This window comes from Aptenodytes forsteri, unplaced genomic scaffold (genome assembly GCF_000699145.1).
Source record: "Aptenodytes forsteri isolate BGI_AS27 unplaced genomic scaffold, ASM69914v1 Scaffold391, whole genome shotgun sequence".
NCBI lineage: Eukaryota > Metazoa > Chordata > Aves > Sphenisciformes > Spheniscidae > Aptenodytes > Aptenodytes forsteri.
Genome location: NW_008795920.1, coordinates 26,645 through 89,016, shown reverse-complemented (window position 1 = coordinate 89,016; position 62,372 = coordinate 26,645). Strand labels below are relative to the sequence as shown.

The 62,372-nt window shown below is 42.5% G+C and overlaps 1 protein-coding gene across 1 annotated transcript; it reads left to right on the top strand.

Moving 5' to 3' along the window:
• Nucleotides 1-3,274: 3,274 nt before the first annotated feature.
• On the top strand, nt 3,275-55,372 carry DOT1L (DOT1 like histone lysine methyltransferase). The gene is made up of 27 exons (XM_019473557.1): nt 3,275-3,313; nt 5,851-5,925; nt 8,166-8,229; nt 9,828-10,056; nt 13,575-13,669; nt 16,375-16,437; nt 24,613-24,668; nt 27,410-27,489; nt 28,847-28,915; nt 31,859-31,965; nt 32,966-33,007; nt 34,448-34,531; nt 35,265-35,499; nt 35,936-36,049; nt 37,491-37,582; nt 40,474-40,575; nt 41,170-41,307; nt 41,962-42,087; nt 42,870-43,351; nt 43,614-43,737; nt 44,548-44,694; nt 46,077-46,203; nt 47,638-48,251; nt 48,978-49,183; nt 49,951-50,015; nt 50,507-51,478; nt 52,587-55,372. The coding sequence occupies exons 2-27, from the start codon at nt 5,888-5,890 to the stop codon at nt 53,177-53,179; spliced, it is 5,064 nt and encodes a 1,687-aa protein (XP_019329102.1). The 5' UTR covers nt 3,275-3,313; nt 5,851-5,887; the 3' UTR covers nt 53,180-55,372.
• The last annotated feature ends 7,000 nt before the right edge of the window (nt 55,373-62,372 follow it).

Genomic DNA, 62,372 nt, shown 5'->3' with positions numbered 1-62,372 from the left:
GCCCCATCCCTGGAAACATTCCAGGTCAGGTTGGACGGGGCTCTGAGCAACCTGCTCTAGTTGAAGGTGTCCCTGCCCACGGCAGGGGGGTTGGACTAGATGGCCTTTAGAGGTCCCTTCCAACCCAAACTATTCTATGATTCTGTGATCTTTAAATGTGCTGGGTTGACTGTTGGCTGAGCCGGGTGTAAGGTTTGTCAGACTGCTGTGGTTGCAGCAGAGCCATCGGGAATTGCCGTCAGTCCCTGCCAAACTGCTGGTTTCAGTGTTCATCCACTGGGTCCGTAAAAGGATCCGTGTTAAAGCTGCTGCACTGAGCTCAGTTGCATGTCTGGCCAAAACCAGTGCATCTGCTTGAAAGGATGATGGGCAGAGGCTGATGCTGGTTGGAGTGGAGTCTGTGGTTTGGGTGAGGTTTTTATTCAACTTGCCTTTTGAGTTGCTGAAGACTCTCTATCAGTGTCATAAACAATTGCATGAATACAGATGTGATGACTGGTGCTGTTTAATGTCTATTCTTATTAAATCTTACAACCGTAATGTTGAAGTGGGACTAAAACTTTCTCTAAAGAAAGGGAAACAGCTCTGTATTTCTTTTAGATCTGTTTTCCCGCCTTCCCTCCTCCATTTTCCATGGCCTTCTCCGCTTTGAAGAAATGTTAGGAGATCATCTCTGATTTCATTTGCAAGACTTGCATGACATCTTGGGAGCTTGTCTACTCGGACAAAGTGTGTTAGTTATAGAGTATAGTAAACTTGGTAAGTGTTTCAAGATGAGAAGTTTAGCAGCAGTAAATGTGGAACTGTTTTCAACTTCGTTATTCCTAGATAATGACACAAACTAAACTCAGAAAGGTCCCTTCTGGCTGGAGTTTCCACTTGAGGTTGTGTTAGTAAAACCACTTGCTTAAATTGGACGATCTGTAGTTGTAGATGTGCATTGTGATTTTTTTTTTTTTAATTTTTTTTTTACTTTTTAACCCAAGACAAAGGAATCTGTTAATTGAGCCATTTTGGTCATTTATAGAGGCATTTTCATGAAGACCTATAGGACAAGGGGTTTCTCTGTGTAATCTGCTAGCACTGAAACTGTCCAAAACCATCAATAAAGAATGTAACTTCTTCAGAGAAAATCGTTATGCCAGAATAAACATGAATTCACTTTTCCGGTATAATGTGCTTATGTTGATAAAGCATATTCTTACTATACAGGAACACAGTTTACTGGAAGAGCTAGATCAGCCCAAGGGCTTTCTACTGTGATAATTCTGCGTGTAGCAAAAGGTGAAAATTTATAGGGGATGTTTATGGATGAGCCGACTGTCTTGGGTTATTTTTATACTTTGCAGATAAGAAATGAAAAGAAAGAGAAGTCTTCCTCCTGTATGCTTTTTCTTCTTTTATATGTGCACTGAGAGTCAGGAGCAGATTTTAGTTCAGTTGCTTCCCTGTTTTCTAGGCCAAGATTTATCAATAGAATTACTTACCTGACATTTCTGAATTTAAGCTGGGTGACTGTTTATTGGTGCTGTTGGTTTCTGTTGGATTTGGGCTGTCCCAGTCCAGGCCCTGAGCGAATGCCGTAGACTGGAGGAAGCACGACCCCAGATCTGTTCTGCATGGCTTGCGATGTTCAGGGCGTTTGCGTAGCATCGGCATGTTGTTATGAAACATGACCAAGGTAACGTTCAGCTTCTAGGCCACTGTCTGTTCGATCCCAAATGTTGTGATTACTTTTATGTTGGCTGTTTCTCCTTTTTGATATTGTAACTGGAATGTTTTGTTTTTCTTTGATTAGCCTCTCGTGTGACACCTAGATATGGGGTAAACTTTTTGCATTCTGAAAATAAAAGCTTTTCCTAGTAAAATAGGAAGTGTTCCTTCATACCTTTAATATAACAGGCTTCAGGAATGTTTGCCTTTCTTTCTGTCCCTCTTAGTCATGAGACGTTTATCCGGGTATCTAAAGGGCTGTTTCTTGCAATGAGAACTTCTACAAGACTGGCTGATCCTAAGTATATAAACTGGTTATACAGGGGAAATCTGTTTCCTCATGCAAATATGAAAGCTGTGATACTGATGGAAAAAGCTTCCGTTTGACTTATATCACGTCCTTCCATGTCCTGAAGAAATAGAAATAATCCCAGACGTTTTCTGTCATCTGTCCATTAGTGTTTCTCTTCTTCCATTCCCTCCCTTCCCCTGCCCCCAGTCCTCTGCTTTCTGTTGCCTGTCCCTACCCTTTGCTATAGAATTTCCCCCTGGTAACTCTATAGAAGTGACATTTCTGCAGCAGAAGACAAGGGAAATTATTTGAGAGTGAGTGAGCCTTTACACTTCTAACTCTGGAAGGTCCCTAGATACTAGACACCTAATTAAAAGGTCAAAGCCACTTAAAAAAACAAATGTCTAAATATAACCTCAACTTTGTGCAGATGGACTCTGGTAACTAAGGCTTCACAAGATGGATACAACAATATATATAGGACCTCCTGTAACTTCCCTAAAATAGAATTTTTTGTAGCATGGTGCGTATCCATGCAGCTCCAAGGGCTTTATTAGCAGAAATTTGGAATGGCTTGCTAAACTCACTTGTGCTTTTGTTGCTCCTGACTAAACTCCCAAATTAAAGTCAACAAACATCTGTGCCTTAGTCTAGTGTATACTTATAATGCACAAGTTTTAATGTGTTTTGTGCATATGTGTTTTGTTTTTCAGTTCATGAAAAGGTCTGCATATTCAGGCCTCTTTTGTTTTTTTTAATGTGCTGTGAGGTGTGTTTTTTTTTTTTCTACGCTGATATCCACTCCTACTGTTTATTTGATGCTTTATTTTAGAAAGCCATTCACTGTGCTAGAATCTTACTGCCCATATGGAGATGTGAGCATGTACCAGCTGCTAGGTCGATGTAATCAGCTGTTCATTGTGGAACTTGCAGTCAAGTACTTACTGCATACCAATAATCCTCAAGGGTATCAGCTACACAATTCCTGATTTCAGGAAATGACAAAGAAATGAGTAGAATGACAGTTCCTTCATGTAAATCTTCTGCTAGTCCATAGAAACTTGAAAAATGTATTTCCTTAAGCCTTATTTTTTCTTAGAGGGCTCATTTTGATGGGTTTAACGGCCTGGGTGGCAATCAAAGACTCCTTTCCTAGCATGCTTGCCACCTATACTCTTAAAAAGATTGTGATTCCTGTAATCTTCTGACAAACAGCACATCTGATGTCTCTTTGAAAACATCTCTTCTTTTCTTTTTATTTCAGGACAAACACCATGATGCTGCTCACGAAATTATTGAGACAATTCGGTAAGTGTTCAATGCAGACGTGGCTAGAACCCTTTCCAGTGTCTTACTGCATCTCAGTGAACGGGTGTCTTGAGACAAGATATAAAGGAGGGCAGCAGTTATAATTTAGCAGCTCTAAATTATTTTCTAAGCTGAACTGATATTGTTGCAATACAAATCTCCCTGTCAAAGAGACTTTGTTTTAACTTGCCATATTCTATTCTCTTTTGAACAGAATTAAAAATGAGTAGTGATACTCAACTTTGGTGCTTATGGCAGTCTGTACTTGATATTTAGAAAAGCAAGGTTAAGGAAACATCATTGGCATGATGTGTTAAGTTCTGGTCTTGCATATCCTCTTCCCCACCCTCTCCCTTTCCCCTTGTTGCTGTGATGTTGCAGCATTGTTAGCATTTGCATTATTTGGGAATGATGTCCCTATTAGCATTCCTCTTAATTCTGCTGATAAAGTTGGATCAATGTGGGGAAAATGGGAGGATAAAGGTGAAAGACAAATATGAAGAGTAGGAAGTCTGAGCATTTCCCAACACGGGCAGTGGTTATGACATGGCTTGCTGTTATTTCAGCAGGATTAGGAGGTGACTTGCTGTAGAACAACTTTTATTAAATGCTAACACCAATTCCCCAAACACCTGAGGGATGTTGATGTGTTATCCACATTCGATTGTTTAAAAGCTGCTCTTGTTAACTGTTTTAGATCCTTACCATACAGGCTTCCCTCGTCTGAGGGCTGTATCTGCAGCAGGTTTTAATGGTTGGATGGTGCAGATACAAGTGAAGTACAAAGAACGGTGTTTTATTTGCATAGCCACCTGAGCTTGAAATTTGGTCAGTTGCATATGGCCTAGGAAAAGGTAGTGAGCCTTGTTTGCTCCCAGCGTGAGAGTGAGAGCTAAGTGCTTGCATGGTAGAGTTGATCATGTCACTTATATACATGAAATCATAGCATTTTCCCATGGTCTGTGGTGGGAGAGAATGTGTAATGGGGCTAGGGGCTACAGCTGAGAGTTTTTCTTCTAAAGAAATTTCTTTTTCTAACTACAAAACCTTGACACGAGATGCACTGCCACTGCTACTTCCAGTTTACTTGTACTGATGTTGATAAGGTTCTGTGCCTTGGGAACTTGTGGCATCATTTGTCAGTATGATTACTGAGAAGAACCTTTCTGAAGGGATTTAAACAGACGTGGTGCTGAAAGTGATTGCCAGAGTCATCGGTGGTAGTGCTTTGTGTGCTACACTAGCTGAAGGCAAGGGGAAAACTGTGTTAGAAAGCAGTTGGGCCAAAGTAATGTTTCACAACTGTGTTTTAAGCACGATTGCAGTGAATACAGTGTGTTAGAAGGCTTTCGTGCTGCCTTTGCCTGCCTTCTGCAAAGTAACCGCAATGCAGTTATGAAAGTGGTGGATAAAAGAATGCAAAGAAGTATTTATCTCTTCAAGCCAGTGGTCAACAACTGTTGACTGTCCATTTCCCTGTTCTAAGAGAAAAAAAAAACTTGCAGAGATCAGAGTCCTGACGTTTTTAGGGAGGTGGGAGATATTAGTCAGAAGAGAGTCAGCCATAGATACAGAAGTTCTGTTTTTTACTTGCCTATATATTTATTTGATAAGGGTGAATCAGCCAGAAGGAACCAGAACTGTTGGAGCTCTAGTCGTGGGTTTTTTTTTTTTCTTCACCATTTTAATAGTGAAGCATGCATCAAGGTGCATGAAGAAGAAACTCTGCTGTTCCTATTGGAATTCATCCTATGACATGCTCTGAGTTTTTTTGATGATAGCGCTTTCCCATTTTGATGCTTTTGGAGGAAAGTGTGTGCAAAGCTTACGTGGCGTTTAAGTTGTCTTTGAAAGGAATTAATCTTCCTACGTTCCAAGAGTGGAGATCTCTTCTGTGAGATGCCATTGTCAGATGCATTGCAAGTGGGTGTGCGCTTTCCATTTCTAATGGCAACAACATATGGGGCTTTGTTAACTCAGCATGTAAAAGGGATCTTTTATCAAAATAACTTTTGAAAATCTGTTTTGGGTTGGGTCATGTAAGGTGTAAGAGCAGTTTAGAGCACTACACAGAGGAGAATATCCTTGCAATGAATGGTTGGTGGCATTGTTTTGGGCTGCTGTAGGAAATGTCTTCTTCACATTCAGCTTTGTCAAAGCTTGTTACAGTATCAGCGTTCTTTCGAAATATTGCACTTCTGCATTACATTTTATGTTAGATTAGCATCAGCCCTGGCTTTGAGTATTTTTAGATGCGTTGAATACATTTATCACCTCATTTTGAAGTTGTGCCATTTCAAGAGACTTTACTGCCAATGTCTATGGGCACCTTACTGTTTATTCAATACAAACGCGAACTATTGCAGCTTTCCAATTAGCATTTTGCGATGTCTGCCTTACTCCTAACAATATTGTGGTCTTTCAGGTCTGCTGCAGTATTCTGTCTTAACATACCGCAATGCCAGTCTAGAATTGAGACAGACTGCCTTATACTTAATTGGAATGGTTTTTATTCGTTACTTCTTCTCTCTTTCCAGGTGGGTCTGTGAAGAAATCCCAGATCTCAAGCTTGCTATGGAAAACTATGTTTTAATTGACTATGATACAAAAAGGTGAGAGGAATATTTTTTTTTTCCCACCAGGAGGACAGGCCAGTATGGTTTATAGTGAATCAGTTTGTAACTGGTTATTCTTAGACACTATGAACTGAAGTTTTCTTTTAGAACTGGCTTCAGACTCTGCAGTGTTATTTTGGTAGGAAATGTGTAACAGAAATATTGGCAAAGGCTGTTGGATTAAGGACATAATTGGAAACTCCACACAGCAGAAAGTTGAGCTCTGGTGTACATTGGAATTACTCACTCCGAAACAATGATCGGTATTTGCGCTGTTGGACTGCGTCCAGTGTTAGGAATCTGAATGGCACTGAGGTTTCTACTTTTGTAGTAACTAAGAATTCCTGTTTAGAAAGTGGCATGCCAGAGCTGTCTGTCAGCGCCATGTCCTCTGCCTGCTGTGACTGTGGGAGGTTAACCTTCCCCATCCCTTCTCTGGGTAGGATTCAGTGCAAGCGGGATGCTGTTTGGGTGGGGGGCTAAATTAAAAGGTAAAATACTCATACCGCTCTTCTGGGCAGTTAGAAGTAATTTTAAGATGCTTGTAGTTACATGTGAATACCTATTCCACAAACAGCTTAAAATGAATGTATAGTATGTGGCATTCATCTTGAGGCTGGGAGAGGCAGATTCTGACCTGTGGTATATCTGTGGAGAGGTCTGAGGTTCTGTGTGTTGACTTGGCTGTACTGAGACTGGAAAAAGAGATGACCCTCAAGTGCAGTTTACAGAAACCTCCTTAGCTGCTTTCATGGCAAAGACTGAATTTGTTCAAGTCCACAGCATGACTAAACTTTTAGAATGAGGTTTACAGATGGAACTGCATTGCTCTAATCACTGGCTATTGTCCTGAGCACCAGATACTTGCATCGTGATCTGCTTTAAGGTATTGCTTCCTCCTCTCTTAATTTCATTGTAATTGTTTCATTGCAAGACTTGTTGGTCCCTCTCTTCCTCCTGAAAAATTCAAAAGGAGAAATCGGGGTCGAGCATTCCTTGTCATCAAATTCATTAATTTGGATTTGTGAATTACTCGCAGTGACTGCAATGCTGTAACTTTTGTAGTTCTGGCATCCTCACTGGGCACGTTTAACTGGGTGGCATCAGTGTGGTCGGCAGCAATACCGAATAAAAGAGAAACCCATCTGTTCCCAAAAGTCACACCCCACTTACCTTTCTGCAGCTTTTCAAGGAAGTCATAAACCTGTAATTTTGGTAATGATTTTAGTCTTTTTAATTCCTTTGAAAAAATCTGTCAGAAAAATTACTTGTAGCAGATAATGACACATGGATGTGAATGAAAAGCAGTGGATTATAGAAATGCACGTGTTGTGCAGACAAAAACCCATTTCAGCCTCTTGCTTTGTCTTAATGTGGAAATAAACATGGGCAGTTGAAAGCTCGAAGTGGAAGTCAGCAGTACTCCTCGGAGAGGTGTCCTAGCCAGCGTAGTGGTAATGAGGATCACAAGAGACTGAAGAGCCACTTCCTCTGATGTCCCCTGGTCCCCCCGCCCCCTTCCTGATTTGGGGGTGGCCATGATTTAATTATCTTACTCCTGTAACCCCTTGGATTGTTTTTTTTTTGCTGCTGCTTTGTGGGTCTGATTACATAGCGGATGATGTTCCTAGTAATATCTTTTCTTCCCTGGCCTGAGATGAATTTATTTAATCCTCTCAGCTTCTGTCATTAAGGCATCTGCCTGAATTGACTGTAATCCCAACCAACCCATGAAGCAATCAGTATGCTTTTCTGATGGGTGAAATTTTAGATTGTGTCCTGGGTCTGTCTGCATTTTCAGTCCCAGAGTTAATTTCTAGAAAAGTATCTACTTGTCTCAGGACTGATTATCATGGAGAGATGATGGAACAAAGGAGAAAAATTTACAGATTTCTGTAAATTTCTGTGCAGCTGAGAATATGGAAAAGAAGTAATGGGCTATGAGAATACAAAACTTTCTAGTAAGTCATACTTTGAGTTCAGTCCTTTTTCCATTAATTAAAGAAGCTACTATTATTTGTGATGTACTCCTGGTCTACTGGGGAATTTTTTTAAAGGAAACTGTATACAAAGTCCTAAAGCTGTGTGTGTAATTACGTGTTCTGCAAGAAACAAACCCTAAATAGCCACCTACTTACAGTATGTATGATGACAAAAAAGCGCAAGGTTGTACCTGCAAACCTGCTTTTTAGAGCTCTCTGTTTTTAACTGACCCTGCGTTCTTTCTCCCCACGTAGCTTTGAAAGCATGCAGAGGCTTTGTGACAAGTACAACCGAGCCATTGATAGCATTCATCAGTTGGTATGTATTTACCTTTGTTACGCGCCATGATGTTTATCTAGCTGGTTTGAATTCACATACAGTGAATAATACCCAGGAAAGCGGTGACTGACTTAGCGCTGGATTATATGTGTTAGTCCAGGTGCATCACCAGTATTCAGCACTTCCATTCTTTTGGGGAGTGACTTAGTCCGATATTAAACCTTATTTCCTTGATCACACCTGGGCAGTCAAGGAGTTAGTATTGGAGGGACATTCTTATAGGAAGAAAAGAAAAAAAACCCACTTTTTTCCGCCCAAACTGCAGATTTGTAAGCTATTACTCTTTAGTGTGCACTTCTGGCGCCCTTGTTTTGGCACTTTGAAATAGCTGAGTTACCTTTAGGGGGAAGAAAAAGTTTCTCTGCATTTAGTGTGTAGATGTTTCACGGGGATTTATCATATAGATTTACTTTTGCATGGGGAAATCTGTGGCTTATGGGTACTTAAATAATCCATATGAACTCTCCTGTGTATTGTGCAAATGATCCATGGCTTAGGAATTTCCTTGCTTGCCACTTAGTTCAGCTGCTCTGTTCTGCTGGATCACTCTGGCAAAACTAGAATGTAATCTCTCTTCAGACCAATTTAACAAGCTTTTTGGTTTTCTTACCCCTATAAAAGGTTGAATTGGAGGAAGTAAAACATGAACAATGAATTAATGTTACTATTCTGTTTAATTTTGAAAGTATAGGTGGATTTTTTTTCTCTGCTGTGCTTGTGGGAATTATTTGAAGTGTGCAGTATTACGGCAACAAGACTTTTCTGCCAGGCTTTCCTTCACTTTGTGGGCCTACAACACCCTAAAACTTGTGCTTGTTTGAATTCAGGTGTCTTCATATGTATGTCAGTTAATAGCTAAAAATTTGAAGCTATTCAGTATTTGCAGTTGCTGTCTGAAATGGCAAACCTGATTGGTTTCATTTTCTTCTTGCCATCTGAATCTGAAACAGAGGAATGTTTAGGAGGGATCCTGGAGTTGTCCTTTTTTTGTTTGTCTTTCCTTATCAAAGGGAGAGGTAAACATTTTTAAAACGTAACAACTTTTATGTTTAGGACAGGTTTTTTTTCTGAAGAAGAAAGGCAGCTTGATTTCCATCTCTCTCCTGCCGCTCCCTGTTTGAGTACATATGATCCCTCCCATCCTACAGTTCCTGAAAGAAAATGAGACTGCTCTTATGTTGACAGTACAGTCAACATCAGTTCAGTGGTGATCAGTAAATAAAAAATGAGTGAACAAACTTTTACACCTACTCCAACTATATTCAGTATTAAGCTTTACATTGCCTATTGATTTTTACATCTCTTTAATTTCCCCTTTACCACCTATTTCCAGCAGGCATATTTGAAATTACCTATTAGTTGAGGTGAGATGAAGTATAGAGCAATCGGTGTTGCGTGATTTCTTTAGTATCGTTCACTGTTTTTATCTTTGCAGAGCACCTGCAGACCAGCTTGTGAGAGAGGGGATGGGAGGGGAATTTCTCTCATTTCTATGTTATGCCAATGCAGCCTTGTTTTGGTGACGTTTACTTGTCCTCACGTTGGGTTCATATCTTCTTCCTGCTCTTTACCTTTAGTGGAAGGGAACCACCCAACCGATGAAACTGAACACTCGTCCCTCCAACGGGCTCCTCCGGCACATCCTGCAGCAAGTGTATAACCACTCGGTGACTGATCCAGAGAAACTTAACAACTATGAGCCCTTTTCCCCAGAGGTTTATGGAGAAACTTCCTTTGACTTAGTGGCCCAAATGATAGATGAAATTAAAATGACAGAGGATGATTTGTTTGTTGACTTGGGCAGTGGTAAGTGACCAGTAACTTAAGTGGGTTTTCTTTTTCTCTTTTTGCTCGTTGTGATGATTTGTGACTTGACTTGGGCAGTGGTAAGTGACCAGTAACTTAAGTGGGTTTTTCTCTTTTTGCTCGTTGTTTTTTCCTTTCTTTAAAGAAAAAAAAAAAGTGACGTTTATATTTGGGAAGTACCAGGACTATCTTTAAAGAAAAAAAAAAAGTGACGTTTATATTTGGGAAGTAAACCAGGACTAAGGATTGTGTTACAGGATAAGCACCTTTTCTAGATAATCCCCAATGATGCTTCTGCTTTTTATGGCAAGATTAAATAGACCAAACAGACATCCCAGACATTCTTCCCTGTGGTGTTAGTGAAATGTCGGCCTACAAATGCAATAAACCCTTGTTACAGGAAACTCTTGGTTTCTGTTGCTATTGGCGGATACACTTACAAAGAAGAAACAATATTAAAAATTATGCTTGAAAGATAACAATAGCAGTTCCATTTCTAAGGATTCATCTGTTTTCAGTGGATTCAGTTTATGCCCTTCATATCTGAAAATGTGATTGCTTGACCCTTCCCATGCCAGCGTGAAACACTTGGTGTGGAATCTGAAAATTAAGCAGTTCTTTTCCTCTGACACACTTTTCAGTGTGTCAAAAAAGACTTTATAGTTAGTTTTAACAGCTGCCTTGTAAGACCCCACAAAATCTAGCTTACAGCCTACAACTGCATCTCATGAACAGGTTAGAGTTTTAAAAGGAAATAGATGTTTCTAGTTGCTAAAGAAACCAGATATGACTCAAACACATGTGGAAGAGATATACTGAGTAAGAAGATGATGTTCTTTTTGTGGCTAAAATCTGGTTCAGAGCAGGAAAAGAGTAATAAGAATTTCCCCTTTTACTGGATGGGTTGTAAAATTTTAAAGGAAATATGTTTTGGTTTTGTTGCTGGTATGATACAGAACTTCTGGGGAAAAATATTTTAAAATACATTCAGTTGTTAAAAACTGAATATATTTTAAATTTAAGTACAGCAGGACTGCCATTTCCCCCCCAAAACTCAATACATCTCCAGTCAGGGATCTTCAGTGATTTTTTCCTATTTTTTTTCTTTTTTTTTTTTTTTTTTTACCTTGCGCTTCCTGCCTCGGTGGGACTTATGTCTGAAATTTCCTGTTTGAATGACTTATGTTCAGATGTGACATTTAGAAGGGTATCAGATCTGACAAACTGTTTTCCATCTGGAAGAAAAAAATTGCCATAGATGCTCACGATTGTTTGTTTGGGAAGGTTAAAGAAGATCATATCTGAAGTCCTGTAGTGCTGCTGATTATGTAACAAGCTCAAATGTTAGATACTTTTACTTGCTATCATCAGAAATAAAATCAGGCATTTATTGCTAACCTTCCTGCTTTAATCTTGGAGATTGACCAAGAGTATAAAAATTTACAGTCTAAAAAGCCTGTATGAAAGGAATGGTTTAAATTCAGAAGCCTTTGACTTTTAACGTTTGGAGCACTGAAACAATTAAAACCAGAACATAGTTGTTGAGTTTGTAGTGAAGGAGTGAACTTTTTGTAAATTGTAACCAACGCAGGATTGAGCGCAGTGTAACGAAAACACTGTCATAGCATATTATTTCTGTCAGGAAATTTAATGCCATTCCAATAACTACATGCATACAGCAGTGGCTGAACAGCAGGGATAAACCCCCGCCAGGATGCTGTTTCTGTTCTTGTTAGTTTTGTGTGTGATGCCAGGAATATGTGGCTCATTGCAGGAGGAATTTGTGGAGGTATGCATCATCATTAGGCAAACTGAGATTACAATACAGTTAAGTTCTTGCAAAAAGAAAAGCCAAAGAAAGACAAGATTAATAACTTCTTACGCCGCATCATGTGGTATCTGACAATGCAGCGTGTTCTTGATCGTCCCTTTAGTCTTTGTCCTCCTTGCTTTTCATAAATAAGAAACAGTGAAACGGTTCTGCCTCAGATCTTTGGTCCGTGTCCTCCCCCCGCAGAAATTTGTACATCCATATTTGCCTGTGTATAAAATATGCATGTGTATGCAAAACGGGAATTGGCAAAAACCCCAAAAACCAGCCAAAAAACCCCAACAACAAAACCCCCTGTCAGCACTACAGTTCTCATTGTGCCAGACAACATTATAGTGGTAATGGTTTAAATGCAGGAGTTCCACCCCTTCAATTACCAGTGCCGCTTCCTGCCGGCAGCCAATGAAATGGAAAACAGCAATATGTTTTCTGTGCAAATGGGCTATCCTCTTAGATTCACTCTTGTTTCCCATGTGGTCATCTGCAGAATGATTAAGTGCACTGGTGAGACCAGAATGCTTTTTGTGTTAGTCATAGACAAAAAGTGATGCATCGACGTACTATTGACGAATATTGGATGTTGTAAGAAAATCTTAAGTGACTGCTTTAACAAACGTGGAATGACGTTGCTCTAGTGTGTGCAAAATGTGGGTCGCTCATACAGAGAGAAATCTAATGAATATTTTTTTCTTTTTTCTGTCTAACATGAACTGGGGTGGGGGAGAGGGAATGCATTCAGGCAAGGTGTAGAAATGGCAGCTAATTACTGCTGGTAGCATCTGGCGCAAGTAGAATTTGGAGTGATGGGAAGTTCATGCATTTTTAAGTAATACTTAGTCTTGCCAGCGTAGTGGTTGCTTCTGAAATTTTAAGTGTTGAACCCTATAATATTTTCTAAAGTAGCTCATGTATAAATAAGCTTTACACGTTCTCAGACTTTGTGCTGCATTTCATGGTGAAACCCAGTATAAATATTGCTAGACTATGACAAACGTTTTAGCCAATCTTTTAAATTAATGGCGTAGGTATGTGACCAACAAGCGTTTGTTTTGGGATGTGGCAGGGTTTGTCTAACTGTATGTTCAATTACTTACATTGTAATGCACTATTTAATTAAAACCTGTAGATTTGATGGAATGCATATAAAATGTGTGGACAAAAAGATTAAAATGCAGCTATTCTGAAGCATCTGTGAATTTGTAAAAATGAGCCTGTAATATTTAATAAAAGTAGTTATTAATAATTATCAATACAAACGTTGCTGTAAATGTTGTAGTCTTATGCTATTATCCGAAAAAGTGCTCAATATATTGAAAAATGTAAACCTCAGAACTACAATGCGAGAAATTCTTTTCTGCAAGAAAAGTGAAATTGCACTGCTTACTTTCTAGTTAGGATGGTAAAGCCTTTTTACTGAAAAACAGGTTCTTAGTATTTCATATCTTGTAGAGAAATGGGACTTGCTTTCGTAATGCACGTTGCCTTGAATCTGCTTTTCAACTGAGAGATAGGCAGAGTTCATATGGGAACTGTCAGACACAACTGGGAGTTGAAGTTGTACCCTGAAGCCTAGTCCCACAGATTACCTGCATTTTTCCTGTTGGCCTTTGCTCTAAAAGCTCTTATCTCCCCCTGCAGTGGTTTTCTACTGAAACTTATTCTCGGGTTTGCTTTTTCTTTCCTGCAGGTGTGGGTCAGGTGGTGCTTCAAGTGGCTGCAGCCACAAACTGCAAACATCACTATGGTGTGGAGAAAGCTGATATTCCAGCCAAATATGCTGAGGTGAGTTTTTTTTGGAAGCGAGTTGTGTGTATATGCCTTATTTGAAGGCTACCTCAGTGGTTCAGGATTACTGTTAAGTGCTGTGCAGGAAGAAAAGCAGGGTTTCAGTCCTAGTTGCTTTTGCTTCTCGGCTCAGTAAGACCTGGAGCACGGCATACTTGGGGAAAGAAGTGTATGTCTAGTGTTCGCTAGCAGTGCTTGCAGAGTGCACAGAAGGAGCATTAGCATGTTTCTGAAAGTGATTTCAGGACCCGGAGATGGAAAGCTGTTTTAACAGTAATGGCGTAGGACCTATTCAAAAGGAAGTGCAGTGTAAGCTTCACCTAAACACCTGCAGTCATTCTTTGTCTGAAATGGCTCTAATACAGGGCTTCCAGAGACCACAGCATTAAGCAGATATAGGAATGAATTCACCAAACAAACAGTTCTTAAACGTTTTAAAGGCTATGTTTCTGCTTACGGTAGTGTTGCCCCTTTTTGGTGTCCTAAAGATGAAGTTCAGCTTAGTTATTAAACTGTTGTAGGCTAATTGATGAGGCCTGTGTCGGGTATCTGGTTAATAACTGCTTAGTAGGCACCTAAATGAAGTCTTATTATAAGAAAACCATAATGTTTAGTCAGGCAGGCCATTTTCTTTACACTTCTTCTAATTCTGTGCCACACACAAAGATAATCAGTTCCAAGGCAAACCTGGAAGGCAAATGAGCTACAGGCAAACAATAAAGGTTAGTCAAGCCTTACCATAAGAAGTTTACTTTCTTCAGTAGACTGAACAGAAACTTATCCCTCCGTATTGTTAAAACAAGCTGACTCAGTCTGTACAGGCTAGAAAATTACACCTTATGAAGGGAGGGGAAAAAAAAATAGCCTTGATCCTCCTTTTCAGTGGTGTGGGCAAAAATGCATAAACACAGTGGTGAAGAGGATCAGACAAGGATCTAAAAATCCATTTTGTTTCCCCTGCCATGACCCAGTGGAAATTTCCAACTGGAGTGCTCTTTGCAGTCCTTCTGCGTGAGTGTTCTGGTTTCATCAGGGAGTCACTTGCAAGGCCTGGACTCCCGTCTGTTTACTATTAAACTTAAAGATCAGTGTTACAGGGGGAAAGTTAAATTCTCACTTTCACTAATACCCCTTCCTGTCATTGTGCAAGCACAAGGCTTTAGTGAAAATGGTTAGCAAACAAAAAAATTACCCACAAATTGAATATTAGGAGTATTCACTCATGGGGTACCTTCAGTTTCAGGAGTACACCAGTATTTCATAAGATTACTTGATGAACGAAATATACTGCATTATTCTTCTGGTTACAGACGATGTCCTGTCAGATTTAACAATTAAATGGCTGCTGCAGTGTCAGAATGTGTGAAGCTGCCTGTGTACAGCTAATCTGCCTTGTGCTGTGTGTAATGGACCGGTTTTCTGCCCCATCTCTGACAAACATTTGTGGAAGGGATTGGATTAAGTTTCTAGTTAAGATTGGCTGTGGCAACACATCTCTGGTTACTATGATAATTAATGCAGATGACTTTGAAAAGCTTGAGCTAAAGAGGAAGAATGTTATGGAAATGTTTTAGTGAAGTTGTCTTCAAAAAAAAAAAATTAAAATGTAAGTTCATACAGCCTATGAAAACACTGAAGATTTTTGTGAGTTATCCTACTAAGCTTTGGAGTGCTTTTGAAACGTAAAGAATTTTAAAACACATCTGTCAACACACACTGTTTTATTGACCTGCTGATGGAGGTCTCCACCATCTCTAAGTTGTCAGTGAAGCCAGAATTCCTGCTATCTTCTCTCCCTTATCTCCTTTCCCTGCTACCTCCAAATTTGGGCCCTCCCATATGTGGAGTCAAATCCTAAAGATCAGGAGATTTTTTTCAGTCTTCCAAGACACTTGAATTTCATTTTCAAATGTGTTGTATAGGTCTAGCTGGACCCTCGCTGTCACTCTAAAGTAATGACCTGTGCTGCATATTGTCAATTTATATAGATGGGGACAAGATTTTGTAAATGTGGAGATGCATATTTGTAAGGCACCAAGCTGTCTTGATGTCTGGGGTTTTCGGTTCCTTTCTCCTATATTTGGGCAATGGAAAACCGGTGCCAGCTGCCTGATTAGGTAGTAGCAGCCTTCCATCCGTCTGCAGCCCTGGTCTGTTTGGATGTAGTTTGAAGCATTCCTCCTGGTTGCTCCGGCAAGTGCGATGCTCCTTCCGTTTGCTGTTGCAATGCTTTGCATGCTGCTTTCTGCTTTCTCATTCACCCTAGCGGACCTGTCTTTATCCTGTTTATTCCTTTGCTATCTGGGCTTAGACTGGGCCACAGTCAGTGCCTCCTGCTCGCTGTGGGATTATGTACCACAACGCAGTAGCTACTTAAGGTTGCGCCATTTTTAGTGCTGAGCAGTGTCAACTCAGATTGCCTTGCTTATAACGTAACTTTGATGAAAAGGGGGGAGGGGAGAAGATGCCAGCTTTGACCTGGCCCTGGTGAAGCAAAGGGGTTTTTTTTAAGGAAATTAAACTACAGTAGTTGTCTGTCTGCCTATCCTTTGAGTGTTAATGGCAAAAAAACCCCCAAACCAACCAAAGAAGAAGTTTTGGGGGTCAATGAACACTGTCAGAGCTGCATCTCCTTTTACTGTGATGTAGCTGGTAACACAAGATGTCCTAATAGGTGGTTTTGTTTTTCTTCCCTCTTCTAGACGATGGACAGAGAGTTCAGAAAGTGGATGAAATGGTATGGGAAAAAACATGCAGAATACACAGTGAGTGAAATTCAGCTGAAAAACTTTGTGATCCATGCTGATGTACAGAATTTGCAAAGTCCTCTTCAGCCTTTCACCAGCCAAGCAGCAGTATGAGTCATATCTGCTTCCTGGCTTTTATCTTGATTCTGAGGATGGTGCTCTCCAAGACATCCTCCCAGGCCCCTCTCTTTGTCTTGCTTGACATGTGGTATGGTGTTATTGGGAGCACTTTCAGGTCTTTTCAGAAGCTCTTGGAAGATTTGTTCTTCTAAAAAGTTGTTATTTTAACTGGGGCTGTCATGTGTCTTCTGTTTGTATTAAATCTCCTTTTAATCCCTTCCCCCCCGCCCCTGGTGTGGGGGTTCTGCTGGGTAGACTACTGAAAATGGCAGCTCCTCCTTGGGTTTCTGAAACCTCCTGCTAGAAACAGAAGCTAAAGCTTTGGTTCTGCGGGCAGGTGAAGGTGTGGTCACCTGGGACGGGTGGTGGAGGGGATGGGATGGCAGGGGTTTCAACATTGGGAGCATGGGGTTGATGTTCTGGATGAATGCCAGCACTGTGAGATTAGAGCAGAAAACTCCAGGACCAATTAACAGGATAGACGGTTTGTAGTTGGAGGTAAGGCATGGGTTGTGGGCTCAGGAAGGATGGTGGGTGGTTAGATCTGATTTGGAAAGGATTGGAATTAGATGCTCTGAGGGTGGAGCTAGAGCAGGAGGAGTAAATGGGTCATCACAGGGTATCTCTGCTTGGGGGTAGGGACACATGTTGAAATAGCTTTCTCCTTCCTCCGAATGTTACTTAATGATTGTGGGTGTGTTTTCCACTCTGTAATGATAATGTGAAGCACGTGCAGAATCATACACTTGTCATTTGTCATTCCTTCCCCTTTTCCTTTTCCCCCCCTTCTTAAATGTCATTAAGAAAATCTGCTCCCTAGTTAATCACTTTCCAGTGAGGAAATGTATGTAATCATAGTACAGTAGGAACCCACTGGGAGTTTTGAAAATACATGTATTCATGCTTCTCCTACCACTTTCCTATGGTCGAGGAAGAAGCTGGATATATCAGGGTTGTTCCCTACTTGCCCAGAGAAGCTGGGTCACTCTTTCCTGCTCAGAAGTTGCAGCTAGCAATGTTGTACTGCAGTTGAAGTGCGAGCAAGGGTTTGGGGAGCTACTTCATTTTCCTTTTGTACAGAGCCATTATTGCTATGTTACTGGAATGGTTTGAACCACGTGGCTTTCGGCGTTCCAGCAGTGTGGGATCAAATGGCAGGTCGTAGATGGCCAGCCTTTATTTCCCAATTTTCTGTGTCTGCTGGGATTCCTGGTGCTCTTTAGAGGGCTTATCTTGTAACGAAGGATGCTACAACTCTCCCTTCGGGAAGCAGGCTGGAGAAGGTGATAGTGCCACCTGCCTCTGTGCACTTTCTTCCTGAAATGCCTTTACTGCATAGCATGATTTTCTTCAGAGGGATGTTGGGCCTGCTGTGGGACTAGTTTGTAGCAGGATTGATATCAGGCTGCTAACTCTTTCCTGCTGTGGAAACACTGTGAATGCTTTACTTTTCATGAAGTGGCCATATGGCATTTTTCCATTGTGTCACCCAGCTGGCATTACATGAAAGGAATTGTTACTGAAGATACTCTGCTTATGAGCTGTGTAATTTAAAGAATAGGATAGGAACTTGGACTAAAATATTGAAAGCATATTGATTGCCGTAGGCAGCGAGCATTTCCATATTGTGCATTCCAAGTGACAGAGTCTGGTACTATATTGAAACAAAGCTACTTATTTTTTGCTAGGTTCTTTGGCTTTTATAACTGTTTTCTGAAAAGTGTTCAGAGTAAAATTTCTCTTGAGTATGCAGTCTGCTTTTCTGGGAAGAGTTGAACACTTGCAGCACTTCTTGTCTTAAGGGAAGTTGGTTTCCTATCACCTTGTCGTAGTGATGCTTGAAGATAGATTTTGTTCTTTTATATGTAGACACACAGGGCAGATTTTATTTAGTTTTTATTGCTTCATCAGACATCCTAGGCTTACATTGCATTTTTTTGCCAAACAGTATATTTTCTTTAGTAGCTCCTTAGACAGCATCTTCTATAGGTGACTATCGTTAAACAGAGAGCAAACTTGTCTCATAATGCAGCTAGAAGACACTGGAAGGCGTGGAATTAAAAGCCTGGTATCTTTATCTTTCTGGAAAGCAACTTTGTCCCTGCAAAATGCTTAGTGGGGTCCCAAAATTCCAAATGTTGGAGACAAAATAACCACAAATTGAAATAGTCTGTCATCAGCAGAGCTTAACTTGTGAATTCCACTCTAATGTTTTAGACAGTGATATGAAAAATAAATATTTTGAGAAGAATAAAGTGTTGGAGGAGGGAAGCTTGGCAGAAGTTCAGTGGGAAGAATTCTCAGATCCCACCTGCAGCTTTGTCTGAATAATGTGGATCGTGGTTTTGACTTCATGCACGTAACAGCTGCCTTGCTGTAAAAGTAAAAACTGTGGTACATAAGGCAGCAATAAATCCTGGACTTGGGCCTGCAGGGTTGTGGTTTTTTTAACAGCCAAGAGCCTCGTACAATTATAAGTTTCCAATACAAATGGATTTTTGATTTCTCACTGAAAAGTGATCATCTGCTTGTCTTAAGTCTTGTCTTTTAGCTAGCAGTGTTTTGGTGAGGCAACAATTGATTGCCCTTACCAGCTCTGCAACCATCAGATTCACTTCCTCGCCTTCCCCACCGGAATATTCTTGTTACTGCTGGAAGTTCTGAGCTTGGACACATGACTTCTGATGAGCAAGGTCCAGTGACAACATTTAAAATAAACCTTGATTGTCCAGGTATATTTCCATTCTATTTTATCCACAATCAGAAAAAAGTCTCTTTTGAGAAATGGTTCCATACAAAATACGCAGTCACATATATGCAGATCTTTTCAGTAAAACAAAACATCGTTGTGTAGTCACTTTCAGATGATGATTGCACATTAAACTTCGCCAGTAGCTAGTGGAAAAGTGTCCTGAGGCACATTGGATGCCTACGGCTTCTGCAGAGCTACAGCTGCTAGTAGTGGGTCATTGCTGCAGCTTTAGAGTGGGAAGATCCATTTGGGGCATGAGAGGAGTGGGAGAAAGGTTGCTCATCATACGTTGGCTTGTAAGTCTCCTGATCTCCAGCTATTGTAGGTAGTTGTATCTCATAATCCTGTTAAATGAACTGAGTTTCATTTTAAATGACGAGCTGTTCAATCTCATGATTCTAATTGGGGGAAAAAAACCACCCAAGAGTAACACTTTCTGATAAGAATCTTTCTTAGTTTTTATATTCAACTGATGTGTTTCAACTTGCTATAAATATCTACATCCCTGTGCTATGGTTGTATGGTTGTTGATGTCTAACTCCTGATCAGTTAGGGATAATCATATTCTTTGCTAGTCTTCTCTTTTGCATTCGGAGGGAATGCATTATACTTCTAGGGCTTGTTTCATCATCATCAGCTGCTTCAGCTTTTTGGACTAGAATGTTCCACTTCCAACACATCTCACTTTGTTTCAACTCCTTTTATCTTCTTGTTTCTCTTCCCATGGAACTGAGAAGTTTCCAAGATTAGCCTTACGCCATTCTTTTCAAGAAAACTGTTGTCTGAAGGAAACAGGAGACTTTTTCTAAGGTCATCAGGCCTAGGTAATTAGCGAGTCTTTCTTGGGGAATTTCTGCACGTCTGCAGTCATCAAATTAAAAAGCGGTATTGCAATTAAGAGGCAGATGGGTTTTCATGGTTTCTAACTGTAAATGTCCTCATGTGGCCTCAAAATCAGAGCCATCTCCAGGTATCTAGGGCACAATGCTGAGATTGCCATGTAGCAGATAGTGCTTAAGTGGTCTTCCTGGGGTACCCTTGAAGAAAGTTTTCAGTGTGTCCTCAGTGCCTGCTACCTGTTGTACTCTTCTGCTAGGGGAAGGTCTTCTTCCAGTCATAGGTTAGAGCAGGTCTCTGCAAGTGAAGTTGGCGGTAGCTGCAGTCGCACATTGGACCTGCTGAAGACAAGGATTTGTTTTGTTTTTGTTTACTTAGGGTTGTTATAACCAAATACCTTCCTCTGTTCCATAAAAGCTTGTTTTAGCAGTAGGTGGAAATCATCTACAAGTATTCAAAATAAGCACGGGAGAACACAGGTCAGCGTTGTTAAAGGCTGGGATTTTGGCTGGATGGACATCTCTGACGCACATGCTGTCTGCTCAGAGGAAACCCCAGAAGATGCTCTGTGGTTCAGCCCCGTGGGTTAGAGGTGATTTTTTTTTGTGCATAAATCAGTGGAAGCCTGGCATCTGTAAACTTGCAGGCTTGTCTCTGATTGAGTTTGGGGTGCCCTGTCTGGCTTGTTTTCCTGGAAATCTCCATCCTGAGCAAAAGCAGGGTGGTTTGTGTAGGAGTTTCATTGTCTCTTGTTGCCTGATACCAGCTGCTGGTTTGTGGGGATAGCTGACATCACCTGTACTTAAAAACTTCCATTGCTTAACAGTACACTGCAGCTGAGGAAATGGCAAGATATCTGTTTGTCCCAGATATTTTTGAATGCCCTATTTCAGCGGGAAACTTGATGTTTTGGTATTTGAAAAGCCCTCCAAACGTCCCCTGTGGCTTTGAAATGATGCCACATTTTGGAGGTTTGGAATCATGCCTCCAGTTATTTTTAAAAAGAACAGGAACCTAAAAATAACCATGTGTACTTTTCCAGGCAGAAATGACTGGTTTTTGTGAGCCAAGTGTTTGCATGGAGGCTGCTGGAATGAGGCATTCTGCGTGTGAATTTATGGCTTTGTGTAGCCGGTCAAACAGAGCGTTACCAGAGAGACTCCCAGCACAGTGCTGGGGCGAGAATGAAGCCCTCCTCCGCGGCAGAGGGGCTTGACCTTCATAAACTGTTGCTCTGCTACGTGATGAATGCACAGCCGCTGGAGTGTACCTCTTGTTGCTTCCCCCGGGCAGTGACCTGCCGGTTTTCTTCGAGTTACAGGAAGAGTTACAGGAATCGGATGCCGTTGAGCATATTTCTGCAGTCTCTGTAGAGCAAATTTATCTGTTTGAAAAACCTGAATAAAAACCTGTTTTGGCTTCTAAATTTAGAAACAATGCAGGCTGGCAGCTCTCTGAAGCGGATTTCACTGAACTAATTATCCTTTTAGATAAAGCATGTCTCCTGCATTGTCTAATCAGATGAAAAAATCTGCATTACAGATGGTCCCTTCCATTCATTATTCACTAAGGAGATTAAGTTTTGCAGAGAGAGGAGGAACACGATAGGGGTGGGGACACTGGTGGGAAGAGATTGAGTGCATCCCCGTAGCTGTCACCGCTGCTTTGCACTGGTGTGCCGCCTTCCCTTACATGACCATAGCGGACCATGTTCTTCTACTGGTTTAGCTACTGCAGCCCTTGGCCAGGAGTGAGTTAGCTGGAGTTTCCTTACCAGTTCTTGTTTCGCTCTCAAAATTACTGTAAACCACAGAGTTGACTGGGATTTTGGGGGGATTTTGTTGAATCCCCTGTGTCAGTTGATGGGGAAGGCCCTACTTACCTCCTTTTAGGCCATCATTTATTGATCACTGCTCCCCAAGTGCAGTAGGTGAAGAAACTGGTTGCCAGGAGTAGTCAATCAGATAGCTCTTCTACTCCGTTTTGAATGTAGCAGACCGCTGATCCAGGAATCACTGTCTTGCTTCCAGAGGGGAAAAAATAACCAATTTTCTCCCAACGACAGTTGACCATCTGGTTATTTCTGTACTCAGTATTTTTCCTGGTGAGATTTTTCCCTCAACTATTGGCTAAGTATGAGCTAGGTAGCATTACAATACAAAAATAGATGGGTTTAAACAGGGCTGTGGTTCATTTGAATTGTAACGTGGCTATATTTTGCAAAATTAGACAGGGGGAAAAAAGTGTTCAGCCCCCATGTGTGTTATCAGGTTAAAGCATGGAGATTTTGGTTATAACTGCGCTCTTCCTAACCACAGAGGCAGGACAAACATATAGTGGAACTGGATCCAAATAAAGTATAATAGCCACTTAGGTTAGATTTCAAGAGTTTTATATGAAGCTTAGTATTTCAAAATAGTTTCATGTTACGCTGATTCTTTGTTCTCTTGCTAGACTATGGCTTTATAATCATGCTTCCTTATTTTTTCAAACGTTTTTCTTTCTCCTGTTAGTGTATGAAAACCTCATGTGGGCATTAGAAACTGTGTGGTGTGAGGACTGCAATATAGAAGCTGACTTGCAAAAATTGTTGTAAAATAAATATAGTTGCCTTGCATGTGGGTTTTCTTCTACTGTGTCTTGGTTACTCAACCATGAAACTATTTACTACAAGAACAGGTAAGACTTTGAGACAAAATTCTCTCTTAATAATCTAGAGATGGTCTCCAGTCACAAATAGGGCATATAGAGCCCCAGAAAAAATGTTTCCATATACGAGGTGAGAAAAACTCGGTGCTCTTTAGAACTGTTCTGATGTTGCATTGAGTTTCTGCTTTGGATTTTGAAAATGCCTAGTAGTATGTTGTTAGGTTGGATCTCTCTGAGTTCAGTCTCCAACATATGCTTTGTCTTTACTATAGGGGGGTTATCAAAACATGCATCCCCTCCCAGCACGTGTCAGAATAGAGGTAATAATTCTGTTTTAAAGTCTTATTTCAGCCTAGCTGTTTGGCAGAACAGATAATTCTGACTAAGTTTAGTTATTCTAACTTGCTGTTTTCAGCACGTTTAGTTTCTAACACTTAAGGCTCTTTGCAAAGTTCTTGATCTCTTGCCCAAGAACCCTCCATGTTCGCTTTTCTCAGCCCTCTTGCGCAGTGTGTAGCAGCAGGGCATTTGGACTTCTCTTTTCTTTTTTTTTCCCCCTCCTTTAATCCCGAGAAGCAGACCCACTCCTGTTGGCAACTGTGGCTTTGTCCTTCACAATGGTTCAGACAGATTTACCTCCGTTTGTCTTCCCTTCTGTGGCTCTGAGTGGCGTCAGGCTGCTCTGCTGGGAAGAGAAAGCTACGGTGGAAGACACCAGGCTCTGGTGCTTCGCTGAGGCAGGTGTCCTGGCTTAGCTAGTGAGGTTTGGAAGTAGCTTGAGTGTGTCTGCATTGCAGTGGAGGCACTTCTGTTTGAGTTGTCACTAAATGAAAATAAGTGCTGGCACGTGAAATGCTAACTTCTTTCCATACAAAGGAATATATGCAGAAAAAGGATGCTAAGCAGTCACTGTCATTGCTTTCATGTTCCTGAGGTTCTGATATAAGCCATCATCTTACTTGCCCCTTCAAAGTGTGTCATCATCATTAATTATATAGTTGCATAGTATTTTTTCTCTCCTTCTCTTATCTTCCTTCCCCAACCCTCCTTCTGCCTTACTTGTGGCACAGCAAACCAGCATGGCCCATAGATTCCTCTCTCATTTCAAAAGCATGACTGAGAAAACGTTAATCTGTGGAAAAGCTATGCAGTTGTGGGTATTAACCTGGGACTTGATGTGGTTTCATCAGAAAGGTACTATATAAGTCACTGAAGTCATATCTGTAATTATTTTCAAATAAGGCCTTTATGTTACTTGATTTCCAACTTTCGTGTTAGAAGCATTCAAGATTTGTATTTAGTACCACAGAAAAATCGGATGCTTGTCTGTTCGTTGCAACAAGAGCCTGAATTACGAGCCAGTGTTTCCAGCAAGCGCTGTGCCAAATCTCTTTGCTCCGGTTCCTCCTCTGCTAAGAGGGGCTGACCGAACCACGGGGGCCAGTGGGGACTTGAGGAGGCATTTGCTGATCATTTCTGGTATGGGTGTTGTACGGCACTGCTGGCTTCTCCATGGAGCACAGTCTTCATAGGGCATTGGTGATACCCAGAGACCCTTCCCCGTTCATCCCGTGGCAGGAGAGCAGCTGAGGGTGGGAGCAGAGAGGGAGGCACCTCCAGGACCCGAGGAACGGGCAGAGCCAGCTGCTGAGCTCTGGGTGCTTTGTCTCCTCGGTATTTCCTAAAGACTTCATTTGGCCTTATTTGTGGTAATATCACTGAGTTGGTACAGCATGTTTGGCCTTCTCCAAAGGAAAAGGGATACGGAGCAGAAAGGAACAATGTTAACTCTTGTGTGTGTGTGTGGTTTTTTGTGTTCTTTGTCTTTTTTTAAGCTGGAAAGAGGTGACTTCCTCTCAGAAGAATGGAGAGAGAGAATTGCAAACACAAGGTACAGTACAGCAGTTGAATGCTGCTTTATGAACTGAATGTTTGGGAGTTTGTATAATGGAAATTGGGAGGCTGGACAGCTTTTTATATAGAATTTCTGTAGCAAACACCAAAAGTCTATCTGCCAACTTTTATACTGGCCTCTTCAGATCCTGTTTTCTGACTAGAAGAATGGGTTTAAATGCATGTCCCGTGATATTACATACAAGGGTGTATCCAAGATAAATTCTGGTTATACAGAGAAGTATAAACCTCTGTTTGTTTTGCATATCCTTGTAGTTCATCTCAGTGATTCTGGCAAAACACTAGTTATCTTGGCTATTGGTGCATACAGCTAGGCTCACTTTCCATGTGGGGAAAAAAAAAAAAGGCAAAAGACCCAAGTGAGTCTGTTCCAACTTAAATTGGGAATTAGTTTAAGCTGATTGTCTTGAAGATTTATTTCTGTGAAGATCTGTACAGAGGGTTAGACTCCTTTTTGATGGTAGCAAAAAGGGAGTAAATTTGTTAAAAGCAATAAAATATTCTTCTGTATTTTTAAAGGCTTTGCATTCTTTCAGCCTTATGGACAGAAAAAAAAGTCTTTATTTTTATATGACCTTCTGGGCCATCCTGTTATGTGGGGGAATGGAAGAGAGTTGTCAAAGAGGACTCTCTGAAAGTCTTCAGCGTTGTGGCAATTTAGGGATTGCTTCCAAGACACTGTTTTAAGAGCACTGCATCAAGAAGGTGTCTGCCAGGCTGACTTTTGCATTATTATGTACCTCAGTTAAACTTCTGGATGTGCCTTTTAATTTGTGGACAGACTTGTCCCAGCCTTGCAGCACAGTGGGGTTTTCCTTTGTTGCTTGCTATTCCAAATGCACACTCCTCTGCTGTCTGTGCAACTTCTTGGAACAAATTTAAATTTTTTTTTTTTCAATTTTTTAGCTGAAGTACATCTAACTCCATGCAGAAATGCTGGTAGATGTTTATTTTGTATGGTATGCAGCTAATTGTATGCCTACTGATCCACAGCCACCTTGCTCTCTGATACAGAAATTCAAAAGCAGCAGCTTTTTGCTCACAACTGTTAGGTGTTTGTGTTTGTTCCGAGTGTGCCAACTGTTCAGTGTCTGCTCTATCTGATGAGACTGCAGATTGTCTGATGAATTCGCATTGGAGCCATCCAATCTTAGAGAGTAAGTTGAAGTGTCGCCCTTCCTGTGAGCGTGGACCGGCGGCCAGGCTCTGAAGGAAAGGGCGCATTTGTACCAGAACACGGTTCTACGTGGTTGAGTGCTGACATGTAAGCAAGCTGTGCAGCACGCAGTATTCCTGTTAATAACTGTACTTGTGGTTTAGCAATACGTGCTGAAAAGAGGGCTGAAGTCAAGGTGGACTGGGGGCTCTTGTGTGTCTGTCATGTGCATACAAAATATTGTGCCAGAATGAACACTAAAAAAAAATACATCTGGCAAGCTATGTCTTTTTCCCTTCCTTTCCTGGATGTTTTTTAGTCCCATTAATATGCTTGGCTCTTTTGCAAGGCCTCTTTTTTGGCACATGGTGGGAAGGAGGAGGAAGAAACCCCTGCTAGCCTTACTTGCCAGGCAGGGTTTCCCAAATTTCCAAGAGCAAGGCGTAGCAAGAATAACTTTATTTATACACCAAAGGAAAAAAAAAATTTTTTTTCATCCGTGGTTTTTAATAGCTTTGGCTGCTGCTCTTAAACTCAGTGTCCTTGTTGAACATGTTTCATGTGTGGAGGCACTAGGAGGGGAGTTTTCAAACAGACCTCTTGCAAAGAAATCAGTTCTTCATGTTGAAACAATATGCCAGAATGGCTTTCACAGTTTGTGCGTGCAGGGTGCTCAACGGCTTCCAAGAGATGTTGAGGACTCTTGTTGCAAGCTGGTAGGAAGCGGGCACCAGGGACAATTAGACCAGGCCCAGGCTCTTAAAAATAAAGGGGTATTTCTTTTTTAATCTGTGACGTGTTCTGTTTCTTTCACAAAGATTTTTATCATCTGTGTGATTCTACCTATGTGCAGGTTTTTTTGTTTCCATATGACTGTTCTTTTTTTCAGGAACAAAACCCCCTCATTGGATTTCCTAACCCAGAAAGAAAGATGCAAACCCTCTGTTGTGGGTTAGGGTGAAGTGCTGGGTTTAGGACAGGGAAAACGTGCTGAGTGATGTCAACTTTCTTTTTGCGTTACGGGGGAATTTAGAGCTAGAAGAGGAAATATATTTTGATGTTTTGCTGTAATATTTTAAATGTATGTGAAGAAATAATGGGATGAAATGTGTCTCTGTTGTGTTGGAGTATTGCTTTTCCTGTGTGGATTAACTACTGTAAGTGTGTTGGTAGTTGCTCTGTTGGTGTTTGATCTCACCATGGCAGAGGGGTGAAAACGTTTTGCATGTTGTTTTTATGTTGAAACTTACAGTGCAAAACTCACCTGTATGCTGAGAGGAACTGTTAGAGCAGGACGCCTTTAAAATTTTTTAAATGTAATTATGTGGGCAGTGTCTGTGAATGCTGAAGGTAAGGTACTGTTTTGTGTCACTATGCAAGAAGAAAGCATTTGGTGAGATGGAAGTAGCTGTATAGTCAGGGACAAGCAGCGTTTTTCAGTTTCATAAGTGGCTGTAAAGGCTACAAGTGACTGTGACTTGTGGTTGTGGGGGGTGGTTGTGTGTGTATACTTGGGTGCCATTTGCCTGTCCCTGTTCATTAACTAGACCGTTATCTTGCAGTGTTATTTTTGTGAATAATTTTGCCTTTGGTCCTGAGGTGGATCACCAACTGAAGGAGCGATTTGCGAACATGAAGGAAGGTAACAAATCGAACTTTAAACCTTTTTCCATTGGTTTCCTGCTTACTGTAGGAGCTGCTGGTGGTAAGGGCTTAGTTACAGCCATCAGAAGCCAGGTTGGTGGGTTCCATTCTGTGCCTTGCGGGCAAACGTCTGCACCGCAATGGTTATTTCTTGGGCTTTTTAGTCCCTGTCTTAATACCTACTCTGACCTACCTGATAACTTGGAAGTAGCTCTGCCTGTGAAGACTCTGTGCGGAGCTCTGCTGGGGTGGGAGGAACTGCTGGTCCTTTCTTACCTGTTACGGGAGCCGGCAAAACGTGCAACGGCCAAGACTGCAAAGCTTCCTGGGTGCACAGGCATGGCTTTGTAAATCCAGTTTCTGTAATTGCATACTGAATTCAGTTACTGGACTCTGCTATTTAAAGTTGTCGCATTTAGTACTGGGTATTAACTAATAAGTATTAAAATGGGGGCACTGTCACTGGACGTCTTGTGTGCTTCTTGAGAAGTCGCATTGCAGACACCAGCGACTGGGGATGCCCAGTAACCCCGCTGTGGCCCTTACATTGCCTGAGGTGTCTTTTTTCTTTCCTCTTAACCGCTTGGATAAGTAACAATTTTATTTGGCTATGGCAGAAATTATAAAAATAAGTATTTCTGAAAAGAAAAATGTGTGGCATGAACAAAGAATCTGTGGCTTCCCATAGTACAGCTTTGTGCTGAAGTAAATAATGTGACTTTTGGGCTCTGTTGCAAACAGTAAAACCCCCAAACTTAAGCCATCTTCTTTAATTTTAGTGGTTGATCTTTTTTTTTTTTTTTATACTTTTATTTAGTGGTGGCTTAAGAGAAGTGGCAAGGTGGGGAAGGTTCAAGCGCTCTTTACAAAATGAAGAAACCTTAGTTCTCTTCCCAGAAGGTGCTCAGGCTCTGTGCCTTGGGCTGAATGACCGCAAATAGCTGCGAAATGGAGATTAGCGTTCTTTTAAATAAAAGGGCTTTGGGGGCTTGTGTATGAAAGATACTAACTAGGAATGAGATAGCCGTGTTCCTAATTGAAATTCTGTAGATTGCCATTGAGAATTAATGCGCTCTTTTTTTGGAAGTGTTTTAAGATCTGTCATTTTAAAGTGATCCTTAAGGTGTCACCTCATAGCTACCTAGCAGGACTAATATACTGATTTTCTTGGATGCTGTCAGAATGAGCTTTAATTTTTTTTTTTTTTTTGGCAATTACATACAATGGTAGTTTTATTAGGGCTACTCTTTAGGGCTCTCTACTGGGTTATATTTGATAAGTACTCATTTCTAGAAGAAACAGTGGTAGCTGACTTCGATTTTTTTCTTTTTTTTTTTTTCTTCTTCTTTTCCCAGGTGGGAGAATTGTGTCCTCAAAACCTTTTGCACCTCTAAATTTTAGAATTAACAGTCGAAACTTGAGTGGTATGATTGCCCTTTTTATTGTTCATTACAATTATGGTGTATTCATTATCTGAACATGTCTGTAGTGGGTTTTTGTTGCTCCTTAAAGAGTTGTGTAAGTAACTAGAAAAATGTTGTTGTATTACTATAGCATACATGCCAAAGTGATGTATTTAAAATCAAACAAACAAAAAAACCCCACCCAACATTGGAACAAAGAGACACTCTTTTTATGGGGTTCATCCTGCTGTGTTTAGGTGTCTATAATGTCAATGTTTCCCTCGCTGGGCATCTTTTATAGTTGAAGAGAAATAAGGTGTTTCAAGGGCGTGACTTTATTTCTTTAACTACAAAGAGCTGCAGTGATAACTTGCATGCAAGTTCCTTATACCGTAGCTGTCTGAATTTGGACAGGTAAATCTCACCAGTCATGATTTGTAAGGCTTAGGAGCTGAAATGTTCAACCTTGAATGCCTTGTCTTCTGTACTGTAAATTGATCAAACAGACCTATCCCATAAATGCCCAGTTGCTGTGTCTGTTTTATTGCCAACAGTTTTGTGTTTTTCTTCTCTTCTGAACGTAGTAGACTTGATATTTGCCAATGTTGTCCTCTGCAAGTACGTGAACTGCAGTTTAATGAGGTTTTGAGATTACTGACACCCCGTGTTGTTGGTTTTGCTTCTGACCTTTTTTCAATTTTTATTGTTGAAAGTTTTCAAGCAAAAGAATGATCCAAGCTGGGTTTTACATATATTTACTGTGTCCGGTGCAAAACATTCCTTAAATTTAAAAAACGCCTTATTCCCCTCCTTGTGCAAAGATGGCAAGTAACATGCTGAGTTACAAATCTCAAGCTGTGTTTCCTGTTTTTGGCCTGACACTCATGGTAAACTGCTTTTCAAGAACAGCAATTTGAAGACTGTCATTAAGGCATTTCACTGAAATAGTGCCATTGTGAGTTATTTTTACTAAGCTTGAATTGTTGTGAACGTCTTGTGCATCGGACGCCCAAAACTGCCCTTTTCCTTCCTGTTTGATACTCTTTTCTGTGGCATCTGATTGTTTGGAACCTTATTAACCATTGGGTCCTGGCTTGTCAATCCTTTGTAGACATGTACTTGAAAATAAAAGGAAAAAAAGGCAGAATGGTACTCCTGGAAATCCTCAAGCCTCCAGAGAGCTGAGATCCATCTGTCAGTTTGCTAATAAGATGAAGAGCACCTCAGTAAAGCCTACTACCTCTTTTACAGCACGCTAGAACTAGATGAAATATAAGGCGGCACTTCTGAGGTTTCAATTAGGAGACCTGCCTACATAAATAAATTTTTTTGGCCTCTCAAGCCTTTTCTTCCCTGGCTTCTGACCATTTCGTTATCTCTCTCTTTGCTAGGTTTGGGAGACTGCAGTTATTAAACATGTGGTGGGGAGGCAAAGGGGCCAATGTGTACTACTTTTTTCACCTAATAGAAGCCTGATTATGACTATCAGTTGAGCCAGTTCTTTATCCTATTTCAGCTTTCACCCCAGTGTGGATTCATTGGGAATGTTTTCTAGAATGCTGAAGTTTTATATATCAACTGGGTTTTAATGCTTAATGTGAATGTTGATGTTAATTAGCTATATCTCTATATAATTTTAAGATTTGGGTGAATGAGATTGCTTAGCATAAGAATAGATAATAGCTTCCACTAATAGGAAACTCTTCCAGGGATTCAGGTAAGAGGTCCTGAAAAGAAATTACCTTTGTATGCTACAAACAGTGAAGGAAAATTGGGGGAATAAATTTTCTTTTTGGTCTTAATCCCATTCTATGACCATGCTGTATTTGGGAAGTACCAATATCAAATGAACATGCATGGGATGTGCTAGGCCTGGGGCTTGTTCCAGTCTTAATGGCCTGTTGTAAGTGATGCTTCCAGGGAAACGTCATCCACTGAGAGCTCGTGGCATCAAATGTGGCCACTATCCTTCACATGCAGAGAAGGTGATTTCACTCTGCTGTGCTAGCTTTATGCTGCTGCCCTACAAGGTTTTTCATAATACTTTTATTCAGCGGGGGTTTTTTTTGTGCCTGAGTATGATTTGAGTCACATGGCTTGCCTGTCTATCTAATATTTTGATCTAAAGTACAAACAGTTAAATAATTTAAAAAATATAGTGGAAAAGATAAAGCTTTAAGAAGCAGGCAACCTTTTTTCTCAATACCATTTTTGTCCTTAGTAGTTCCATCTGGAAAAAGAAATGGAAATGCGGAAAGAGTTGGGACAAACCAAAACAAGTATTAAAATGTGGTTAAAATAGTGGTTGAAGTTGCTGAATCCTAAACCTTGCTTTTTGACTCTTCTGGGTAATTTTCTATTTAATTAGAAGTGTGCCATAATTTCTTCTGCAGTCATGTCACTCACTCTGGTGTTCAGTGGTTATGGAAATGCTTAGACACATCCCTTACCTATTAATTCTAGGGAACAAAACAAATGTAGGCAAGAAAGCAAATGTAAAACATGTTTGTCCCCAGTCCAAATATAGTGCAGTTACAGTTTACATGGGTTGGATCTAATGACGTTCTGTTACTGGTTCTATCTAATTGAATCCTGCCTGTTAATGCAGATGTGTTGTCGCTGGGTTCCTCGTAAAAGTTGTCTCTGAGACACAGGAAAGTTCCGTTTGTTAAAAGCTTGCACTAGCACGTAATTTTACACTAGAATGGCTGACTATCTCTGAAGAAATGAAGGGTAGATCTTCCAGATTTCTTAAGTTTTCTGTAGGGTGCACGTAGCAAGAGAATAAGAAATTTCTTTTTAAACTCGCTGCAGTGCTTTCTTCTGGGACATTGCTATCTGAATACAAACTTTATCTTTTCGTTTTAAATATGCCTTTACTGTTGCATGGCTAGTTTCAGCTGAGTAGAACTGAGTGGCAAACTGAGCGAGCTTTGATTCTCTAACTTGACTTTCTTCCTTTAGATATTGGCACTATAATGAGAGTTGTGGAGCTATCACCACTGAAAGGGTCTGTGTCATGGACCGGGAAACCAGTTTCTTACTACCTGCATACTATTGACCGAACCATAGTGAGTATAAATACAGGCCAGTAGATCTCTGGCTGCTTTACTGGCTCTGGAATCAACATGCCAACTTCAGATCCTTGTTCGTGGGAATTGTTTTCATATTCGTTTGCATATTTTACAGACCTTTAGCACACCTAATTGGAATGGGTGCACTTCCCCAGTTACCTGTTCAGTCTAGCTAAATGTGCAGATCATACTGCACGGGTTAGCCTCTGGCGGCTTCAGTTACACAGACAGTGTAATTATGGACAGCACTACGGTACTCTGTTAATTTGTTGAAGGTGCATAGATTTACAAGTATAATTCCTTCTCGTGCTCCAGAATATGCAACTATGCAGAATGGTGGGTCTTGCGCTCTAGCTTCCACACTGAGTAAAGACTCTGTGGGTCTTTAATACTTCAGTTTGCTTTGTGGTGTACAGACCATTTTATTCTGTCATAATCAAGTAGTAAACCTCAATTTTAGTTGAACTTCCAGCCAAATCTCCGTAACAATGCTGATACATTCCCTGGGTTTTTTTTTCAGTTAAAGAAAACAGAAACAACCCTGTAGAAATGTAAACTTTTGTGAAGAAATAGTTTATTCCCACACTGAGTTTTTTGCAATATGATAGTAAGACTATTTTTCTCAGTCTGCTGTAGTCTAATAATGCTTTTGTTAAAGAATATGCTGGAGTGCGGATAAATATTTTAGTGGAGTACAAGAGTAAAGTAACTTCATTGAAAAGAACGTGCTGAGTGGAGATACATGACACAAAGCTTTAAAACAAGGATAGGCAGTGGTGAAGATGATAAAACCTTGTTGAGGCTTGGATTATGTCCTGCTACACAACATGTCTGTGTCGCTAAAAAGAATGAATGTAAATGGCTTCTTGATGTAGCTTATCAGAAGAAAACCAGTCAGAATTTCTGCAGTTCTGCATTTGTCTTAAGCTAATACTTTGTTCTTATGTATTCATCTGTCGTGACTTTGAAAATGACTATCTTATCTTTCTATTTTCAGCTTGAAAACTATTTTTCTAGTCTCAAAAATCCAAAACTCAGGGTAAGTTTCAGTCATTTTCTGTAGAAAACTAAAAATAATGGAACAGTCACTATGAGGAGTTTAGTCACTTGTTAAAGATGTACAGAATTGATAGAAAATCAAATTTTCTTGATAAACAAGGAACGTGGGTGTGGAGCTAATTGAAGTGAAGCATCATATGCCATCAAGCACTAATACAATCATGTTGAAGAGCTTTCTAGTACAGAATTAATGGTGCAGCCGCAAGGTGTTTTTCCCTTGCATTGGAGGTCTATAAAGAACTATTTGTTCATTAAAGAACTGAAGTTAAAGAATGAAATGATAGTTTGAATCTGTCCCGGCGTTCAGCTGCGTGAAAATGAAGCTGAAGAGCACTCTGAGATGTTACTTTTGGGACATGCTATTAAAGACATGAAATGTGTTGTCAGTTGCTGCAGTCTGTGCTATCACATGTGGAATTAAAACGCCAGAGGATTTTTGAGACTGCTGGGCTGTATTAATCTGAAACAACCGATGAGGCTGGTATTCCCAGTAAGAGAATTAAGTGAGGCCACTTAATTTAAAACTTCAGGTGAATGTTAGTCTTCAGAGTGACTTGCTTAGTAAGTGCTGAAAGCAGACTAACGGTAGCTTTGAGATTGAATTCAGCAGTCTGACATAACCCAAACTTGGGAGAAAAAAGACTTCTCAGAGTCAAAATAAAAAATGCAGCGTGGCATCCGTGTACTTTTGAACTTCTCTGCTTTTTATGGTGAGGCTATTTATAGGGTCTAGTTGATAACTTGCTTAAATTGAAGAGGTGTTGGAATTGCCAGAATTCTTATGCAGATTAAACCTCACCTGGAATGTACAAGGAAGGCTTTGAGTGAGCTCTTTGAAATTTCCTGTCCTTACCGCCTAGTAGAAAATCAAGCATAGAAGTTGCTGGTTTTTTTTAAGTCTCCTCTACAGACTTGGCCAAAGTTGAATTAGATGATGAGTAATGGCTTTGCCATTTCAAGTCATGTAAGATTTTTTAAAGTGATGTAGCAACACATGAAATGTTGGGGATATAGGTAAAGCGATTGAAATATTTAATATTTAAAAAAACCCCAACAAACCAAACCTGTAACACCAGTGTGTGATCTGGGGGGTGGGATTGCGAGGGGCAGAATAAGGGGAGAGGTTGGGGCTTAATCTCCTTTGCCCTGTGGCTGCATGTTTGAAACCCATTATAGTAGGTAATGTGGTGCAAACTTACCCTTATCTTCCTTTTCCCACTGAGTGTTGCCTGAGGCAGGGTAAGTTTTTTCCCTTGCTGGTAACAAAAGGGTTTGTTGTTTTTTTTTTAATTAGGCATTGTATGATAAGAGCACATATACCTAGCTCTAGTGGAAGACTAAGCCGGGCAACACAGTGGTCTGTATTAAAAAGTGATAAATATATGAGCAAATTATTAAGTCTTTTAAAACATTTATCCAGGAGGAACAAGAGGCAGCTAGACGTCGTCAACAAAGAGAAAATAAGAGCAACACAACTACTCCAACGAAGGTTCAAGAAAACAAGGTGAACATCCTGCATTTTCGTAGAGTGAATGTGTTTTCTCTTTAGCTGTGCATGAACTCATAATCTGTGTCAGGAAAAGCCTGATTCTGTGGGAAGACTGACTGTGTTTGTTCTGAACCTGTAAACTGGTATAGCTGTTGCTATGGACAAAAATATGATGGAGTGACTTAAAAGCTGCACTTGGGAATTGCACCACTAATTCTGGAAAAAAGGTACTGCAAGATGAATAGAATAGTAGGTTGTCCACCCTTGCTTACCTTCAGCACCAGCTTGCAGAACTTTCCCTGAGTCATAACCCATTGAATGGAGTTCAAAGTGTGCTGAGCCTCTTTTGCAAGGACTCATTTATTTTCTCATTCCGTTGTATAATACTGTTAGAATGCAGTGACTGTTCATGCACAAAAATATAAAGTATTGAATGTACTTTGACTTTTTAATGAAATTTAGTTGAAGAATACAGTCAATACAGGGTGAATAATCAGCTTTTCTTAGACAACAGTTACCGATTTCCTTTTCTGTAATGAGTAAGTCCAGAAGAGAATGAGCACAACTCCTTGGATGTTGGGGGACAGCTCTTATCCCAAGCAAGTCTACTTCACTGGCAAGCTATTTAAGTACAATGCATCAGTTTTCTTTCACAAAATTATTAAAGTTATTAATGCTTGCTTAAAAGGAATGCTGCATATGTAGGTAGAAATGAGTAAAGAGCTTTTGGCTTTTAAAAATCTCTTAGGATTCTGGTGCTGAAGAAGAAAAGGCTGGGGCAAATTCTGTTAAAAAGCCATCTCCCTCCAAAGCACGGAAGAAAAAGCTAAGTAAAAAAGGAAGGAAAATGGCAGGCAGGAAACGAGGACGTCCCAAGAAAATGAACGCTGCAAATACAGAGCGCAAGACCAAGAAGAACCAAACTGCACTAGAACTTCTGCATGCTCAAACTGTTTCACAGACATCTTCATCCTCTCCTCAGGGTGAGTTCAAGGCTGGCAGGAAGAAGCCTCCCCTTGCCACATGAGTGTAGATAAGTGTCTGAGGTTCTGAATGCATGCTTGGAGGTCATTCTTCCTTTATTGCTAGGTTTAGTTGGGTTTTGTGTCGTAACTTCTCCCTTGCCACCAAAGCAAAGTTCCCCTTGAGATGGGGGTGTGCCTCTGTGAGAAGATGGTGATTGAATCTGTCTGTAGGTGCTTGGCCAGAAGCTGAAGCTGAGCTGTGGCTGATAGCTTGTCTCTGCTGCTGCTGTTCTAAGGATAAATTGTAGATGTCTTTCCAAACAATTTGTTGCAGCGTGTTGATCTAGCTAAGTTACTGGATCTTGCATTGTGAATGACGTGCTATCTAATGGTAAAGTACTTGCCAGAAACTGACTTTCGTAATCTGAAAGGTTATCTTTGTTTCTCTCTTTAGATGCATACAAGTCACCTCATAGTCCATATTACCAACTACCTCCTAAAGTGCAACGGCATTCATCTAACCAGCTACTGGTGACACCTACCCCACCTGCACTACAGAAGCTGCTAGGTAAGACTGTAATGTTGTCACTGTGCTTGTCACGGGAACCTCAGAAACCTCAAAGTAGGACATATGGTAAATCAAAGGGCTACTAATAGACAGCCACTCTGGAAAGCTGTATGTTGAACAGGAGAGGGGGATAGCTTCTCCCCCATCTTCCCCCCGTGCCCCACTTCTGTTGGCACCACCATGAGGTCTCTTCTCTTGCTTGCTGCTGAAGTTGATGTCTTGGTCTGCGTTTGGTTTTTGACATTGTTTCAGCTCTCATTTGGCACAAAAGGAAATAAGCTTGGGTTTAGCAGGAATCCAAAATAACTTTAAATGGAAATGGCTAGTCAGAAATAACTATTTTAAATGAAACCATTCTCTTGCTCTTAAATGATACAATCTTGGAGAACACGACTTCATTTTATCTGCAAAACTTAGAGCAAAGTAAAATGAGATGCTGAGTTTTTGAGGTCACAAAGGTGGTGTGGTTGCTCCATAAGCAAGAGGTGATTTAAGGAAAAACTTGGAGGGTGGTTTTTTGGGTCTTCTGGTTCCTCCCCCTGACTCTGTTTCTGGCCTTTGGCATTGGGCATGAGCCAGTCGAGGATCATCTGGGAATCTGATGTAATGTTCCTGTCTATGCAGAGACCAAGGGCATCTGTGATGTCCTTAACTCCTGTTCTCTTGCTGTGGTGTCTTACAGTTATGACTGATTTCTTACTGTAGAGAAAGAGGGAGAAAAAGAGTGAGTGAATGACACTTGTCTGGAGTAAACCTTGCTGCAAAACTCTGTATACCATCTATTACATGTTTTGGCTGCCTGTGATTGCAGCAGACTGGACTTAATCATGTGGTTGGCTTTATGATGAAAGGGCCCCAGTGGTGAGGGCTGGGGAGAAGGAAGATTCATTGTGTAATAGGAGACTGGAGGTAGAAGGACAATGAGAAGCAAGTGCTCCTTGGAGGATAGAGTAAATGTGGGTGTAGAGCTTGTCATCTGTCTGTATGGAGGTAGGAGGAGTACAGCAAGCCGTGTCTTGACGCTGGGGGAATGAGTGCTCTGAGCTCAGGGCTGGTTTTGGCTGTTACAGCTAATCTCTTTTATTATTTCTACTTACAGTGCATTAAAAGCTGTTCAACTCCTCTTTCATCATGCAAACACACCATTAGCACCCATCATCTTCCTCTGCGTTTTTGAATGCGTTGTCATGACTTCCATTGGGGTACCTATTATAAGTAGCTAATGGATCCGAGAGTTCAGCTTGCATCAGAAGATGGATTTTCAGCATGTTCTAAATTGATCTTTAATGGCTTGGTCTGACTTAGAGTCCAAATAAAAAGCAAGAGAGCGCAAAGGGGGGAGAGGTGTCAAGGGAGCAAATAGGAGCATTGGTAACAGGGTAAATAGGAGCGCTGCACTTTCTTTCACTTGAAATATATCATCTCCTTATTTATTTTGCAGACTCTTTTAAGATCCAGTACATGCAGTTCATGGCATACATGAAAACTCCTCAGTATAAAGCAAGTCTGCAACAGTTACTGGAGCAGGAAAAGGTAGGTCTCATTTTTAACATTTCTGAACAAAATTGTCGGACTACCAGATACCTTAGACGTGGGGGAAAAAATGCTGGCCATCAGAATTGTGTACACTTAACATCGGTGCTGCACCAGGCCAATTATAAAGACCACCAGAGTAATGCTTAGGGTGAATGACTGTACCTGGGGATTTTATTGCTAACTCGGTCAGTCTTTGTGTGCTTAAATTTCCCATCTGCGAACTGGGAGAGATGCACCTCCCCTCTTCGCTGTGATGCCCCTCCACCTAATAAGACTTACGTCAATATTTCTGTGTTTTTCCTCTATTTTGAAATGAAGCTGTGTACACCTATGCAGGAAGCTGGTGTATTGAACCCCGTCCTTTTCTCCCATTTGGGGTTGGCAGCTGCTTTTCTTCTCTAAGTGTCTCATGGGTCACAGGAGCAAGAGGTGGTGGTCAGCCTCTCCAGCAGTATGCGCTGCCTGAACACATTCATGCCCTCCACTTAAAGGGGCTTCCCTGCATGGATGCGTCCTGCGAGCTGCTAGTCAAACTGCTCTTAGATAATTAAATTGTGCTTAATCTAGCTAAAGATTGTAGCAACTTTGAAGGAGGACTATCTTGAAAAACACACAGATATTAATTCCTTGGAGCTGAATTTTCTGGTTTTTGACATCCTATTCTTTTCCTACTGTAGGAAAGCCTAAATGAATTGAGTACTCTAGCATCAGGATGCCTCATTAAACTTGTAACAAATTGAAGTACGGAATTAAAAAATCCGAACTGTCATTACTGACTCAAGAGATTTAATGAAGCATCCTTAGTGTTGATAATCTTAATGTGTTAAGATTACACTGGTGGGCAAAGTGTAAATTTACCAAGTCGTGGGTTCAAATACATGGAAAGGCGAAGAAAACCCTGCAGCTGTGAAGTGTGGCATTTTTCTCTGCTATGGAGCCATCTCCCCAGCAGAGGGAGGAGATTTACTGGCTAAACACCTTTTCTTCTTGTATTGCTTTACCTCAATTAATGAATAATTTAATTGCTTTATAAATTAGTCCTAGGAGAGAGACTGTGCTTGCTACTTCTATGGAGGAAGCTTTCCCCACAGAGCTCAACAATAATCTTTAACTTCTGGCCAATTCTAGCTTTTGGTAGCCCCCGTGGAAGCTTTCCTTTGCTCTGTGGCCTCTGTGAAAGTGTCAGCATGAAGCTGTAGCATTGTTTTATGGGGTTTTCCACAATGGGAACTCTTTTTCCAGATGAGAGAGGCTAACTTGTGCCACCCCATTCGTTACTGCGTATTGGTTGATGCTGATGTGGTGTTCGTGCAAACCTTTTTTCTATGGTTGTTTCCATTTGTTTTCACAGTCAGACAGCACTTTGAATTTTCAACTTTTTCCTTAAGCAGCATATTTTTCTGCTTGTTCTGTACTTGTCAGGAAAGTCAGCATAAAATTAATTTATCTCCTTGCACAGAAAATAGCATGAGAAATGATAGCGTGCAAATGTTGTGCTGTACACTGAAAGTATAAATTGAGAGTGTGGAAAAGTAATCACTTCGTGTTGGTGTCTGACAGCTGTTTCATACTTTAAGACATTAAAATGAGGAATTCAGTATGAAAATATTTTTTTAATGGAGTGTTACACTGAAAGCATGGCAAGTTAAACTTCACAAAAGCAGAAACAGAACTTTGCTGGATGAGGTGCTGTTGTATTTTCTATTTAATAACTCCCTTTTACATGAAGGTTTCAAGTACAAGAAGAACATTTCTGTAATACGATTTTAAAATAAACAAGATGCTGTGAGCTGCTAGTTCACCAGATTACCCTTAGATGGAGCTGTCAGCTCCTCCACTCCTTGTAAAGGCTGAATGAAATGACTGATGTTGAAAGCATAAGTGATTTTTTTTCAGCATCACCTATGGCAGTCCGTTTAGCATTGCAGTGACTCAACTGTTTTCCCAAGTCATTGGCGTGAGAGGCAGCAGGAGCTGTATGCCAGGTCCTGTGTTTTCTCGCACGTGCGGAACTTGCCAGCACTGCTGCTTTGCTTCACACATGGGTTGCTTGGAAGATCAAGGTGCTTTTCGCCCTTGTCCTCCACTTTTTTCTGGAGCGATGGCTCAGTTTCTGCACAATTCCTATTTGGCCTCAGCAGCATAAGCTGGAGAAAAGTGTAATCTCTAGAGCCCGCTCTTCTTGCTGCACTCATCTTTCAATGGGGAACTGAATAAATGAGACTCTTTAGCCAGTCCTATCTTTGCCCTTTGCCGCTCACATAGTGCACGACCATGAAATGAGTAAGCAAGTATCTAGTTAAGGAATGTTATGGGCAGGAAATGTTCTGCGAGTGGAAGGGTCGGGTGGTCCCCTGAAGTAATTTTGGCATTAGAAGTAGAAGTGGTTTGGCTTATTTATGACTTTCCTCCTACCTCCCCCACAGTGTATTTTCATTTACTGTGTGTCTTCCATGAGTATTGTGTAGGAAAACTCTGAATTGGGACTCTGGAGATTTAGATTCTGTTCCCAGTTTAGTAACAGATTTCATACAGATAATCTTTTCCAGTTCCATTTCTGCTCTGTAGGATGTGATTATTACTATTTCTTTACAATGCACTAGGAGGATAAAAATGAGTTTTTAAGGCTGTCCTGATTATATTTTACCATATAGCAGAAAAAACTACTTAACAGCTCTTTTCAGCTTACTTAACTTCACCAAGTGTTCAACACTAACAAACACATGCTCACAGAAGTCTGAGACAGAGCTGGAATAGTTCATACATCTCCCCTCTGAGTTCAGATTCCTTCCCAACTTGCTATACAAACTAGGTGTAAACATCTTCCTAAGATGGATCGTGCTGCAGTTGGTGCTAAAAGTGTATTTTCTCACTCTTCCCTCTTCCAGGAAAAGAATGCTCAGCTACTGGGGACAGCACAGCAGTTATTCACCCACTGCCAGGCACAGAAAGAGGAAATCAAACGTCTTTTTCAGCAGAAACTTGATGAGGTAGCCCTGATCTGGTGGAAGTGGATGCTTGTTAGTCATCTGCATGCAAACAGTTGTGATAAAAATAAGTAAGACCAGAGTAGTCCCAGGTCTTCAGCCTCCGCTTTGCAGCAGATCATGCTAAATAATGTGGAATCTGTGTCACTCTTTGGTTAGATTTTATCTTCATTGTTGAAATTGTGTGCCACTCTGTATCCAAGGGAAGGGCGTGACAGACCACAGACACTGTGGTATTTTAGTAAAGGATGCATCCCCTGCTGATTGAACAAACTCTGTGTTGCTAACGCAAGTTCAGAAACGCAGAAGGAAATGTGGTGGCTCTCTATAAAAATAGTGTTCTTTTGGCTGGCAAGAAACTAAATGCCAGTTTTAAAGTTGAATTGCTGGAACAGCAGCTCCAAGTGAGGTACTTTTTGTCCTTCCTTGTTATCTCCTAGCAATGACAAAGTACCTTGGAGAATACTGGGGGACTTCCTGTAAGCCGTATGATTTCGGTGGATCTCCTCAGTGTCACTTTTGAATGACAGCCGTCTGCAATTAGGGTGTCAAAACCTTATTGAATGATCTCTTTCCTTCTCACCCTTCATCTTGTAGTTGGGAGTTAAAGCTCTGACATACAATGACCTGATTCAGGCTCAGAAGGAAATCTCTGCTCACAATCAGCAACTGAAAGAACAGACGAAACAGCTGGAGAAGGATAACAGTGAACTCAGGAACCAGAGCTTACAGCTGGTGTGTACAATGCTTGTGTCTGAGTAGAAGGGTGATGCTCCCATTTATGTAAGGAGGACAGGTCATGAGCCGAGGGCTGCCCTTTCTTCAAAGTATCTTAACGAATGAAAAATCATCTGGCTGCTGTAGCTCCTCTGTAACAGAGAAGAATGATGGAGGAAAGAATGCAGGTGGTCCTTTTTCCTGGTGACCTTTATTTACCTCTAACCAAATGCTGAGGTGACAGTTGGCTCTGGCCTCAGCTGCGTCCCGTAAACAGCTGTGCAGCTGTATATGCGCTTGTCACTGAATCTGGATCTTGCTGGCCAAGAAGTTTGTACAGTGCTTGCTTTGTGGTAGCCATAAATCTTGTGGTGTTCATCTTGGTAACTCAAACTGTTAAGGTAGGTGCGGGGGAAATCTGGATGTGGAAGTGGTTAGGGAGTCTGGGTGACAACACTATTTTCAGAAAGAACCAGGCCACCTCCTGTCACATTACGTGGGGACTACAGGACCATTTTGGTGGCCTTTGGCTTAAGCTGAGAGGGGTTTTCAATGGGCTAAGAAGCTTCTTGTATATGTCCAGTTGAAAGGTGCATGGCTTTCAGCTTGCACCTTGGGTGGTACGAAGTGGTGAAAGTTGTCTTTTCATCTGTTTATCCTGTGTCTTTGCAGCTTAAGGCACGGTGTGAAGAACTGAAGCTGGATTGGTCAACATTGTCACTGGAGAACTTGTTGAAAGAGAAGCAGGCGTTGAAGAATCAGATTTCTGAGAAACAAAAGCACTGTTTGGAATTGCAGGTAGAGAGCGAGAAACAAATCTAGAGTCACCAACTTGGGGTAACTCTTGGGCAATGGGCCAGTTAAAGGTATTTAACTAAATATGATGTTAAAGGATAAGCTAGATGGCTGTTCTTCTCCCCTCCCCCCAAGATTAATCTTTTTATTAGAGGGTTTTAGTAAACTTGAAGAAGGAAGATGTGGATAACCTTTGAAGTAGATTCTATGACCTGATTCCCTTGGTAATGCTGTGGAAGAAGGAATCATGGTTTATCATTAAATATAACTAAAAAGCATGACCTGGTGAAAAGAAAGGTCCTGCTTGTTTGCATGTGTGCTCTGATGTCTCGATTCAGGAATCAGTTCCCACAGAATGTCACTTACCATAGTGAAAAGAAATTAAACTCCTGTGACTAAAGAACTTTTCTTTCCCTGTGAGATTAGCACTAGAGCTAATCCAGCCTTTTGCTGAATGCCTTGACATGGAGCGACTGCTTCCTTCAATGACTGGCAGTATTGAATTACTCCATACTCTCTGTATACGTTGGAGATATCTTATGTTTGCTTTCAGGATCTGAAAGGTGCTTTCTAAGAGTCTCTGAGCCATTCCCCTTACCTGCGCCTTTTGGTCTCAAGCTCAGAGCAGCACGTTGAAATTTGTTTCTCAAATTGTGGGTCAATTGTTCTGCATTGTTCCCAGAAATGAGGCCACTTTTCCTGAGAAGCATATCAAGGCAAAACTCCATAATGTGATAGAATTGTTCAGTATGGTCTTTAATAATTGTTCTCCTCTTCATTTAAAGATCAGCATTGTGGAACTTGAGAAAAGTCAAAGACAGCAGGAGCTCATGCAGCTGAAGTCGTACACGCCGTCTGATGAGTCACTGTCAGTACAGCTACGCAATAAAAACCATTTGAGCCGTGATCCTGAGGCTGATCACGGCAGGTTCCAACTGGAACTTGAATGCTCTAAGTTTCCTATGCCCCACATCAATGGCATGAGCCCTGAACTGTCCATGAATGGCCATGCTACTCCCTATGAAATTCATAACACCTTTAGCAGGCCCTCTTCAAAGCAGAACACCCCTCAGTACACGACCTCTCACCTGGACCAAGAAATAGTTCCGTGTACCCCAAACCACAGCAGCAGACAGAAGGCAGACAAGATGACAAGCTTGTCCTTACCTGATTATACCAGGTTTTCCCCAGCTAAAATAGCACTAAGGAGACACTTGAATCAAGACCATGCAGTTAATGGAAAAGCAACAACTAATGAGATACAGAGGTGAGAGCGATCATTTCCTAGGATGGGAAAGGAGGGGTAATACTATTGCTTGTTTTAATAATAGTGGTTTATTTGGATTGTGGAAAAATATTTTTAAAAGCGGAGTTTTATATGCTTTTAAAAGTTTTGTGTCAAGAAAACCAGCAGTGCCAGCTGATTAGGTAAATAAGGTGGTACAGTGCCTTGAGTTTGGTACAGGAATTCCTTGCAAAAGAGAAGTCATTAGCTTTTGTATTCTAACGATCGTACATCTCTGTTCCAGAGCTGACCATGTCAAAGAGAATGGCCTTACATATCCAAGCCCTGGTATGTCAAATGGCATAAAGCTGAGTCCTCAGGAAACTCGGCCCTCTTCCCCGGCGGCCTTACCAATTGCAGGCGAGAAGGTAAGATCTGCTTGTGCTCAAGGGCAGAGATGTTACACCTGGTAGAATAAAGAAAAAGTTGGCCAAACTAGGGAATGCAGGCATGCTCCTTTCTGTGGTCAGCTTGGCATGGAAAGTAACACAAAATACAGTAGGTGTGATACAATAAAAAGGAGCTGGCTAGACAAAGAGAGTACTGTGCTCATGAAAGATATGCTTGCCTCTGAGTTACTGGTCTGCATGTGAACTGTGCCAGTAATGCAGTAGGACTTCTTTTTGACCTGGTGCGTGTCTACTTGAACTTGAAAAGCAGACTCTTTCATAGTTAAAAAAAAAAAACAAACAAAAAATTGCCCACGTACTTGGTCCAGCCATGAATCATATTGATGCTCATTTCAGAGCAAGCAGGTGCCCTCCAATAGGAGGCTACCATGGAAATATTTCTGGCTACATCTTCTGCGTACAGAGGACCTCAAGATATGAATTCTGTCAGATGAGTGCTTTTCACAGAGCTCTAACAAAGACAATAGAAAATGAGCTTGCCTAAGGCATCCTTTTGCTTATGCTTGGGGCTGGCAGTAGCTTTAATTTACATATTTCTATGCTGTTGGATATTGCTGTCCCAGTAGACTGGTGTTGGTAACAAAGCTGCTCCATGCATGCCCTATCTTTGCTATATAGTCATCACCCTTAAAAGTGTAATTCTTTAAAAAAAAAAAAAAAGGGGGGGGGGGTGTCACAAAAATAAATGAGCAGGTTACCATTAGTTTAAAGAGTCTTTTCAGTAATAGCGTGCAGTTAAGAACATTACTTTCTCTTTTGCATTTATAGGTTTTGAGAGAGAGAACCTCTGTGAGTAATGGAGAAACTATCACCAGCCTACCTATCAGTATTCCTCTCAGCACAGTGCAGCCCAATAAACTCCCTGTTAGTATCCCTCTGGCCAGCGTAGTCCTACCTAGCCGTGTTGAGAAGGTGGTGAGTAAGGGATTGTCAACACTTTCCATCCCTAACTAAAATCACACTGGGCAGTTAATGGGGTGCTGTGCACCGGAATCCTTAGTGGGCTGCTAATCTTGAATGTCTAATGCTTCGGGGGAGGCTGCTGTTGGGATGCATCCTCTTGGCTCTTAGTCATTCTGTAGATTTTTTCCTCTCATGTGTCTGTGGGGTAGTGATATTTCAGCCAGGAAGGAAAGTAAAGTACATGCCTCGCGAGATCCTAGTCTTAGATGTCTGGCTGGGTGGAAAAGGTGCAGAGTCTGAGAGTTTGTGGCAGTGAAAGTAGAGAATCACACATGTCAGTTTGTTCTTAGCCCCTGCCTTCTTGCATGATCCTGGGAGACAAATTCTTCTGCCTCAGTTTGGTCATCTCAAAGTTGTCTATCTTTATCACATACGTGTGTAGGATGAACTTGAATAGCTCCTTGAGGCTGTAATACCTAATGTGCGAGTGACTGCTCTGTAGCAGCAGAGAGCAACTAGAGAACTTTTGGGGCCATCTCTTTTTGAAATCCTGATAAGTCCCTGCTACTCTCAGTGGCAGAGGAGTTTAAAAAAGCCTGGTCCAGCTTCTCACTGATGTTTGTCACAGAAGTGTTACAGTAGAGAACTGAGAAGCATTTGCTGCTTTCACATGAGAGCTGTGAATTTAGAATCCATCCACAAATGCCTGCCTTACAATCCCATATTTGGAAAGCTGGAGTTGTTTCATAGTATTGAATCCATTATCTTTTTCCAGCTGTAGACTTTTAGTTGTAGCAGAATTACAGTCTGCCCAGCTCCGAGCAGAAATCGTATGTCCTCAGAGAGAGAGAATCTTAGCTATGGATGGCATCTCTCACTTCAACACATTGTTTATTCAGGGTACCGTTTCACAATTGCTTTAGGAAAGCACCGCTTGTTGATCATACCCTCAAATAGTGTACCAGAGAACATAGCCTAATGCATTTCTTGTTCAGTTTGGGGTTGTTTTGGGGAACTTTGTGTGCACAGGCTTGGGGATATGATACAACCATTTGTTTCCTTTCCGGCTGCCTGTGACACAGTGGACTGAGGCATTCGCTCTCTGATTGCAGTGCTGTCCTGAGTCTAAACTTTCTGGGACGAAGAGCCTGTTCTCCCTCTAGCTGCATGGTATCTGTTGTGTGCTAGATACTATTGCAGTAAAATTAATCATGGTATTTATTTTTGTCCCATAACATGCTGATCTATGTTTTTCTCAAAACAAGCAAAATCTAGGACACTTAGGAAGTAGAGCCACTTTCCTTGATAGATCTACTAATGCATGTGAATTTTGTTTAAACTGTTGACTTTTGAGTATACTTCCTGTACTAAAATGCCTGTTTCTCTCCCCCCAGAGAAGCACACCTAGCCCAGTTCATCAGAGTAGAGACTCATCGACACTTGAAAAGCAGATTGGTGCTAGTTCTCATAATGGCGTAAGCAATGCTGCTGGAAACAAGCCACTGGCTTTGGCTACCTCAGGTAACAGCCTCATCTACGCGAAGGTGTGCTGTCTTGTGACAGCAGTGCCAAGTGCACGTGTTGGAGTTTTCCGAGCACTTCTTGTCAGGTCATTCAGGCAGTAGAATACTAGATAAATGTGTGTTTTGTAACGAGACCAAAGAATCATGGATGATGATGTTTTGAGACAGTACATGCCTACAGCTTGGATGCATTCTGGCATAAAGTATTGGTTTGACGTGCCTTTACCTGAACTGCAGCACCTTGCAGTGTAAATAAATTGCTTTTGTAAATTCTTCTATGTGGATTAAAAGATTCCTATCTTTACAATGTGCGAAACCAGCGAAGTGTTGCATAGCTGTGCTATGAGCTGATGATCCGGCTTTAAAAGTTTTATTTTACAGGGTGGTGGAGTTTTTTTTAATAGCAAAATTAATTTCTTGATGCAGGTCACAATGGTGCCTCATGAGCAGTTGTAAAGGCACAAGTATCTGGGTAGGAAGAAACTTCAAACGGGAGAGGGTAGGGATACCTTTAAGTGCAGACATTGCTTCTGAACTCACTCACCTGTTGAAATTGTGGCCTTTAGCTGTTCAGGATATGGAAATGTTGTGGACCAGGAACAGTAGGTTCTAGCATACCGAAGCTATTCTACAGCTGATCCCTCATCAGAGAGTGCATTTGTTCTTAATGTTTACCACCTCGAGGGGCTTGTGGTGTTTCTAGCATCTGTTTTGCAAAGAAGGGCTTGGCTGCAGTTTTCTATAAAACCAATGAAGTATTTAAAACCCCCCTTGTTTGAGAACAATACCATGTTCCCTTCTACCCCTTCCATTTAGACAGCCCAGAGACAAGGCCTTACTAGAGCACTAAACCCACTTATGATATACCATGACAATTACTTAATTCCCTTTCCAAGCGTCCTCCCACGTGGCATTCTTCTGCCACAGTTTCTTTGAAGATCCCCTGTCACTCCCTAAGCCACAGCCTTTTGTTTAATTTTGAGAAGGTGGACTGTGTAGATAGATGACACAGTCCCTTCTTTTTTGGGGAAGGAAACGGACTGAATTTGGCCGTCTATTTCCTTGACGGTAGGAAGGCGTTAAGAGTAGAGGAGCCCTGATTTCAAAAGGCGTAATAGCTCAAAAGAAACTTGGACTTGAATTCCATTTAAAAAACGGGTAGAGCATAGGATATCTCCATATAACGCGTGAATTTTCCTGAACTGGCAAAAGAGTAGTGAAAATCATTAACCCCTAACTGAAACCGTCAGCACACAGAGCCACGTTCTCAACTGCACTGTGTAAAAAGCAGCTGTGCAGTTTCCTGTGTCATACACGGCTGCTGGCTGGTCTAACGCAGGTAGAGCTGAAACCACTCCCAGTCATCCCAGAAATCTAGCACTGTGAACTATCACTCAGCAGAAGCAATGATGTATACTTTCCCTTTCAACAGGTTTTTCTTACTCTTCTGGCTCCGTGGCAGTCAATGGAAATCTTACAAACAGCCCAGCCCATCTTAACCATAGTGTTGATCAGGCAGCTCTGGACGACTCTGGGAGTCTATTTAACTCAGTAGGGTCTCGGAGTTCCACTCCACAACATCCTTTGCTAATGATGCAGTCAAGGAACTCTGGGCAAAACTCCCCTGCTCACCAGCACTCAACAAGCCCCAGGTTAAATGGCACCTCCCAGAGCCTGGTAGGGGTATTGCAATATGCAGATGCTCAGAAGATGTTTGCCGAAGGAACAAAGGGGGATCTTCAGTCTGATGCAGCGTTTTCAGATCCTGAGAACGAGGCCAAGAGAAGAATCATCTTTACAATCTCTCCTAATACAGGACATGTAAAACAATCCCCTTCCAACAAGCACAGTCCTCTGCCCACGAGCACTCGGCTGGACTGTGGCCAAGCACACGCGCAGGATGGGAAGAAGCGAGGCCGGCGGAAGAGATCCTCTACTGGGAATCTCAGCGGGAACTCCGGGGTCTCCCCTAAACGCAAATCCTTACCTACTGTGTCTGGACTCTTTACGCAACCATCAGGTTCACCGCTCAATATCAACTCCATGGTAAGGGCAAAAATGAAGAGCTCTAGCAAGAAAGAAGGGCCTGGGAAAGCTCTTTGAATTAGAAATAAGCTTCAGCTGTTCTATTCTTTAGCATACTCTCAGGCTGTTACAGTGCCAGTAGCTAGAATTGGCCTGAAGACCCTTTGTGAAAACGGCTCCTCTGAGAGGCGAGAGAATTGCTGAAAAGTTGGTGAACTATTTCTGTATAGGTAGAACATCTTCAAAGAGTTCTTTGCTGTCAGAGCATTAAAAATTAAAAACAATCTCTTCCCTTATGACAGAGACCTTGTTTCTGCAATGAAGTTGATTTTTAGGCTGTAGGTTAAATATTTTGAAAATAGTTTAAACTAAGATTGACTAAATAGCATAAGAGTGCCAGAAGCATATGGCATTCTTGCATAATTAAGCCAGCTATACAAGTTGTGTCATGTGATCCTGCAATGGTAGTTTGGGGAAAAAAAAAAAAGTGATTATCCCGTGTCTTCATTTCTGTGTTTAAAGATGAAATCAAAGAATGAAAATTAGATATTTTCCAAATTGTATTAAAGCTTTCGTCCCGGGCTCTAATGTAGGATGGTGGAGTATAACAATGGCAGTGCTAAACAAGCAGCTGTTGGCATATCCTAAAGCTGGGCAAGTTAAGCCTGCTTTTAATATCCTTAACAAGATGTCTTGTTTCTAAAAGGATACTCTCATCTGTAACTGCTTTCTTTCCTTCTTGCCCAGGTCAATAACATTAACCAGCCTTTAGAAATAACAGCCATTTCCTCTCCTGAAAACTCCCTGAAGAACTCTCCTGTTCCTTACCAGGACAATGACCAGCCCCCGGTACTGAAAAAGGAAAAGCCCATCATTCAGACCAACGGCGTTCATTACTCTCCTTTAACATCAGATGAAGAGCAGGGATCTGAAGATGAGCACAATAGCAGCAGGTGAATACACAGGCATAGGTTTCGGGGTGAGATTTCTCTGAGAGCTGATAACGGTGCTCTGAACTGGAGGAGAGGTGTGTTAAGCCTTCTTTGTTCCCTTTGCTTGGAGACCGATTCCATTATGCCAAGCCTCTTACGCGGCTGAAACTGTGAATAGGGAAGGTATTTAGGCAGTAGTACTTGAATGTGGGAACCTGCTCTTGCGGTGTTTGCAAGGCTGACAGAGTCTGGCCTCTGAAAGAACTAGTGTAGAAAAGATTTCTTTTTACTACGTTGCTTTGTAGGAGTACTGAGGCTCTGTATAATCTTTAAGAATCTGTCTCCCCCTCACTCCCAGTTTCAGCTTGATTCAAAATTCTTCACTTCCTGCCCCAAACTGTTGATGTGTTGCTCTGAAAATTGAGTACTTGCCACCCTTTGCTTGCCTGTGGGTGCGATTTTTTTCTTGTTTAAGGTGCTGGAAAAGTAACCACTATAGAAACGTGAGCAACAGCTTACTACTTGTGAAAGAAGAGCGACAATGAAGTCCTCTGAACGTGCACTAATCTTGGCAAAGAGCACAAATTCTGTAATAGCTTCTACTTAAAGTTTGTGGTGGATTTTTTATGCTTTTAAGTTCCTTTAGTACCATACAGCTTTCTAGCTGACTTGGCTTTATATGCTCTAGTCAACTGTTAAGACTTGAACATGAGGAAGATAGATTATGAGGGTAAATGTGCAACAAAAGACCTGCAATGAGTGCTATAACCTTTTTATTTTCCCACTAGAATTGAAAGGAAAATTGCAACAATATCATTGGAAAGCAAATCTCCACAGAAGACTGTTGAAAATGGTAGGTGTGAGGAATGTTAATTATTTGTTGTAATGGTTGGTCTTGGGAACGGGTGCCTGCCACTGACTGAAGGTGTTAGTCAGAAGCAGGCTTTTTTGTGCTTCTGTACTGCTGAGCAGAGTGCAGTTCTGCCAGGGCTTTGCATAATTGTAATTAAGACAGGTGGCTGATAATTACAGATTCTGGGTCAGTTCTTTCTGTAGTCACAGGTCACCAAAGATCTGACCAGTTTTTTCACGGACTCAGGGTTTGGGGAGGGATCTGTAGTACAAAGACTGAGGAAAAAGTAGATCAGCATTCTCAAACTTTTTCAGAGCATTAAACTAAATTTTAGGGGCTTTTAGGTGACTTCACAAATATTTCTGCCTTTGGATTCAGAAATAGAATTACAGACTGATAAAATATGGGTGTTGAAAGATAAAACCCTGTTCTTAATGAGCAGATGCAGTGAATGCTGTTTTTTGACACTTACAAATTTTCTTCCAAACTAGGTGGCAGCTTATCTGGGAGGAAACAAGCACAAAGCAACGAGAACATGAATAGCAGTAAATGGAAATCTACTTTTTCACCAATATCGGACATCAACCTGACCAAAACTACAGATAGTCCCTTGCAGTCGGTTTCATCTCTGAGCCAGAATTCGCTGTTTGCCTTCAGGCCGTCCTCCGAGGATAGCCTTGCCATCGACGCCAAGATCACAGCACACACAAGGAAAAGCATTGCCATGCCCTCGTCTGGGGCAGATGGGCTCAGCCCTAGTACAAACTCCACTAACGGATTCACGTACAATGGTGGACTGTCAACTGACATTGGTTTACACAGCTTTATCGATGGTGCTTCTCTTCCGCATAAGGCTTCAGACGTGACGACTTCCAACTGCTCCCTGGGTTTCCAGTCACAGCGAAGCAAAGATGTGGGAGTATCGGAAACGAATCCTTTTTTGAACAAGAGGCAACTCGAAGGCCTCAGCGGCACGAAAGGAGAAGACTTAAATCGGTCAGGGGTCAAAGGCAAAGAGATCAGCGAAATAAGCATTCGTACTGGGGGTTCTTCAGAAAAAAACTCTTTGCAGCATAACGGAAAGGTCGGCAAAGGAAGGGACCGAGATGTGGAGTTTAAAAATGGCCACAACCTTTTCATTTCTGCTGCTGTTTCGTCTGGTGGCCTTCTGAATGGTAAAAGCCTTTCTACTGCTGTTTCTTCAGCAGGCAACCCAGCATCTTCTGTTCAGACGCACCATCCTTTCCTAAACACTTTGACCACTGGATCGCAGTTCCCCCTCGGCCCCATGGCCTTGCAAGCAAACCTCAACTCGATGACAAATTCCTCAGTATTGCAGTCCTTATTTAATTCAATGCCAGCTGCTGCCAGTCTGGTCCACGTGTCATCAGCTGCAACCAGACTGACTAATTCTCACACTATGGGGAACTTCTCTCCTGGGGTTACAGGTGGAACAGTTGGAGGTAGGCAGAACTCTTTCTCTGGTATAAGACAGGGCCTAAAGGAAAGTCTGACACTGCCTCTCCAGGGGTGAAACCCTTTCACTTCTGCAGGATGTGAAGCAGATCTGTCCCACATAACCAGTCTCCTCTATCTCTCGGAAATGCTAGGATGAGTTCAGATCCCCACAGTGAAATCTCGTGAGCTTTGTCTACTAGATGAGCTTGTTGTATCACCTTAATGAAAGAATCCACCCAGACTTTGTGATTTTGTAATGTATGCTTGTGTTGGAACCAACTTAGGTCCGCCTGCAGGTAAAAGATTTAACTTGTCATGGTACCAAGTTAAGGATCTCTAACTTGTCAACTTGAGTAAAGGTTGAGATTAGGCCTTGAATGGATTTAGCGTGATCCAGGAAGAGCAAAACATCAGTGCCTCTTCAGAGGAGATGGTGTTGGGAATTTGCGTAGCATTCTGGCTCTTGAATGGACGTGAAGAGCATTTCTTTGCCAGGAAGGGCAATGCCATATGCACCTTGCACTTCTGGGATTCTGCACAGGCTTGGCTTCTGTGGCCCAAACCGGAGACAAGCTGGCAGGACTAGAAGATAGTCTGAACCTGCCGTTACTAAGTGTCCAAGGCAGTTTTTCTTACCTGTCCATAATCATTCAGGCACCATGTCGGGAAATCCTAACTCTCACATCTCTCAGCACATAGATTTGCTGGAAATACAATCTCCCCTCTGCTGCCCTGTAAGTGGGAAAGCAGGAGGGTGGGGAGGGAAGAGCAGCAGTTTGAGTCTTCAGATAAACAACTCTAGAGACCACGTAATCTCATCAAAAGTCTACCCGTGTGGTATAGAACTGACAGTTCTTGGGTCTGACCATTTTTCCTCGTGGCATTTAGAGGTTGGCAGTAGGAAAGGTAAGTGAAATCTTTTGTACCTCCTGGCCTGCACCATTATCTCTCATTGCTTGCTGCCTTCTCATGCTGCATATTTTTGTATGTGGCTGTAACTATTATAATTTTGCTTTTTTCTTTTTTTTTTTGCTTTTTTGTTTTGTTTCTCTTGTCACTTGAGACTGTACAAAGCCCATCTGTTGAAGCTGAGTTTTTCTCTCCTGTTTGCAGGTATTTTTAACCATGCGGTGCCTTCTGCCTCCTCTCCTCATCAATTTGGAGCCAGTTTCAGCAGCAGTGCTGTCTCTAGCAGCACAGTGCTAAGCTTAAACCCTCTGCAGGCTGTTGCCAGCACCTCATCCTCATCCTTCCCACCCCCTTCCTCTAATTTAGTAACATCTAGTGAGACTAGATCTGCTCAGCACCTCAACAGAGCGCCAGTGCAATCTGTTTTCCATTCCCCTCCACCGCCCCCTCCTAACGTTTCATTGCCCCCACCTCCTCCATTACTTGCTTCTAACTCCGAGCCTGCGCTTCTGCAGAACCTGCCATCCATCCCACCTGGCGAAGCTTTTTTGCCATCCTCTTCTGCTGCTTCTGTCCAATCTGCTAATGCTTCTTTGTCTATTAAGCTAGCTTCTCTCCAGCACAAAACCTCCCGCCCCTCCTTTACAGTCCATCACCCGCCTCTGCCCCGTTTGGCGCTGGCACAGTCCGCGCCTATGATCACGCAGTCCAACGCAGCTGGCACGTCCGCTATGTGGGTTACACTTGGCATGCAGTCTCCTTATGCTTCGCACCTTTCTGGGGTTAAGCCACGATAAAGAGCTTGCTTAGCTAACAGTTCTTATTTTGTAAGGTAAGGCTAGAGAAAAAAAAAGAGGAGTTTTGTACAAGATGCTGAATGATGCTTCTTCCTTTTCAGAGATAGGTTGGGGATGGGCTCTGTGAAACAGAGAAACCTCTAAAATGTGGGAAGCAAATAATCTGATGGCAGAGGATGGAGTCTTAATGCTCTCTGTTCTGGGAGTCAGGATTTCTCGACAAGGAGTGCTCACAATAGTAACTCTGGTCTGTCTCATCTGACATTAGGATTATGTTCAGGTTGAGATCACTTCATGAAAACGTTTATTTCTGAAGATCAGTAATCAGGAGGAAATGTCTATTTTTTAAGTATGGTTTTATACAGCTATTGGAAGTGGTTGTTTCCTACTTTGATTCCCCCCTCCCCTCTTCTTGCCCTCCGACACAGACTGTTGCACCTCCACAAGTCCATGTTTGCATAGCGTTAGGATGCGTGATGGTGCTGCTTTGTGACTGTATGTGGCAATGCGGTGGTCTTGATTTTACTGTCAGTCAACAACAGCTGCTCTAAATAATCATAAAGTCAAAAATCTCCAGGTTACAAGCTGCAGCTTTGTCTTGGAGAGCAAATGCACTGGTCTTGCATTGCAGTTAATGTGCCCCCTGCATCAATGGAAAACACAACCACAGGTATCAAAGAAGGGTTGTAATTTATCTGTGCACTGCAGCTTTATTGGACTTGCCTGCTAGGGCTAACAGTAACAGACTCCATCAGATGCTGTATTTATGCTCACTTAGCAATCACTGGCTTACTGAGTAGACTGTGAATGAGAACATAGGGAATCTGCAGGGTTAACTGTCGTCCATGCTTCATAAAGGCTGGGGCCATAGAAGAGAGGAGGGTTTCCGGAGACTGTATGCATTTTTACTGAAGCAGGTATTTAAATGTCTTTAGAGCAACTCCAGAATAAAGTGTACCACCACAGAGTTGGGTACTGTTGTTCATGAAAATACTCTGTGGCATCCTGATGTAACAACTTGTGCTTGCAAACTTAAATCAGTATGTTAGGCCCCAGAGCTTGCTCCGTGCTTTTCTTGTAGGTCTTTGATGTTGTTGCTGTTCACTGATACCAAAGCTACATACAATATATGGTTGAATACTCTTTGCCGCTTATAAAACATATGACTCAATTACAATATACCTGAGAGATTCTTTTGATTGTGCATTGTGTATAGTGTCTTCATCATCAAATTGCTCCACAGACACGAACAAATCCTCATTAGGCTTTTGTGAGGCACGTAAGTATTACCTCCGTCCTTCTATACAAGAAAGTGAGGCTGAGGAAGAGTTTTGAGTAATGTGGTCCCTGCGTGCCAGCAGAGACCAACAGTGTGATGTGGTTACAGAATGGGCTTGAAAGACCCTGAATAGAAACAAGATGGGGGAAAAGGGGCAAGGAGGGTTAGGCTTGGGGTTTTGTATACGTGAGCGACTCAAGCGAGAACAGTGTGAAAGCCTTCTGCTGAAGCAGTTGCCTTATCTGGAACTGAGGTCATATTGAGCCAGACTCCATACCATCGGATGTGACGGTCCCTGTCGCAAAAAGGTTCTGAGTAAAATAGGCAAGGCACAAAAGTGACGTATGGAGAAAAGTAGCTGGATGACAAAGCTGGATTGTGGAGCAAAGGAGCAGAAATAATGCTACCAGGAGATGGTGTATGACAGACGTACCGTAGTTGTGGTCCCGCTCCGTGTGACTCTTGAACATAGGTCAAATATTTGAGCCATTTCATTGACTTCGGTGTGAATACGTGTGCTCAAGAGTCCTTGATGAACCAAGGGTGAAATCTGGAATCGGGGGCTAAAATAAACTGCTTTGCTTCTCATAATGTTTCTCCCCCAGGGTAATAAAAAATTCAAAGCAGATTAGTGTGTGCTAGAAAAAGGTGAAGTGGGGCAACACTTCCCCCCCCCTTCGAGGTTGGTCACAGGAGGACAGACTTCAAGATGGTTACACTGCCAGAAAGTTTTAAAAACTGCAATAGCCAGGAGGGGCCGCGTGTCGCTCTTGGAGGCATCCTTTCTGTCTAATTGCGGTTGGGTCAAGAGTTGCTCCTCCTTTGCTGGCTAACGAGGTCTTGGAGCAATGTAGAAATGATTGACGCATCTAACACACAGTAGATTTTTGTCTTTTATTTAGATGAGTCTCTTCCTCTCCTCCTGTTGTGCAGGTAACTAGGATTTCTACCTCAACCCAATGTGACCTATGCAAGGACAACGTGGACCAACTTCACTCGGCTTCCACTGAAAGGTGCTCACCTGGCCTGTGCAGGGGTTTCTACTCTCTTACTACTGGACAAAATAAAAACATAAAAAGACCTAAACAACAGAGAAAATATTTACTGTGAATCTGAGTAAAAAAGAAAAAAGGAGAAAAAAAAAAAAAAGGCAAAAGAAATGCTTAAAGCTCCAGTTTGTATTGTTGATAGTTTAGATAAAGTATTTATCTTTTTTTAAAGTGAAAACAATTTTGACTTATTTTATTCCACCTAGAATCACAAATACAACTTATTATTAAATTCTCTGAATAATAAAGGACTGGCACACCAGCAGAGATATAAAGAGCCTCCTCTCGGTGCTATTTCATCCGTCAGAACTGTGCCTCTAGTTTGAATCCTTGGTGCTGAATTTGGAGGGTTGACCAATGCCAAACCCAGTTCTCAGAAGGGTCTGCAGTTTATTTATTCAACTTACTCTGTTCATATACCAAATTCCACTTGGTTTGCGGCAGTGTGAGCTACAGAGAAAGGCAGTCTTTTATCTAATGCTTTCTTTTAATTTGAACCGAGCCAGGCGCTGTGTTAACTGGGTGGTTTTTAGTTGTGTTCGTTACAAACAAGAACTCAGTACTCCCCTCTGGAGTGGCAGCTAGAGTACCTGGGGTGGCCCAGGCAAGCTCAGCCAACGCAGGCACAGTTTGAGCAGAAGAAATTCAAGCCCTGCCCCATTCGAACTACTTCACTGGGCCATTTGCAGTTGCTGGTGGCACTCAAGTCACTGTGAATTTTGGTAGCTAGTCTGGTAACTTGTTTTGGGATGTCATTGGCATATGAACAGGGTGCATAATCACTGGTATTGGTCAGGCCCTTTTTACCATCGTTGGGAAGACTGAACGTAGTGCTTTTGTACTGGTGCAGGTAGCAGATTTTCTCAGCTTGTTGTTTTTGTTCCAAGTACAATGTATTCTGTTAGTAGGGTTTTGATACTTGATTCGGAAATGGCTTAGCTGTGTACATTTATTGACGAAGTGCATTTTGCTTTTGTATTTCTTTGCTTTAAGTAGGTCTAAATGGTAGTTCACAAAAACACCACAATCTAGCTTACCGTGCTGCCACACTATCAAACTGGTGCAGTTAATTGTATTGTGACTTGGTGTTCTGTGTACAGAAAGTGCCGCTCGGAGCAGCGGCTGTATTTTATAGAGATGTGATGAAAAATTATAAATTTCATATACTTTATTTCATTTATTTTTAGATTGTACAATGCACAGTAAACTTGTAAAAACTTATTTATTCAAGTGCACAAAGTGAGGAGAAGGATGATTTATTAAGTAGAAATCACGCTGGTCTGTAGTTCAGACTGGACCAAGCACCAATAAAGGAAACTACAGTAAAAGAAGGGGAATTGCAACAGCAAAATGACTAGAAGAAAAACACATTTAGGCTTTGGGAAACATCTGCCTGCTAGCCCCGGTGCTCTGAGGGGCAGCATTGACTGCTCTGCGTCAGAGGCACTCACTGTCCTTAAATCCCTTCTAGGTCGCTAGTGCTCCCTAATGAGTCTCCCACCTCCAGCAATCAGACATTCACCTTAGACTTGAGCCCTGCCTTACCAGCCACCTGATGGAGCATCCCGCGGTCACAAAAAGCTGGGCTGAACGCATTAGCTGTTTAACTCCTGCCTCTGTTTTTCAAGTAGGCAAGATGCTTCTGCCCTCGTGTGCTCTCTCCTGCTACCTGGATCCAGGAGGAACGGTTGTGAGCGCCATGCTGGCCGTGTTCAAGAGAGTGGTGGGGGAGAGGTGCCGTAACAGCTCCTACCCTCTACAGAGTTCAGTTAGGCCCTTTTCTCTGTACCTCATCCCCGGCAATCTTAGTAGAGATGTAGGACAAAGTGCAGTTCTTTTGTTGATTTGTAAGTGTGTCTTCCATAGGCAGCCTCTGTGCGCAGAAACTGTTGATCTAACTTTGCCTTCTTATTCACTGGAAAGGGAAGGGATTGATAGCCCTGGAAATGAGGGACGTTTTGTTTTCTGCTTTGCATGTGGGAGAGGACTTGACAGCAGTGCGCCCTGCTGAGTTATTAACAGCAAGATGAAAACCTGCAAAAGGGCAAAAATGCTCAGAGGGTGATAGCTGAGAAACATCCAGTAGCTTCTAGTAGAAGCTGTACACAGTTATGTCCTGGAATCCAGGAAGACAATGTAACCCAGATGTCTTGCAGCTGGGAGTTGGGCAGCTCTAGCTGCTTCCAGATCCTTGGGTAACTGGAAGTTGCAGAGCTGCCTTAGCATCCTTCCCAGCAAATGGCAGAGTGCTCAGGTCTTTGAAGGTTTTAAATTGGTAGGCTGTGCCTGAGCAATTGCTGGAGGGGCAGCCGCCTTAATTACATCTCCCCCCCCATCATTTATATCCCCGATGAGAGAGATGAGGAAATACAAGCAGAAGCTTTTAATCACTCTGCTTTTATGGGATCCTTTTCTGAAAAGGGACCAAGATACAGTGCTCCTTGGACCTCTTGTGCCCCACTTCATCTCAAACTGCAGAAGACATCTGGCAAGAGAACTCGGCTGCCGTTGCTTGTTCTGTATGGGGAGGGTTCACTTGTGCTCATACCCGAGGCGCTCACAGGACACTAGCAAAAAGATGCCTGTTTGGAGAAGGAACCGACTCGCAGAGTTCTGTCAAACCTGCTGTGCTTTCCAACGCCTGCTCGAGGCCCGTATCGCCCAGCTGGCTCCTGGCACTCCTCCGCTGAAGAGGATGGCTGGATCCTTGTTGCAGGAATGACTTGCTTTGCCCCGAGGTTCACGGCATTTCAGGAATCGGTGTCTGGGGAGCAAGACAGAACCATCAGATGTGATTTAGTGGTGGACTTGGCAGTGGTAGGTTTACAGTTGGACTTGATGATCTTAAAGGTCTTTTCCAAACTAAATGATTCTATGACCCTTTGGAGCAAAGGCCCCGGGCAAGGAGTTCGTCATCCGCTCTCCAGTGGGTGTTGTGGAAAAGCAAAAACCCCCTCCGTCCCTCGGTGTCACCTGTGGTAGCGGGTGCTTTGGTGATGGGTAGTCAGCCGGTGTCTATTGCAGGACTTGTTCACGAGCAGCCATTGGAGATCGGCAGCACAAGCCCGCTCGCTGTAGCTGAGCACACGTGTGCTATCAAGACGTTTTCAACTACCCAGCATTTTGGAGTCTGTGACTCTCCAGCCGTCATCTGGGAAGGCAAAAGGAAACCAGATGCTGACCCAGGAATAAACGCGTAGTTGGGACGTACTTGAAAGGGATTCAGTCTGTCGGCCAACCCTGCTGAGCATCTGCTTCAGCCTCCTGGGGTCCACTGGGACCGGGCCTTCATCTACCTCTGCATCTCCTCAGTGCTGTCATTCCCAGTGACCTGATGTTTCCATCTTGGCAGCCCACGCTGCAGGAGTCTGGAGCTGCTCTGGCCTTGCCCGTGTCTTCCACCCACGCCTGGCACCGTTGGCACCTTCACCTTGCGATGCATTGCACAACTGCAATGCGCTTCACTTGCGCGGCAGCTCTAATCTAAATCTTTGTAGTAATCCCCACTGAGATTGCGCTTCCAGGAAGGTGCCTGATAAGCCAATGCTTGTAGGGAGCGGCGTGAGATGAGAAGCCAGGCGAGGGCAGGTTTTGGACCGATGTCTTAGTATTGCGTTAGCTGGGAGATGTTGTTGCCAAGAGATTTGTGTTGTCATCTTCCCCACTCCCTGATCTTTTATTGCTTTGCCATAATCTCGGGCAAGTTCAACTTGTTTCTCCTCTGTCTGCAAAATGGGGAGAGCATTTACCTTGCTGTAGGGTTGCTGAAGGAATAGCTTTGAGATGTTAAGATCTGATCCATATGGCTCCAAGAATAAGACGCTCGTGACCCTACTGTAGGAGTGCTGTGCCAGAGGTCTGAAACCTGTTTTCAATAATTGGAGATACTTTTGAGTAATCAAAGCCAAACAGCCAGTTCCAAAAAGGAATTCCTTCTGCGTTACCACATCCTGCTGGGTCCAGTTGTTTCGTGGCTGTCACACATGGTCCTTCTCCTCCACGCTGCTGCTGCCAGTGAGGGACTCATCAGGAAGCTAAAATATATCTTGTAGCACATACGTTGCCAAAAAAAAATGGAACTTCCTGAGCGTTGGGCTGAGCAAAACCTGTGCCCCGCTGCTAAATGTCAGCCTTGAGGAACAAGCCTTGCGCGCTCTTCCTTTTTTGGTGATTTGCTACTTCTGGCTCGCGCTTGCCGGGTTCAGTCCACTGAGACCCACCGTGCTGTGAGGCTGGGAGTGCTCCAAAAGCACTAAACCTAAACTCGCTATTTGCCGCAGATTAGTCATTCAGCAACAATTCTTCCATTAGCCAGGGGTGTCTGGGGCACCCAGCAGTCAGATTTCTCTGCTTTTCGTGTAGCCGAGGGAGAAAGTGGGAAAACATTGCGGGAGGACATAGAGGCTTGGGTTGCTGAAACCGAGCTGGTGTGCAGGATGATGGGGAAGTCGAGCTGTCCCTGCATCGCCTCTTGTTTTGGTGCAAACGAGGCCGTTTCCTTTAGGAAGGTGTGGATCGGTCTGGACAACCATAATGATGGGAAGCATCTTAGTTCAGGTTGTGGATGCAGTGGGAGAGAGGCAAAGGGGAAGCTGCCAACAGCAGGGAGTGCAGCGCGTCCTAGATGTACGTGACATTTAGAGAGAGCGCCCCGTCTCCAACTAATTTCTTCTAATAGCAGGAACTCATGTCTCCTTGGCCAGACAAATGTTGAAATATTTTCTTGTGCTTCCATCTCGTGTCCTTCCTTCCTAGTGGTGATAGCTGCTTTATCTTTTAGCACACGGTTTGTGCTCACCCCGCTGTTCGCTGGGGTTTGGCTTGGCTCTGGGTGTGGGCTCAGCCTGGGTTGTGAAGCCTGAATTCCCCCTGTGCCAGGAACTCGCTGGTGGGATGGGCACGTGGGGATGAAGGTGAGCTTGTAGGGTCTGAATCAGTGATTGCACCTACAGTAGCTGAAGTACCCCAGGCAGGAAGGTTGCATCACTTGATCGTGAAGAGATCTACTAGTCACTGGTTTTGTGAATCGAGAGCTTTCAAATCCCCAGGACTTGACACTCCTCAGCCTGAAACTCACCCAACTGTTTGTCACACTCTGTTACTTAATCTCAAGTCGAAGTGTTGAGTAGCTTTTTTTCTTTCTTTAGTCAAACTTAATACCTGAGCCAGTAACTTCTTCATTTGAAATCTGCTGAGCAGATGGGTTTCAGGCTTGATAAGCTCTTCCATTGCAGCTGAGTAACATTTCAAAATGGAGCATTGCTTCAGTACTGCTTTGGCCATCGTGGCTGGTCGGGGTTGACTGCATGGCTCAGTGCAGCGTGGTCAGGCGTGTGGGTGCCTGCCTTCACCCTGCTTGGGGACAAGAGTTTCCTTCTGAGAGGCGTTGGTGACACTTCTCTGTACAGACATATCTGGGATAGTTGCTTTGCCTCAGAAAATAAATGGGAGGGGTGTGAGCAGGAAGGAGATGGATGTAAGCCAGGTCTGCCTCGCCTGCTTTTATTGCAGCGTGGATTCACGCCAAATGCAGTGCGGCTACAACAGCGTTCGCAGGTCAGGCGCTCCACACCCCAGTGGATTTACTCCCTGTGGTGATCAGGTTCTGTCCCATCCCAACCTTCCCTGCAGAGGAGGCTGTATCTTCCCATACTGCTGGGCTTCCCCTTCCAGGAGAAGGTTTCTTGCTCTGGAGTAACGAGGCCATGGAGAGGCAGCTTGGGGTGGCCTCCAGGGACCTGTGTGGTTTGATTCTTGCTAGGATTGTGTATGTAGAAAGCAGCATCTGCTCCCCCCACCCATTATTTTTCCACTTGGAAGAGAGTCCAAGCAGAGGAGAGACTGAGCGATTGCATGGCAGGAGAGAGCATCAGCGGATGCAGAGCTGGTATCTGCAGCGGGGGTAGACTTGGCTCTTGTTCAGCTGATTGTTTTTTGTGGGGGACAGCGTCACTGTGAGCAGTCTGAGGGCCAGCATGCGCTTTCATCCCCTCCGAGTTTATTCAGGGGGCCCACCTCTTTGTGACTCCTGTGGATACGCCAGTGGCCCTTGCATGAGGACCTGTGGGACCCGTGCCCTCGTGACGCTCCTGCAGCAGGGACTCACTGGCAGAAGGCGTTCCCCAGCAGCGGTGTCGCTGTAGGCAGCAGCGCGGCTCTGCAGCCAGGGGAGGTTTGCAGGATTGGGCCTTTACGTTGCAGGCTGACAGAGCAGCCTTTTGTGGTTGCCTGCCCCGGTTTGCTGAAGGTTTTGCCGCATTGCTGGAAGAGGAGACATCCAGTGCCGGGAGCATGTTTTCAAGCTGCTCATCAGAGACTCCCCTCCTGGCTCAGGCTTGTCCGTGGCCCGCCCTTCCCTGGCCGGGCCTGGAATTGGTGCTGATCACCTCCGAGCACTAGTATCAAACACGTGCTTCCCCAGCCCAGGGTCGCCGTCCCTCGCCGGAGCCGGCTGGTGCCGATCACAGGCGCTGCTCGCAGAAGAGCCGTTCATTAGGACTTGGTAGCTTTGTCCCAGTGCTGAAATAAGGCGGCTTTGGTTGATCGAGTCCTATGTATAACCCATTTGCTTTCTGTGTTGAAATCGGTCCTTTTAACACAGGGCATGGAAACCTGAAGACGTGTTTTGTTCTTGGAGGGAGCTACCCCAACTCACGCAGGTGGCTGTCTTGAAAAATTCTGCTTTTGTTGTTTTGCCTGAGCCAAAAGCATAAAGAGGATTAAGCATTGGGAGCTCCAAACGATGATTTCTTCCGTTAAGGAATGGACGTTGTACAGTGGACTGCAAACCAACAATTAATGTATTTTAAAATCACAGTTTGGGGAGAAGAAACTAGACAGTGTTTTTGTGAACTATCTTTGCAGC

Coding starts and splice junctions, on each gene's coding strand:
- DOT1L (XM_019473557.1), top strand. CDS start 5,888: ATGGAAAACTATGTTTTAATTGACTATGATACAAAAAG. Junction 35,500..35,935: donor ATCTTCATCCTCTCCTCAGG/GTGAGTTCAAGG, acceptor TTCTCTCTTTAG/ATGCATACAAGTCACCTCAT. Junction 37,583..40,473: donor AGTTACTGGAGCAGGAAAAG/GTAGGTCTCATT, acceptor TCCCTCTTCCAG/GAAAAGAATGCTCAGCTACT.